Raw genomic sequence first — 55,576 nt, 5'->3', positions numbered from 1 at the left:
TTTTGCTAAATCGAAAATTATAGTAGTCTCACATAATTTGAGCCTGATAATGAAAAGGCTTCCCCTTGTATTAAAATCACAACTTTTAGTGTGATTGTTAATCTCTTCTATAATTTACCCATTATTTTGATGTTTTAGAAAAAGTCTTCATCTATAACCTTATATAATCACATCAATTTAAACTATGTATAAAGTATATATTTTTCTATGTAATCACGTTAACTCCTACTAAAACATCAGAATAAACTTTTATAGCAAACTTGACCATTGTAATTTAAACGTATTTGTAGGTTATTAATAAGCGTTTTCGCCTAAAGTTTACTATACAAACGTGGATTATTTTTACAATTTAAGAAGCACATCAAATTTTCAAGGTAATTTTTGTTAGAAGTTTGTATTAGTCCTTGAAAAGCACATGACATAATGACACATAAAATGGGATTGAATGAGATTGCAGAAATTCTCCCATATTCAACAATCACACGTGTTGACCTCTGAGTAAGTTATGCAAGTACCTTGTTATGCAAGTAAGGTATAATTAAAAGCATAAATATGTATATTCTACTAATCTTTATATTTAGTCCGAAAGAAACAAAATCATTGATTGATGTGATTATCACATTCGGTCAATATATTCCTCTTATATTTAGTCCGAAAGTAAAGCAAGATTCTGTTCAACTAACAACTTACAATTACCTCAATATTTATTCATAGAGGAAAAGATATATTTCTATTCATTATCCATATTTAATCAAATCATATTATTATTATTACTTTTAAATAAAAATAATATATATGAATGTAAATAAGATATGACTGTATATAAATTTGTATAAATATCAGACCCAACAAGACATTGTAATGGTATAAGGTTTATTGGATTTCTAATGTTGATTGTTCAATTGTTATGAGCGACATTTGTTAAGATGAACAACCACACATCTCGAAAGGGACTAATTCCTTATCAAAAAAGGTGATGAGATATCATTGGTACAATCAAAAAATGGGTACACATCTGTTGTCTCATTCCTCTGTGTCATTCCATGTGCCAAGAGATATGATTAGTCAAAAAAATATTTAATAATTATAATTTTAACTTAAATAATTTTTTTAATCAATTAGAGATTAGTACATGAAGGAGTACAAAAAATGGGACAACAAATATGATCACAATATCAACAATGGCAAAAAAGATAGTGTGCTATGATACCGTGTTATATGGCATGAATATTGATAAAAAGAAGAGTTTAAAGCTATTCAATTTTGAAATTAAAGAAGAATACTGTAGCAGACATGCGGAAAGTGACTTCGGTCCTTAAAATGAGAACAAATCATTGATTTGGAGATCTTAAGAATAGGACAACCTAAAAATAAAATGAAAATACCAAACCATATCAACCCCAAAGTAGATCAACTTACTATTCAACAATATATACAGAATAGCCTTTTAGTTTTTTGATCTGTTCAATTTTGTTTTTGTATCGGTATTCTCGCACCTGAGACAATTCTGTCCGAGCCGAGAACATTCATAGGTATATGGGCTAACTTTCCTAGCAAATATTTTTTACGTCCACAAGACTCGAACCTGTGACCAACCTTGTTTAAGATGAATCAAACATGTACCATTTGAATCAACACTCTATTATAATTTAATTTTGATTTAATTATGTCTATATGTATCTTTAAAAATGTGGTTACGACTTGTCAATTCGATAGGACGAAGAAAAAATTGTTTTAGGCCGGCAGATATAAATAATTGGAGTTATGTGCATATTATTAAAGTATTAAATTGCAATCCTTAGAAAGAAAAAAACAAAGTAACGACGTGCCATGCGTTCAATATAAAATTATAACTAGCTTTATTTAATTTAAACCCCAAAAAACTATAATTAGTTTTGTCTTTCTTTAACCACAAATAAAAATAGTAAAATACAGTGACTATGTGATTTGTACATGTCTTCAATGTTAAACCACTATTCCGTGGGTATTATGATTCATGAACCGGTTGATTAGGTTCATTGAAGACATAGAAACTTGTATCTTGTAAGTAGAAAAATACAACAAAGTTGTGAGGTGCACCTTACTCCATTTGTAAGCTACAATGGGTTTCATTTAAAATATGAGTGGTTACTTGTATAGCTGGTGGAAGACGTGACAACATAACCCACAAAGCAGTAAAAGAAAACCACGTTATGATATAGCTATATATTTAAGCTAAGTTATACTAGTTAAAATGAATAATTGAGATTGCGTGTAATTACTATAGCTTAATTTTGGTACAGATCCCTCCTCATATATATATATATATCAATTAATTTAATTATTTAATAAGAGTTTAAAATCTGTGCATTGATAGTATAAAGTTTTTTATACTGTCAGTACGTCATCTACCATTGATACTTTTATTTAAGAATCAACAGTGGCTAATAAATCAATTGTGAATGATTTGCTGACAATGTAAAAAATATTTACACTATCAATATATACGTATTAAATTCATTTAATAATGGTTGATGAGACACATTCATATCCAAAAAAATATGTGAAATAAGGTTATGGTATATTTTATGCCACGACATATATTTTTCCATAAGATATTAATGGTTTTCTATCCTGTACAAATATTGTATTGGGGTATAAATAGGAGAAGATGAGAACTAAGTAGTATTATAACTATAACCCCTTGAACCCATTTTACAATGATGAAAAAGGCAAGTTTGAGTAGCTTTTCTTCACAAAAGCATTCTAGTCGCTATGGAATTCGATCTATTAGTTTACCAACTAGATCACATCCAAGCACAATTAGAATAGAAGAGGAACTGAACAAGCTTAAATCATGGGAAACATCATCTTCATCAAAGGTGGAAAAAATATGCTATGCTCTTTATGGACTTGGAGAGTTATATAAGTGTGTAGAAGATCTTCTAAAGTTACCATTGACCCAACAAGCACTAAGCCAATACCAAAATGAAAAATGGGTTGATGAGTTGTTAGAGTATCCAGTAAGATTCTTAGACATATTGGGAGAAACAAGAGATGCTATCATGTCTATGAAAGGAGATGTTATAAAACTTCAATCAGCACTTAGAAGGAAAAAGGTTGTAGATTTAGGCATGGAAAGTCATATATCTTCATATTGGAGCCTAAGAAGAAAAATGAGGAAAGAATGTACAAAATCTATGCTTTCTTTGAGGCAAATAGATGAGTCATTTGGAGCCTCTATACCCTTTGATCTTGATCACCACCTCTCTTCAATTGTAAGGGTTTTAAGAGAAGCTAGTTGGGTCACCACTTCTATCTTTCAATCACTAGTGGTGTTTCTTTCTTCACCAATATTCAGGTCAAGGCATAATAGTAAGTGGGCATTTGTATCAAGAGTGGTGCAAAAAGGGTTACTTGTATGCAACAATCAAGAGGAGAACATAAATGAACTTGAAAAAGTGGACCTTGCACTTTCTAGAATGGTTATGGATAGTTCAAGTAAGGATTTTGAAGCAGAGAAGATTCAAAGTGCACATAGAGAGCTTGAAGCTGTTGTGGTTGTCATTGAAATGCTTGAAAGTGGATTAGATTGTTTGTTTAAGCACTTAATTAATACTAGAGTGTCTTTTCTGAATATACTTTCTCCCTAAGTTGAAATATGATATATATATCCATGTGTGGTACATAACTCAAGTTCATTGAGGCCAATCTAAATGTTAGAGCTTTTGTATAAACCTTACGAGATTTTCTAAATGTAAAGAGAGTTGTTATTGATGCAATTGTACTTTCTTCTTGTGGCTTGGTTTCATCCATTGAAATTTTTCATCTTTCCTTTTTTTCTTCATTATATACTAATATTTATTTTAAAACATATCATCATATTTTCAAACTTATATCTTCTGGTGATAACTGTGTGTGATCTCATACCAAGAATTCCTGTGATTATTTAAAATTAGAATATCAACATTAAGCTATTAACACATATAATAAGCAAAAAAAACACTACTTACAATTAAAAGATGTAACAGTAATATATAGTAAGCATGAGCTTTTTTCAGTGCAAAAAAAAGTAATTCCAAGTCTTTTTAAAAGGTATACCCAAATTTGTCATTCCGTTGTTACAAATCAGGAATTTTAGAAACGCAATCAATTAACTGAGTAAGACAATTGTAGTTATATGACATTGAAGTTCTCCTTTTCAATACCCATGAAACTTATGGCTTATCATCCATCGTCCCATCTTACATATTTATTGGACCTATAATTGTGCACATTAACACAATGGATTATAGAATCTTTATTTTTTTACCTTAGGTAAGTTTAAAGATAAGAGAGGGTGAGCATATAGCCAAAAAAATAAAGTTATGAGGCTATAGATTCATTTGTATTGTAAGGGTCATATATTTCCTACTTAAGAATATATATTTAGAAAGATACGTGGTTAAAAAATACAAACAATTTCTTCAACCGCCAAGTGGCAATACAACGAAAGCAAAATCATAAATAGTGAAAGTTCGGAAGGGGTTGGGACACAAGGAATGAGACAATAATGAGTCGAGTATGAAAGATATTTTGTCACAGTAATCAATGGAATATACATAGATATTGTTAAGTTAAAAACTTATAATGAATGCAAGATTTGGTTTATACTTTCGGCTGTCATAAGGAGTTACAAAATTGTAAATGGTTGAAGCAATGGAATAGAGCAAATATCAAGAAGCAGAATCTTGAACCCACACAAGCTTTTCTTCTTCCCAAACCCTTCAATAACATTAGCAAGACACGGTAACTCGAAGTAAAGAACAAGATCAAGAACCAACCACTACATCGCTGAGGCGCATTCCATATTCGCTACTTGCATCCAAATCAGAATTGGCAAAATATTCTCATATTATATATAACTAATTGTATGCTTCTCTTATTTCTGAGTTTTGCTTGTAAGTTTTTTTCTTCATTTAACAAATCGAACAGAATATGACCCTCCTGTGTACAAAACCCGATAACTACAAGAACCACTGAGGCTCCTACAAAGTAACCAGCAAATTTTTCCAAGAACAATAGATAGGACGGAGATGTGTGTGTCTTACAGTTCTTAGTGTAAGCAATCATTCATCAGAGTTGTCATCGTCACTATCTTCCTCGTATATGTGATACTCTTCGTCACTGCCATGTTCTTGAACTTCACTATCAGCTTCGAAAGAGGGAAAGCTATCAAAAAGCTCCTGTAAATGACTCCTTGAAATATTGTCCATGTTGAGATCTGAACATTCATTAAGGAACACAAAATCACCTGCAAATCTTTGAATGATATTTGAGAAAATCTAACAATCAACTTAGACATCAAGATGATGCAAGAATAATCAAGATGGATCTCATTTTGATTGTTGCGCCACATTGAGTCCTTTTACGGTTTTCCTTATTCTAATATATACAAAGTAAAAATATTTAAACACCTTCATAATACTTCCAACTGTATTAGGTACCCTGGTACAGTTTGGGACTCTGCATACAGGGCAAGGGGAAAGGGTGTAGTACTGATGAGGTAACCTGAATTTCAGGACTCAGAATGTTCATGTTGCATCCTCATCACAAACTTGTACAACACAATAATATGATTCGATCTTTTAACTTATAGAAAAGGATACAAGACTGAGAAGGCAGAGGGATCTCACTATCTCCAGCCTACATGAGTCAACAGCATAAATTAAAATTTAAAAATTTCTGATTTAAAAGCCATTGCTAAAAAACTGTTGAGAAAAATATGAAATCAAAATATAGGTAAGAAATACCATATCAGGTTCTTCGTAAGCATCCCATTCTTCATCACTATTATTACCCTCAGCTGCCTCCTCTTCATCATCTTCAACATTGCCAGGTTCATTGTTCTCTTGAAAATCTATATGTTCCAAGTAAAAAATTATCAATAATTGATTGTTCAAATCACATATGTACCAGTCCAGCAAGATTGTGCAAGGGAGACGAGTGGAGGATAATTACTTTAATCCCTATTTATATGAACAAAGAATATCAAAATTGTGCGAACTATAGGAGGATTAAGCTCATGAGTCATACTACAAAGCTATGGGAGAGGATAGTATGAGCGAAGGTTGAGACAAGAGATGTGCATTACTGAAAACCAATTTGGTTTTATGTCGGGGAGGTCGGTCATGGAGACTATATACTTGCTACGGTGATTGATGAAGAGAAACGGGAGGGACCAAAGAGACTTACACACGATTTTCATTGATTGGAAAAGGCATATTGTAAAGGTTCCATCTCAGAACCAATTGCTAATGAAAGAAGTAGTTCAACATGTATTTAAGTCATGCCTAAGAGAATGACATAGGCAATGTGAGACTTACTTTCTGACATGCCCCCTCCACATAAGCATGGCAGACCAAACGAATGGTTACCTTTGACCAAAGACTAAAGGGAATCTTTTAGTCCATGACAACCGAAGAGAAGTTGTACTTTAGTTCCAATATCATGTTAAGGTTTCATCTCAAAATCAATTGGTAATGAGAGGAGTAGTCCAACAAGCATTTAAACCATGTCTATGGCAAGCAATAGGACTTGCTTCCCAACATGTATGATAAGGTGCCTAGAGGGGTATTGAGGAAAGCTCTAGAGAATAAAAGAGTTTGGACTGCCTAAGCAATCAAGGATAAGTATGATGGGATCAAGAACAGTGTCAGAATACAAAATGAGACCACAAAAGATTTCCTTATTGCTATAGGACCATACCAAGGGTCAACATTGAGCACATACCGTTTGACATTGGTCTTGGATGTGCTTGTTGAGCATATCTAAGAACAGATGCAACAAAGCATGCTTTTACGGATGATATTGTCCTAGTTGAAGAATCGAGAAAGGAATTAAATTGGAAGCTAGAAATGTGCAAACAAGCTTTAGAAAGACATTCCATTATATAAGACGAAATAGATAGAGTGTAAGTTTAGCAAAAGACATACAACCCAAAGAGAATCTTCCAACTAGGTTCATAATAGTTATGAAATACCTCACTTTGAGGAAACAAAGTGGTGAAATTTTCTCAGAAGAACCCAGACTGAATTCTCCCTTATTGTTAGATCATATAATGCCTAAAATAAGAATTATGGAGGGTCTTAAAATAGAAGTGTATTTGAAGCCAAGGAGCCAACCAAGGGTTCAAAAAATCAGCTCCAATCAGGTGAGCTTTGAAGTAGACTGGTTTTTAATGTTTATTATATATTACTCCCCGTGGTCTTTATTAAAAGGTATTTTGATGGCCTCCTTATACGATGCTTTCCATTTTCTATGTAGCATTTATGGTTTTTTATCTTATTTGTCCTTATTAAAGGCTTTAACTATATATGCTTTCTTGATTGTTCATTTACGAGAAACATTAAATCTGTTAACTTCCCAAGTACACTTAGGAGTTAGGAGGGTAAAATTGTAATGTTATAGTGTCTTTTTAAAAAAATAACTACTCTTATTGATATGGGTAATTCGGTTGAAAGTGTCTTATAATAAGGATTAGGACGTAAGTTATTGAATGTGGCAATAGTTGACTATAAGTCTATAACAATACTAAAGCAATATAAATAAAGGAAATAATAGAAAACAGGTAACATAACCTAAATTAGCTGGTTGACATTCCTCTTGATTGAGCTTAATGGGATTCCTACTGCACTCCCTCTTCAATTTTTCAAACCTTGCAGTGGCAGCTCTGAGTAAATTTCCTGCACCTGGCTTGGGGAATACTGATAGGAACTTCACCATAAGACGTTGTCTAATACAATCAATCACATGTTGTGAGAACCACCCAGTAGCATACTGCAAAATTAGCATGTTACATGCAACTCAGATAGTTAATAGAATTTCTTACGGTAACCTTGTGACTGCAATATAAAATCAAGCACATTGTGATATTTTAAAGCAATAAATTTTGATCTGAGCAACAAAATATGCACAAGCCTCCATACATCATGACCCTAAAGAATAAAGTTTGATACTTCTTTGGTTGTTTAAGGAAAAAGAAACTCTAAGCAGGTCTCTATCACGTATCACCCATAGTTAATCATATGGGTCTACCTTCATGCTAGAGAAAATAAGAAAAGTGTGGAACATCATGTGAAGCAGAGTAAAGCATGTTTGTCTCATAAATGTGAGGCCAATGTTGAGTGTGTCAATATAAAATGTGAGATACTAAATAAAGATTCATATGAAAAACTTACAGTGCAAGTTGCCTGTGATGGAGGCTTATTTATTTCTGATTGAATATAATCATCAACAAGATCAAAAAACTGTAAAGATGTCTGAAACTTGCAAGGGAAAGCACGAAAGGCACATATATCCTCCCATCTAGGTTTCGATCTGTATGAAACAATAGCCTTAGCAAATGACAAAACAAATAGTGATAACAACCAGATATGTTGTATCAAGGTAGGAAAATAATCAACCAATAAGGTGTTGGTCTAGTGGTGTAAGGCCCTGCTAGATACTCAGGATGACCAAAAGGTTAAGGGTTCGATTCCTGAAAACGACATTGGTTGGGAGGGGCAGCCACGAACCCCAAAAGGGATTAGTTCCTTACCCAAAAGGGTGAGGGGCTATCCTTGATAGTACAAAAGAAAAAGGTAGGAAAATAATCAAATTTAGAAATCCCCAAATAAATTTAATTGAGATTGTACAGTTCTACAATCTCTTTCTCTTCACATTATGAGTGTAATATACACACACATACAAACATATATAGTATTTACATTGCTGTTTTCTTTTATCTCTTCTTACGCATAAACATGTCTGGGTTGCCTCTGAGGTACAGTTAGCAACTTCGTTTTGCAAAGCAAGAGATAAAATGAAAAAAAGAACTTACTTATTGGCTGAGTTAGCATCACAGTAACTTCGTAATGGGACTGGTACTCGATAATCGATTCTTTGATAACTGCAAGACCAGAAATAAAAAACATGGTCAATAGTGAAAAGATCCAATTTTTAATTAAAAATAAAACCACTAAGAATTACATAGAAAAAATGACAAATGAAGATTCAGCTTTATTAGAACCATGGTAAAAATGTACAGATCTCACCCTTGTTTCACAAAACGGCAACGGAGGGGGTTAAGGCAGTGGTTGCAATAAGTATGAGCATACAGATCCCACCCTCAGTGTACTTATTGTCAATTTGCCATTAGCTATGATCTCCGCTTGTGGTTGTAAGAGTGTGTACATCTACCCTCCTCAGACTCGACGTGGGAGCCTCATGCAGAGGTCCTCCCTTTTTTATAGTAAATTATCACTATGTTTAGATAAAGTTAAGCTAGATGCTTCCAAAGTTCAAAATCTTTATTCATCATGACAAGCTTCTAGACTCATCATGATACCATCCTTGAACTAGCTATTTATTGTTGTCTATGAAGTACAAATTGAAAGCATAACATGAAACCTTGGCATACAGGTACTCTAATTGAGTAATACATTAAAAATGAGATTTTCAATGCAAATGGATGATTAAAGGTAAAGATAATATCTAGAAATGAGGAGTAGGTCTTACATGCGAGAATTAGAATCTTTGCGTGGATCATAACCTTTCTTTATCCAGAATCTTAAAAATGGTCCACTGGAGAAGTAGTAAGAAATTCTAGATAGAAGCCTACAAGAAGATAGGAAGCAAGGTCACTACATCATTGCCGCGGCCTAGCAATTCAATTACCACAATTAAAAAGCTAATCACCAGCACATGGGTAAGTCACCTTCTGAGCATGCTATATGAAAAGCGTATGCCCATATCAAGCAAGCGTTCTGTAAGTGAAACTTTGGACCATATAGGCCGTTCATCAAACATTCTAGATACAGCCATCTGTGACTCCCACTGATCTGAGCCTTTTGGTATGTATTCCTCCCAATTCACTACTTTAGGAATCTGTAAGAAAGTTGAGTAAAACCACAACCACAAAAGTGCAATTTCGTTGCAAAATGTAAGATATTTTCCATATTGCTATAATCACTTAAACCTTTTCAACATGAATAAGTTTTAAATTCGTCTACCAACTGAAAAGGATATCTTTAATGTCAAAATCAATTGCAAGAACTGGCTCCATGTCCATCTGCACACGACATAGCAAAAGGTTAGTTTTCTTGCTAAAAATATTTCTCATACTATGATGATAATCAAATGAAAAATGAAAATAAGCACAGTCCATTTAAATGATTATTTAGGTATATGTGGCCCAGTACCTACATACTTCCAAAACCCAGCCCTTACGAGTTACAATTACCTGCTGAAAGCAAATGTTTATCATCTTGGAAATTTGGCATTCATAGACACTTTTTTTAGTGGGCCATTCATACACACTTTAGAGATCAATAAGCTAGTCAATTACAAACCGTTTTATTTTATCCTATTAATTTCTCTCCCAATTTAGATACGAGAGTTTAGATTTGGACTCTTCCAATGTGTTCTCTAGAAAATCCTGTTAGCTTCTGATTCACTCTCCTGACCATCAAAGGCTACATTTAATAACCCAACTCCCTCTAAATCCAAGTCCTTAATTTTAAGAATAGTAACTAACAGGACTATAACATACATATGACATGTAAAGATTGAAGATTCATAGGCCTTGTACTTTTGCCCACAATATGTGTTTTAAGAACAATTCTCCATCAGTAAAAAATTTAAAAAAATTATACAAATTTGGTTTTACGTTGTAAGAAAGAAGGAACAATGTTTTCGGGATTCTTGGTGAGCAATGGGTATGGTATACATGTAGCCCTTCTGTGAACTTGGTTAGAGCCTTAGAGGATGAAATGCTGACAGCTTTAAAGGTGTCTCTTTGCCCCTAAAACTTTTTGCGCTCTTGACTATTTTTCTTGTTCAGATGTTACATTAGTTATCTATTAGTTCTTTTATGATGTGAAGGATATTTTGTTCTCCCCTGGTATTATAATCTCCCTCTGCTCTTGCTAATGTAGTTTGTTTTCCCATGAAAATAATAATAATAATAATTGCATGTTTATAGTGAATGAAATGACAGGATGGTACCAAGTTGAAAGAAGTAACTCCAACTAAGGACTCTTCAAACAAGTTACTCTAATGGATAACCATTGAGACAGTAGAGCTTTACATCTCTTTGCATCTATATGGCCTTCTTATCTTGTTAAAGAGACTTAAAGATCAATTATCAATACTTAACAGATTATTATTGTTACATTCTAATATACCCAAAGGATTGATGGCTACAACTATTAAGAAACTAATTCAAACTAAATATACCTCGACATGGTGTTCTACAACTCCCTCTTGTCTCTTTTTGGAGCTTAAATTTGAAGGTAGCCTCAGGCTGAAATAAGAAAAACACTAAATCACTTCAAAGAAAATTAAAATCAAGATAAAATTGGCAAACAAAGCATTACAAGGACAACTAGTGAAAAAGATACAATAAAAAGCTTTAGGAGCAGAAAACTAAATAGAATAATAGCACATATTTGAAGGAAACAGTAGTAGGACTAAAAACTTCATCACCTCTCACTCCAGTAGAGAGAGAGAAGACATAACATGTGAAGACTTGGAAGACCTCAATATTAAGAATCAAGCATGTCTCACAATTGAAATAGCCAAAACTACAGAAACAAATGTACAAAACATACATATGCACATGTGGACAAGACATAATATAAAGCAAAGCCTCACTGAAGGTTATCACAAAGACAGAGAACTTTAAATGTACACAAGATCACAGTCTATATGTAATAAAACTAACAAAATGTGAGATAAACTTACACTAAATTTTCTGGCACATCTTTTGGAGCAAAAAGTGGAGGCACTATAATCATAACATCCTCGTGATCCAAATCCATTAGACCGCCTTTATCTATACCATAACACAAACACAAACCACTAACTCCATAAAACAGATATAAGCAAACTTCAAAATAATAGGTAGTGTTTGGTAAACATGTTAGAACAGAATGAAAGACAACATATCAATTGTGTTCTATGTTTGGTGTATGTAGGAATAGAACAAAACATAACACTCGGTTCGATTTTGTTCTCTCCGCACACCAATAAGTACCTAAGTTGAAAGAGAAATAGAAAAGTTGAAAGAGTAATAAAATTCACCAAAAAGTGGTTCTTCTAATTCAGACCAATTTCTCTTTTTCCTGCGTGCAACATCGGCGTGAACCGGAATAACGTGTTGGTAATCTACCATTCCATCAAAATGATAAGCCTCGGGAATATGAGCAACAATATGAGCAGAAAGAGTTGCATCTTGAACTTGATCAGTAACCGTTTCATTTGGTTGTATCTCATTATTAGAATGAGGAACATTGTTAGGTTTAGTCTTAGATATTTTGAGAATAAAATTGTTACAAGGACGAAGCTCCCCCAACGCAGGATGTGAGTAAGGATCTTCAGGACGGAAGTGAAACTCTAATTTGTTTGATGGCGAACTACGAGCCTACAAATAATAATAATTAATTAAATGGTCGTAAGATTTTTGGTATTAGTGTGCTCCCAGGAGTTGACATTTTTAGTTTATCCGAAGATCTAGTAGGGCCTTACACAGCCGATAAAAAGTAAGAGTAAATATGTACCTTGAGAATGGAAGGAATACCACCAAGGGTGTGGATAGCGCGAGAGATGGAAGAAGGATAAGCAGGATAGTGAACAACAAAGCCTTGAGGATCAGGTAGAACACCTGAGACAGTGGAATCATTCATCACACCCATTATAAGATTATAGGACTCAAATAAATTGGGGTTTCGGTATTTAGGAATGTTACTGCCGCTGCGATGTCAAGGAACTTCGTATAAAGGGGTTATCTTTTTTTTTTTTTATGCCTTTTTTGAATTAAATAGATTTTTATATTAAAAAAGTAATATTAACTCGTTAAAAACTATCACGTCTACAAATTGATTTCCTTGACTCGATTACTATTTATTCAGTAGATAATTGAGAATTTTTCTCCTAGTGACTTATCTTCATTTATCTATACCATATATATCTGTAAAAAAATAATAGAACAAATCATAATCTCTAAATAAAGAATGTCAATCTTGGAGTCAAATAATATTCAGGTGCCACATCCAATTCTAATATATTCATTTCCAGTTGGGGGAGAGTACATATGTTTTCCCAAAAAAATTTGTCATTTTATATATCAATTCATGTGATCAATAAAAAATTATATTTAAGTTAAAATTACAATAATTATGTGTTTTTATGATCATTCCCACGAATTGATACTTAAAGTGAATTTTTCTTGGAAGTGAAGTTAAAGCAGTTGAAATAGCTTTTCTCTTGTAGTGGTAAGCCCTTTCCTTTTCATGTGTAGCCTAATATATCTCTCCATGTATATCTTGTACTATTAAAAGAATGCATTTAGGCATGAATACTCTTCAACTTTAATAAGGTGAAATCCCTTGCTGAGGTATTGAGAAGAGAATTACTGAACCACGAAATAGTACTGAAAGTGCAGCTTTGCTCTTCCGGTTCATAAAGGATCTTAGCTTAGGACCCATAATTTCCATAAAAGGTGATTATAGACTAGACAGATTTGTGAGTCCTGGTTGTAGAAAAATATATCATAGAAAACCCATATTGCATTACATGCCATATTTTTTTTGGTTTCTTACATATATCTCGCACTGGACACAATCATGTCTGAACCGAGAACATCCACATGTACGTGAGGCTAACTCTCCCAGCGGATATTTTTTCATTCACAATACCCGAACCCGAGACATTGCTTAAGAGGAATCAAACATTACCACCAACATCATCCATCGGTCATTACATGGCCATAAAAACGAATTAGAAAAGGTCAATCCATATATGTACCAAAAAATCCATAAATAGCAAATGTTACTTAATTTAATAACAGAATTATAGAAACTTTGAATTTGGAGGAAATATCTAATGTGAGAACACCGAGCACTTGTTCATCATGTTTCTAATATACCATGTTGTCCATAAATTTCCAAGTCCAACATAACTATTTGTCAATTTCCGTCGTTGATAACATTATGGACATTGAGAATTTGAAATACCTTTTTAAGTCGTCATAATGGACATTGAAATAGCTTCGTTAGTCAACATGTACATGCTTTATCTTTTATATATATACGATTTTCAATTCCTTCTTATTTTCTGTTATTCCTATTTTGCCCTTACTTTCTTTGCAATACTGACCAGCCGCCACGACAGGAACAAGTTAGTTGTGATGACTTGTGAGGGTTGAAACTAACATTTCACATTAGAAGCAATTTGTTGAGTAAGTGCTGATTAACAATTGCATAAAAAATAAAAAAAATAAATTAATATCTTGCAGTAATGTTAATTTTAATGGTGTGTCAAAAACTCAAAATTCATAAACCAAGAGCTTGAAAATATAATTTCCAAAATTGTATGCGCATGTAAAATTTTGGATTCTTTCTTAGTTTCATATTAATTAAATACTTGACAGCTAGGAAAAATTGTCGGCTATTGTTACCGGTCAAACTCAAATGTTTAACATAAAATAATAGTACTGCATGTTCAATTCTTCAATCTCTACCAACCCATTGCATAAACAATATTAATGATAATTATTTACCAACCAACACACTACATAGCTATTTTTATTCAGCTGGTCAAACAAAGTCTTCTAAGCTAGCACAGTGGAGATATTATATATTATTTTGTAATATATTATACCTCTTCATAAATTCAAATTAACAACTATTTTTTTACTATATCTAAATTATAATTTCTTCTGGATCCACAATCTATTACACACTTTCTTATTTTATAATAAATATAATTAAATTCTAACAATAAGTTATGTTGACATTAATATATGAAGAACTACATCTACATAAATAATCTCACATATCTTAAAGTAATTTAATAATTTATTATTTTATTGGAAAATACTACTATATAAATAAATTGACGTAAATAAAATACTAATAGAATTGGTTTTGATCCAACCAGCTTCTCAATTCTCTCCTTCTTTCCTTGAATTATGGGCCTCACTCAGCAATAAGAATGTGTTTGTTTAAGCAATATTCATAAAAATAAGATTGACTCTAATGATGAAAAAAATAAGGATATTCTTATTTGCATAAGAATAACACAAGCACAATAATTAAATGGGAATGTACTGATATATCCCTCCTACATAGTTAGTTTGAGTCATATTTTTGCATGCTTATTAGATTGACAATATCTCTTTGGAAATGATTTAGATAACCTTTCATTATGTTTTTAATTATTATCCTAAAATCATAGACAAAGTTATGTTGTTTTTTATAAATGCTAGTGGCAGTTTCCCTTGTCTCATATCTTTTGCATGTAGGGGCGTGTGACAATTTTTGCATGCTTATTAGATTGACCATATATCTTTTGAAAACGTTTTTTTTTACCATATTTATTAATTAATTTAAATGCTACACAAAGATTAGTATTTTTAAAAAAAGGGTGACAAAATCATACTGCAGTGTATATGTAGTTATTAAGGGACAAAGATTATCCGTCCCATAATTTTTTTGTCATTATTTTCTAAACTAATCAAACTTCATGAAATAATATTAAAATACTAATTTCTGTTTTTATAATTTTTTTTTTAAATGAATACTAAGCGGACATGAACACAGATATATGATCTCCATCTGTCAATAACCCCTAATTTCTATCATCTACCTAAAGTATCCCTTAAAAATACTGATACAAATAAATATTTAATGATTTAAATTTTTATTTATTAATTAAAAATTAATAAATCACCTTTCCCCTTACTTTTTTTTGGACCAATCAGCTTAATAATTATTTCCATCAACTTTTCTTGGAGAAATAGAATGGGTGAGAAATTACTAATCAATATTGGACCATCATGTATAATCCTGACCAACAGTAACATAGCATATAATTAAATAAAAATAAAATAAGAAAGATAAAGACATAAAGTGAATGAATTATTGTTTTATTATGTTATATTATCACTGATGACTGATGAGGATCGTGAATGATATGATGATTTAAAACCAACTAATAATTCAATGAAGGGTACACATTATTTGTTTACATTTATATACTTTTCATTCTCTCAAAAATAAATAACAGGAAGAAAATGCACAAATAATTTGTTTGGATTTTTGTATGCAACTTGTAAAGAAGTAACGTGGAATAAACATTATGGTCCACCTATTCCCTCTATATATATACATATTCAGTATTTCATAGAAATAAACACAAGACTAAGGTGCAAAACAGAAAAAGAAGGTGAAAATGGGTGAAGCTAAGGAAATATATTCAGCACCAATAACACCAAAAACAGGTTTATCACCACCAGTGTCTTGTCCACCATCTCAGTTTCATTCACCATCTCTAACTAGGTCACCCCTACTTCAATCAGAGAATGGAGATGCACATTCACATCCAAAATCTAAGACTCCTAAGACTCCTAGAACCCCAAGAATGTCTTTAACTCCAAGGTTTATTACCCCTTTGGGAAGCCCTGTGAGGAAAGTTCTTAGATTCACCAAACTTGATCCTCAAGATGCATGGCTTCCAATCACTGAATCAAGGAATGGTAACAAATATTATGCTGCTTTTCATACTCTTTCTTCTGGTATTGGTATTCAAGCTCTTGTTCTACCTGTTGCCTTCACTATTCTTGGATGGTAAGTTTTTTTTTCTTACTATATGTTCATATGTTTCAATCTTTCTCTTTTCCTCAGCTATATATTTTAGTTTACTAGTGTTTGATTTGAACTGAAATCTAAACGCAAGTTTTTAAAACAGATTTCACTGTTTTGAATATGTTCTCCTTTTGCTTCTGTTAGGGATATGTTTACATATTCATAAGGTATTCATGATTTCATCAAGTTAACCAAATTTATTGAATAGATTCAAATATTATGCATATATAAAAATTTACATTACAGGATCAGAAAATATATAAAGTTAAATATAAGTGTATATTGTCATGTCTGGTAAAAGATTATTGATTTAAATTTAACAACTCGTTAATAATACCTAATTATAAAAGATATTTAAAAATTAAACCAAGTCAAAAATGGATAGCACTGAAGTCGCGTCAATAATGGAATAATCATTTGGTATCCCCATGCATTTAGTAGACTATGTTCCGTATTAACAACGTTTGATAAAAAAATAGAAAAAATAATAAATATTTAATTTTTTAAATAATATAAAATATTTTGATTAATGTGAGATATAATTTGAAAGTAAAAAAATAATCTCATTCGTATTCTTCAACTTGATATGATAAGGTCTATAATGGCTGCAACATAAGTCTTCCTTGAAATAATGAGATAGATACGTAATAATAAATACTATATTATAAATGAACGATAACGGTAGAGTATGTAGGCCCTATAATATGAAATAATTGATGCCAATTAATATATTTTATATATTATTCTAACCATTAGAAAACAAAAAAATGTGAATGTTGCAGGACATGGGGAATAATAAGCTTGGCTATAGCGTTTATATGGCAATTGTACACACTATGGCTTCTGGTTCATCTTCATGAGTCAGTGGAGCAGGGTATCCGTTATAGTCGATACCTTCAACTCATTTGTGCTACATTCGGTACCATTTCTCCACCTCTCTAATACTTTTCTTCTTCAATCTTTTCTAATCCATTCTCTAGTTTACTTTTATCATTGCTTAAGTCAATACCAAATGTTTAGTATATATAAAGTAATTACTCATTTTAGTCATCATGTTTTTTTCGACTTTATCATATTGGTCTTTTAAAAATTGAAACATCCAAAGTGATTTCAAATTTTTTTAAATGTGGGTCAAATTAGTTCTTTTTGACATCAAATTAGTCTTTACAAACATGTTAAAAATAACCAATTTGACCTATATTTGAAATTTTTGGGATTATTTTAGGTTTTTATTTTTTGAGGGATCAAGTTAATAAGGTCGAAAATATGAGAGATTGAAATGAATATTTATTCTTTTATATTGATTCAAAAAAAGTACCCATCATAGTGGTCTCTTAATGTTTATTGTTATATATTGATAAGAATGCCACTGGTATATAAGAAACAATGGAGATCCTAAAGAAAATAAAACAATACAAAGCTCAAAACCTAATACAATGGATATTATTCATAACCCCATGCATGCATTGTAGGAAATTATAAGCATTATAGTAATAGATTTGATTTAAATGTTTATGATTTTTGCAGGTGAAAAAATAGGGAAATTTGTAGCAATGTTTCCAATATTGTACCTATCAGCTGGGACATGCACAACATTGATAATCATAGGAGGAACAACAGCAAGAACATTCTACCAAGTTGTATGTGGTGATGCTTGTGCCACTGCAAAACCCTTAACTACTACTGAATGGTACTTGGTGTTTACTTGTGCAGCTGTTGTGTTATCTCAGTTGCCAAATTTGAATTCTATTGCTGGTATTTCTCTAGTTGGAGCTGTTACTGCTGTAGGGTACTGTACCTCCATTTGGGCTGTTTCTGTTGCACAAGGTGCCCTTCCAGGGGTCAGCTATGACCCCATTAGGAAAGGGAGCAGTGCTCAAAGTGCTTTCAGTATACTTAATGCTCTTGGTATCATTGCCTTTGCTTTTAGGGGCCACAATCTTATCCTTGAAATACAGGTATGTATGTTCATCATATTTGTTATTGATCTTACCTATTTTTGTTTTTAAATTAGTTCATTACAAACATTACATGTATCTATGTAGTTCCCTTTATTTTATCATATGGTTTTGAGTGATCTAATTTCATTTTTTGCACACTCATAGTTTTATCACGTAAGTCACAAATGTGAGGTAGGGTGATTCTAAAGCACGCGCATAAGTATTTGCTTAATGAAGTTAAAGGAAACATAATAATAGATAAAGTGGAGTTAGAATAATTTTGATTAAGAGTTAGACTTCTCTTCATTAATGGAGAGACAAGTTGTGAGAAAATACATTAAAAACCAAAAGACAATGACATTTATGACCTTTAATTTTTATTGAAATTATAATTTTAACCTTAAAGATACACTACGAAATACTACTTGTCTCTCCATTAATAGAGAGAAGTCTTACTCTTTCGTTAATAGAGAGACAAGTGTTTCAAAAGATAAAGGGAAATACAACTTTCAATAACACATTTATCTTTTTTATTATAATAAAATTACATTTTTGTCACTAAAACAAGTGCAAAAACATGTACTTATCTCTGGATCCTTGTTTCATAAATTGGTTGATTTATCTGTTGATTATTGGTCAATGTTTCATACTTTCATTAGTTAAAGTGTCAATTTGAAGTTTTTTTAAATTTTATATATCTTGTGTTGGTAGTATTTAATTAATGAGATATGTACTACATTGCATAGTTGACAATAGATCACACTTCAGATATACTGCTTTAAATATTAATAAAGTTAGTTGGAATTATTGAATAGAGGGTGGGTCAAGCATAATAATGATGAAGTTAATAGATGACTTTCCCTTAACATCACTATTTGACTAGTCCTAAATGACGGGCTTATTACAAGGAACAAGATTAGGATAAGTTTTAGTGCATTAAATTTCATTGAATATAAAGATTAGAGTTGAAACTTTAAAAATTTGCCATCATTATCCTCTTGCTAGCTAGTGTCATTCACACAAGAGAAACTGTGGTCTAAGATCAATACATTATTATTAAATGGTGAATATTGTTTATAATTTTTGAATGGGTGATAAACGTGTGTGTATTTTATATATGTTGCAGGCAACTATGCCTTCAAGTGAAAAACATCCATCTCATGTTCCCATGTGGAAAGGAGTCAAAGTTTCTTACACAATCATTGCTGCTTGTTTATTTCCCTTAGCCATCGGTGGCTATTGGGCTTATGGCCAGCTGGTATGCATCTTTTAATTCAAAAAAAAAATCAACAGAAATATCTGATCATGTCTTTATGGTGTCACATGCCGATTTACATCTGCTGTCTTATTCTTTTGTGTCATTCTATGTATCAGGAAAAATGATTGGCCTAATAATATTTAATAATTACAATGTTAACTTAAATAAAAAAATTTCAACCAACTAGAGGTAATGGTAAATGGAATGGTACAAAAAGTGGGACAGCAGATATGTTCCCGCCATATGCTAATGCTAATGAAACAAAACCTACGATAATAATAATGTATGTTTAAATATTTTAATAAACATAAAATGTTTTCATTAGTAGACTATACCATTTGAGACATGATTTAAGATAACAAATATTTGTTAAGTAAATTAATTATGACTTATCTTTGCTTTGGTTATTATTATATTATAAAGTTTGTAACTTATGTTACTGAAATAAATAAATGTACAGATTCCTTCAAATGGAGGAATGCTCACTGCCCTATATGCATACCACTCTCATGATGTGTCAAGCTTTGTACTTGGGTTCACTAGCATTTTTGTTGTGGTGAATGGTTTGTGTTCATTTCAAATCTATGGCATGCCAGCATTTGATGATATGGAATCATCATACACTACAAGAATGAAGAAACCATGTCCTTGGTGGCTAAGGTCAATTTTTCGTATCTTCTTTGGGTTTTTCTGCTTCTTCATAGGAGTGGCAATTCCATTTTTGTCTAGTTTGGCTGGTTTGATTGGAGGAGTATCATTACCTGTGACATTGGCTTACCCTTGCTTTATGTGGCTCAAGATTAAGAAGCCCAAGAAGCATAGTGTAATGTGGTGTCTCAATTGGTTCTTAGGGACATTTGGGGTGAGTCTTAGTGCCATATTGGTTGTAGCTAGTATTTATATTATTGTTGATACTGGTATTAATGTAAGCTTTTTCAATCCTCAGTAGTCTTAAATAAAGAGGAAATAATAAAGTCCTAAGGAAAATGTATTTGGAGAAAGCTAGGAAGAAGAGTGCCAAAGTTTATTATCTTTTAGATTGTTATAGTAGTTTGTAATTTTGTATTGTATTTGTTTGTTGATTTTTCCTAAGAAAAAAGGTAAATGTAGTTTGTATAAATTTATCTATTTTTGGTGGCTCACAATTATATGATACATGTTCTTATGTCATGCTCATGCATCCCCAATAATTGACTCTCGTTGTCAAAGTGGACCAACATTTAGTTAGGAAAGTATGAAAAAAATGACATACAAGTTTTGAAAAGAGGGTGTTCTTAGAGATGGGCATCTAGTCCTAGTTTTGATCCATATTCTAAATTGTTGATACCCCATCTCATTTGACATGTTATTTTGTTAATTGATAGGTGGTCCATTTTGTGTGCCATTCTATATCAATCTTTTGAGGATTCATTTATGGCATAGAAAATAGATAGAATATATAATATCGGATTTACATCTGCTGTGTTGCTTACTCTTTTGTGTCACTAGATGATTAATTAGAAAAATATTTAATAATTATAATTTTAACTTAAAATAAATTTTTTCAATCAATTAGAAGTGATGGTACATGGAATGGTACAAAAAATGGGATATAAAATCTATTGATATTATTAAGTCCCCTCTCCAAATAGACTGCTAACAACTACTCTGAGACTCTGGTTGCAAAATTTAATTATTCTTTGGTGGCAATTTTATTCAAAGTCTGACATGTATATTTCTATGCATAAGATCACCGATCGACCTATAAAATCTAGACTATGGTGCAATACATGCATTTTTTTATCATATTAAAAGTATAATATTTTTTATAAATAAAAACAACTATTAATGTAAGTATAATGGGTGCCGTACTCTTACAAGCAAAATTTGTACAAAATCATTACACCAGCACTCAAACTACAATAAAAATACCAGCACTATTGTAGAGAGAAAAACTTAGTGAGAAAGGTGAATGGGTATAAGTTATGATAATTAGAGAGATGTTAGAAGAATGGGACCCAAAAAGTTACAGGCTTAATTTTTTTTCAGTGACATTATTAGAAGAGTGTGGATCCACTTATTTCAAGAGTAAGTTTTTTAAACTTACTTCTCATCCTAGTTATCAATTCTATGGACATTTATTTACTAATTCAACTCATTGAATTTTCCTAAAATTGATGGTTATTATGAAATTTAAAATAAGTGAACCCCTCCTCGTATTACAAATAATTTTGTGATTCATAGGTGTCAAAAATATAGGTTGGAACAAAATCGAAAACTAGTTGAGGGCAACTGCCCCACAATTCAATGCTTGGGTCCGTCCCAGCATAAGATGATATGAAGACTTTTTAAAACCTAAATAAGCAGCATTTGAACAAAAATAGTGGGAAAAAGAAAGTGATAAAAAAAGAGTAGATTTAAGGGTTGTTTGGTATAAAAGAAGTGTGAAAGAAAGTGAAAGAGATGAGTTTTCTTGAATCATCTTTTATGCTCTTGAAAGCATGTGAGATGCTTTAGGTAGAGAAAGATATGTTATTTCACATATTTTACCCTCCCTTCCTACTTTCTATGCTGGATTTTTAATGAGAATCTGCCCAAAAAAGAAATCTTCTCTCTCTCTTTCTCCTCAACACAGAACAAAATCATGATGAATCTCTCTACATTCTTTCTTCTCTTTTACACCTGTGCGTATCTCTTATACTGATTGGTGGTAATTAGAACTAGGAAAATTATTTGTAAAAGAGTAGATCCAATGTAATTGTTCTTATCTTTTACTCTATTCCATCTCCCTCAAAACATTGGAATTTGGAAAGGTTCCCCTTGGCTTTCAAATTATAAATGAAAATGAGTTTATAAAACATAAAAATATTTGGAATAACATTTAGAAAAAAGGCTAAAACATAAAATATAATATGAAAATAACTATTCTGAATGCTCTCAGCTCATTTAAAATACATTCCCCGTCAAAGGTTTGATGAGATCTATCACTATGCACAATCAGATCAAAGAAGCAAAAAGCTAGCAATGGAAAGATTGGTAGGTAAGTGCTTCTATACAGAAATGGAAAGTAAAGTCAATTAGTTCAATAACTGAAATAACGTAAAATAAAGCTGGTATATAACAGATAACAAATACATTTAACGCTGCAAGACCAACAAGGTAACTATTTTTTTTTTATCTCCCCCTTACTTCCAATGCAAATTTATCAGTATGATGGGCTTGGAAAGACCAACCACGAAACCAAATTTCTACAATCAAATATTTTCATGTTGTATTAGTTGGTAATCACTCACCTTACAGAAACAGAAATAGCAAGTCTTGACATTTCAAGAGATGCATTTCATGAGAGTCAAGTTTCTTCTGCCACTATGAAAGATAACTTCTCAAGTACTTCATTCAATACTTCAGAAATACAAGCAAGAGGCTTCACTTCAACTGCATGCAACTGAATACTGTTATTTCCCCTTGTGTTCCATGACATGAGTCAGTTCCATAATAGCCAGATATCCAGATCTATTAAGTATCAAGTATAAATCCATCATCGGTAAAAGAACACACTACCACTGAAGCAGTACATTAAACTTCCAAAAAAATTGGGCAAACAGTGGTTAACAGAAGAAGAAAAATCGTAAAACAAATAGCCTGAAGTCGACATCTACCCGTCTAAGCAAAGGGTGCATTGGCAAAATTCCGTGTTCTCAAAATATAACTGTTGAGGGAAAAGACTTCTATATGTACAATACTTAAAACCATCAGCAACATCGACAAGTTACAACAGCCAGGCATGAGTATGGTCTTGACTTCTCTTTTATCTCTTCAGGTGAAGGTATGGGTTCCAAACTGTTGTATATGCTGCTCCTTAAACAGCAGAAGTTATATACATTTCTACAAACTCCTTTACTGAATGGATGCACTCTTTCGGGAAGCCCCCTGCAGATTAATGAAATGTGTTTACCAGTGATATCCCGAAACATAGTGGACAAAAAGTAATAATTCAGACACCTAATTTTCCATCAACACACATCTCATTGATACATTAAAAGCAAACAACAACTAAAAAGAGAATCGTGATACATCAGAATGTTATTTTTAAATGATTTAAGGTATAAAACTAAAAATATGGCATGATAGGAAAACATCAAGGAACTAACTTATCTAACCTTAGATAAGTAATTCGTCTTCTCCTTACAAGTTCATACGTAGTCTGATTTGTCAGGATAAGATAACTGCAGAAAAGAGAAAACAGAAGTTATGATGTTACTGTCTTTAAATTCGGATTCTCAACTATAAATGGTGGAGAACTGGAAACAGAGGGCCAAAGGGTAAAAGAGGAAGATCAACTTCAATACTTTATTTTGAATATGGTTTACATTGGTGGAACAGAAGTTCTAAGATTTAGATTCAATGCGAAATTGCAAAAGGTATGAAACTCATTCCATCACTCTACAGGGAACAAAAGTTGCACACAAATGGCATCATGTTTAGAAATGAGAATTTGGACGTTGGGAAGGTTTATGAAATGATACAAATCATATCATGTAACAGGTGAGGGCAAGGTTTGATAGGGCTGCATTTTCTTTTATTGATTGGACTGTTAACACATCTGTCTGTATAGATCAGTGTAAGGAGGCCCTATAAACATTTGTAACTGTTATTGTTCGGGGTACCCTTCATACTCCTGATTAATAAAGTTTTATTTTTTCTGATTAAAAAAATATAATTGCAATCTTTACATTCTTTCTAGCTGTTTCTTCATAAATTGGATTCAGTAGGGCAGGAGCAACGGTTTAAGTCTTAAGTCTGCCTTAGAGTAAATATTTTATGGGAGCACATTTGTTGTCCCAAACAGTGTAACCAATCACAAGTTGTGACATGTCAAGTTTCACTCTTTTTGGGACATAAGATTTGCTCCCTTTATTATAATATGAGGGAATAAAACATTCTTAGCCCACACTCCCTCAAACCTAGGGATGGACATCTGAAGCATGAAGTGTGCTGGTCTCGAGCAACATTAGCGAGTGACCCAATATCATGATAGGCTCTGATATTAGGCTTAACTCCACCCTAAGAGCTAGTTTGTAAATGGCTCTTCAATCATATTATAAATCAATGAGGGGCTTTGACACTTAACACACAACCCTGGAGCCCAAGAACGAAGATTTGGAGCATGAAGTTTGCAGGAGTTAACATTTGCGGGTGAGACATCTGGATAGGCTCTAATACCATGTCAAAACAATTGAGCCTAACTTCACTGCAAAAGCTAGTTCATATGAGGAGGGCTGCCCAAATTATTATAAATGGTTCATCATCCATTATATACTCAACCAATATGGGACTTCACACTTAACAACATCAACATTTAGTAGCATCAAGGTAATAGAATGGAAATGTGGAAAGACATAAAAACCAAAAATGTATAGTACAAAGTATACCGAATGCGAGAGCCTCATGGACAGTAATACTTCACATACTCTAAGCCCTCACTCAGTTGGTAGAACTGTGGGACATTAGGCATGAGCGTCTGGGTTCAAACCCCAACAGCTGCACTCTCCTCCCTCTCCATTTTAAAAAAGAAAAAACTTGCCTATAAAAAAATCTTCACATACTCGGATAAAAAAAGTAATGCTCAAGACACATCAAATAACAGTAAAACTGGTATTCTAAAAGCACCTAGAACCCTCTTCCTTTCCCTTCCCCCACAGAATGAACAGAAGCACAATTTAACAAATCTACAATAATTGCATTAGTATTTTAGGGTACGGAACATGATCAAAGGCCTATATAAATGCAATCTGAAGCAAGATACAGAATAAGAAAATAAATAAATTACAAGGGTTACCTATGAAATAACAGTAGGAGAAGTAGAAATATTAAGGAAATTGCTAAAGTGATCAAGAGTAGTATCATGATCGCATCCTTCCACCTGACAGCATCATCGAATTAGGATTCAATTTCACATTAAAATGAAAAATACAGATAACATAATTACATAAGCATTGGCTTCTCTTCCTTGTGTTTGGAAGACCTTCATATAATTATAGGCATAAACATGTTTTTGAAAAGAAATAAATTCTCCAATCACCACAGTAATATGCAAAATATTTTTATGATATACATATGGGTTCAAATCCCAAAAATAGCCTTCCACTTTGAGGGTGAGCCTTGAAAAAACAATGTTTGTTAAGATCCTATAAACAACTTCTGTGGTTGTGAGGATAAGCATACATCTATCCTCCCCAGACCTAACTACGTGTGAGTCTCGTGCAGTAACTGACCCTTTAAATTGATATATATGTGTGTGTGTATCAGCAGGTCAAGCTAATAACATTACCAGTATGCCAAAGCTCACCCTCAGCTCACAGGGTTATGGCTTCAGATTATGAGTTATGACCCTCCCGAGACCTCAGAATGACGGGAGCCTCACCTTTTCTACTTTTTCCTTTCCAAAGGGAGCATTTGATAACAAATTTTTTACATCAAATTCATTTTGCGGTTTTGCTAAAGAAGTTAACAAAAATATATTTTTTATTAGGAAGTGGTGTAATTAATATAAGAAATAGGATATTTAGTTTCTCTATAAGACCTTTCCATTATTGTTTTCTTTTCTTAACCATTGCCTTATGGGATGGTTAACATTTTAATAGTGGGTTATGAGTTTCAATATTCCTCCAAAATAGGTCAAAAGATATCGTACCAAACCAGTGTAATGTGAGCCTTCAGGTATGAAATATACAAGACACCAGTCCAGAGGCACAATGCTGTCTCTTCACAAAGATACCACCTATTTTGACAGGAAGGAAGAAAAAACCATACTGATATAAACATTTTAATATTCTATACTAAAGTATATATGAAACTGATAAAATAAGCAACTGCCTGGTAAAATGCTAGCAAATTATAGATAACATGGAGAACATAGCCAAAGATCTTCACAAGGATAGATTGTATTTCCAGAAAAAGGCAATGAGAAAATTCTCATTCATAAGTTTTTCAAGTGTTTAAGTAGCAGGCTGAAGTTCTTATACTCAATAAAAATTATTTCTCAAAACTATCTATAATTGTTCAACTTGCATAGTATTTAGTAGGACATAATACGAAAATTTGAAAAACAAAAACACATCTGATCACAGCAATAACTAATGTAAGGAAAACATACATAAGTTTCTACAAGGTTTATGAGTTCATCAAACACATTTCATAATCAACATTAAAAGGTGAATACGGATTGCATATTGCAACTAAAAGTGTTGGAAGACATATCAAGAGTATGAAACAAACAAAAACGACACTTTACTGATCATTTGTGGTGATTGCATTTCCAGGCCACTAATCCTTCATCTAAATATCAATTATAATTATAAATTATCAATACTAAATTTAGTCAAGATAAAAGTTTGTGCTTCGTGAAATTTCATTGATCAAAACTAGATATCTTCAATAAATTATACAATAGAAGAATCTCAATGTCAGAATGCAAATGAACCAATGATGAATTACATATCTCAACATAAATAACTAACCAAAACAGACAATGGTTGCCCTGGCCGATGCAATTCCCAAGCCATACACAGTGATGATCAAACTGAAGAACACACTTGTCACAATCATGACAATGCTTCGCTCGCGGAGGCTGCATAATGACCATCGATAAAATAATTGATCATCAAAATCAGGAGGTTAAATTATTGATTTTAGAACCCAAAAGAGAGGTGCATGGTTTGCATTGTGCAAAGAAGGAACTTCTACTGTGCTAAAACTCATATATATAATGCACGGAAAAGCCAGTTTGTAAAGTGCAGATCTCTTTCTATTACAAGGAAGACTGAATGTAGAACAGAAAACTAATTGTCAAACAATGGTAATACAGACACAAGATATGGAGTAGCATATCTGGAGACAGAATGGAATATTATTATTCACAGTCTGATGATCATGTCATATTTATTAAACAAAACTACTTAAAGATATAACAGGGACAACACTCTATACTTAATCTTATATCCTCAAAGTTGGCATTTATGACCCTGTACAAAATGAATTGTTGACAACTAAAACCACCAAATGAATACAGCATCACCCAAAGATGCATCACAGAAGAAATGAAATGACTTGTACAACAATATGACATAATATATACTACAAGGTGACATTTGTAATACCTGCTCCACATTGCAGTAGGTGCATGTCCATGTTCTGCTAGGAGAAGTAAGCCATAACATGTTCATGAAAATTTAACCAAGAGAGTCAGAGTATGAAATTAAAGATCAAGTAATAATAGATAGTCCCACACTCCCACCTACCTGATTGATGATCCCGAATACAAGTCTGCCACCAACTTTGACCAAGCCGTAGCCTTACTTCCTGAAACATTTCTTTCGGTCTGATTTCCCTCCACTGTAACAATGAAGCTCCCATTTCTGCTTGAAGCTGATTGACTTTGCTTAAGCATTAGAAATTGAATATAATAGTTAGGACAGATAAAAGTAAATAAATAAATAAACAAATAACATAAATTTACTTCACATGTTATTAGATCCTTTCTAATAATAAACTTAAGAGGGGAGATAGGACTATAGCTTACTTTGAGGTTTCTGATGTCTGTCTGTATATTGCATTTCTCTCATTAACAGCCCTCATCGCATCAAGGGCATAGCTGTACATAGAAAAAGAACCAAAGAAAAATAAATCACATCAATAAGATATAAATTTAAATATCATGATTCCTAATCAAAATCAATATTGATTACATGCTAAGGAAGTAAACTGTTTCAATGTTTACCCCGGAGAGGAAATAGAGGTAGCGAAGTATTGTATTAAAGTAACACCAAACAGAAGCAAGTATAAAGCAGTGTACCTGACAGAAAATCAAGCAATGTATAGAAAAAATCAGAAAACATTAGCCATCACATAAAACTATTTGGAAACACTAAATCATACACTAGGGACTAGGGTACAAAACTACATTAAACTAGAGATTTCCTTAATGTGTATAAACATCTAAAAGTGATAGATTTTATTCAGACTTCACCAAACTGCTCATATTATCTCCTGAAAGTGCAGAAGGAATGTGTTGGAATATGTCAGTAAGATTGACTTTTGAAACATATCCACACCTCAATGACTTTTCAAAAAAAATGAGAAGAGAAATAATAACCCATCACTCAAGATATTCATGACTATCCCTAATATATTATAGTATGCCATTCATCTTGTCAGAACTGTCCCTGAGATAAGAGTAAGGCTTAGCTATCCTACTCGGAAGGAATGGTTCCGCCAATTTTCTCCATGCACGCGACAAACAGTTGACCAAGGAAATACAGACAGGACTAAGGGATATGGTAAAAAAAATATAAAATGTTCAAGAATACAATTAAAAATGTCCAAAGTTGTTTAATAGAAATACGTAAGCAACATGGACACAACACGGCAACTATCATGAAGTGTCTGTGTTTCCTTACAATTGATAGAGGCAATTATACAAAGCATCTTCACTTGTATACCTAGCTTTTACTTAGTCTCCAGAACAATATGTTGATTCACACCAAAAGTCCAGTTAAAAAAGTAACATCAACAACACAGAGATATGATCACTTATTTTTTTCAATCGCCGGAATCTCACATCAGGTAATCCAAATCAGTCATAACTAAACTTCCCTTACAAAAAAGTATGATAAAAATGAAAAATCTAATGATATATCAGGATTCATTGCTTATTAATAACAGTAAATTTAAACTAAATCCACTACACAGGCAGCAACAACAACTCAATTTTGTCAATAATGACAGAAATCATGCAATAAAACATACCACGGTTCCTTTTTAGTCTTTTCAATCAAATCTCCATCAAATAAAAAAAGAATAACGAGATAAACAACATGAATTGTCACTAAGACCAACTTCAAGCACAACGAAGACCTCCGACCTGAAATGCAGTTAAAAAATTCAGAGAAATAATAATAATTCAGAAAACAGTGTTTCATAGAACTCATGATTCACAATTCAGTGAGTTAAATCGGATAAAACACACATTAAATAAAAAATATATAAAAAAAAGTAGTAAATAAAGTAAGAAGTTAAAGAAGGATCGATTGAAAACGCACCAGGATCGGCGAGGCATGGAAAAAATCGGAAGCATCGATCCATTGTTGGATCCGGAGAGGAACGGAGTATATCGACGATTGTCATCAAATTAGAGTGAAACGATTTGCATCATGAGTCAGTGTTTCTTCATTTCAAGGGAAACCAGTTATATTTGAATGAATGAAATAAATTTTGCGGATAAAGTGACCATAGATAAATAGATGGGAGAGTGGTAATAATAATTCTAATTAAGTGGGACCTACTTTCTTTTTCTTATTTTAATCTTTTTTAAACTCTAATGTCTTAACTCTTGTCTTGCCCGTAGAGATGGCGATACGGGCTGCCGATGTCCGCAACATTTTAAGTGGGTATGTCTACATTATTTTGATGGATAAAATGACATGCTTTGTCATTTGAAAACAGACTAATGGGCGGTCCATGAGCATTGATAAGAAATATAAATAAAAAATTACTAAAATAGAATATAAAAAAGTTAAATAAAATAGTTTAAGAGAATTTTAAGAACAATTGATATTTTATGTAAAGTTGAACAAACCATATTACTTTACAATTTTTTTAAGACATTAAATCACATTACATCATCACTTATTGAGTTCTTTTATTATTAGATGAAATCTGTGGATTGTCTGCATTGCCCTATAAAAATACTTGCAGGCATAACAAGCAAACAAATTTTATATATTAGTGAGCACTATACACCATTGGGCTTATCCATTTTGCCATCTATAATCTTGAGATAAAAGAAGTGCACATTGCACATATTCAGCTTAATTTCGTTGAATATATAAAGTTAATATATTTTAGTGACAGTAGATAAATAACATAATATTTTAGTGACAGTAGTTCATATATTAAATTTATGTTTTATTTTTTACCAATAAAAATGAAAAACACATAAAATTATACAAATTTTGGAACAGCTTAGGAAGGTCATAGTATCCAGTACTAATATTGAAGAACTTATTGTTTAATAATTATTATTATTTCTGTCCAAAGGAATTGATTGAAATTGCTTGTAGATCTTAATTCATTTAATTGTAATAACAAAAAAAATCATTATTCTTAAAAAAAAATCATTATTCTTAAAAAAAAATCATTTGTCTTAAAAAAAAATCATTTGTCTTAAAAAAAATCATTTATGTTAATGACCTAAAATAAAAAACATATAATTATAAAATTGAAACATCTATAATCTACTATTACATTTTTCTTTTCAAAATTATGTTCATGTGTGCTCAAAAAAAAATTACCATTGTTGATGTGCCTCAATGCAACATAATAGTACTTATAGATGACCAGGTTGTATCCCTTTTGCAATTTGAAAAATGTAGAATATAAGATATTGATAGGGAAATATTTCAAAACCTAAAGATAATACTATTAATAATAAGTAAAATTTCAGATACCTAAATTTAATATTTTTGTAATGGAATAAATAACAATTTAATAAAGTTTAATAATAGGATTGAATTGAATATAATAGAAGTTCGTTTTTTCTTGTTAAGTTTGTTTTTTCTTGTTGAGTTTGTTTTAGTGTATTTCTATCATATAGGGGCTGGGATACTCATTGTTTCTGTTTTGAATTTGACATGCTACTGTTAGTTTGAGCTAACAATAATAGACAGTTAGTAAGGTATGGTAGATTTGACTGCAACTTCACATTACTAGAAGCAGAAGGATGAAGAAGTTTAGCTTGGATTTGAAGGATCGTTCCACATTCTGCAAAGTTGTGAGTACTCTTTAAGATTCCGAGTTCCAAGCAAAGAGAGACAAACCATTTGATATTGAGGAGCACATCTGTATCTGTTGTACCACTTTTTATATTACTTGATGTATTTTTATTGGTTGAAAAATTTATTTAAGTTAAAATTCTAATTATTAAATATTTTTTATCAATCATATTTCTCGGTACAAAGGAGTGACACAAGAGACGTAAACATGTGATATTGAAGCTTTTTGCTAGGATAAATGAAGTGTCTTAAGATGTTAGAAACAGAAGCCTTATCTATACTATTAATAAAGGGAAAACATAAAATAACCACTCATCATGGTGTAATTTTTGTTTTCCTATTTTGTCCTCAATATCTTTTTATTTCTACCAAAAAAACCATATAATATTATTTTCTTATTTTATCTTTATTATCTTCTTATTTTAAAAATGTATTTAAAAATTGAATATTAGACCAATTGAATAAATTCAACCATAAATTTAGCGCAAAAAATTATATTTGAATTTATAAAATACAAACTATACATTATAAACGATAGAAAAGCGGGTTGACAAACACGACAGTGCATGTCAACACGCTAGTGTTAATAAAGTGAATAACAATGTGCTTAAAAATGTTGATTATGAATTTATGACCTCTTCATCGTTGTGTTTTTGTTTTTCTGAAACACAAGTATATGCCTGCTTCATCAGGCAAACTAAATGCCGACATATCATTTAATTTTATCATTACTAGTGTATACAAGCACTTTGTGTCTGTCAGCGAATATTTACATATTCAATTTTTATATATTTTATTTTTTAATTAGAATGTATTTGTTGTGTTCGATGTACTTTATATTATATTTTTTTGTGTTTATGATAATGTTTAATTTAAGGGAGATATGTGGTTAATTAATGTATTGGTGGTAGTTACTTAGGATCATATAGTTTTTTTGTAAAAATTAAATAATGTAAAGGGCAAAATAGGAAATGAAAATTACACCATGAAAGAAGTTATTTCAAGTTTTGACTTTATATATAACTAGTGTGTACGCTGCCTGTGAATATTGCATGATATTACATATTCAATTTTTATATATTTCACTTTTTAGAATTAGAATGTATTTGTTGTGTTCGGTGTACTTTATATTATATTTTTTTGTGTTTATGATAATGTTTAATTTAATGTGAGATATGTGGTTAATTAATGTGTTGGTTGTAGCTGCTTAGGATTATATGATTTTTTTGTAAAAATTAAATAATGTTAAGGGCAAAACATGAAGTGAAAATTACACCACGAAGGAAGTTATTTCAAGTTTTGACTTTATATATAGTATAAATATAGATTACTTATGCTAGGCTTCATAGGAGAACCTTCTAAGGGTGTTAAAAAATTGATGGTATAGGATCAGTTGGTCAGATCTGGTGTTTATTGTTGTGAAACTCGAGTCACACGTCAAAACGGCAGAGGTCTCATATTATGTTTAACTGATTTAAATGATTAAATCATCCAGTTTGATCGGGTGATTCCATACATAATTAATCTTTTTATCTTTTTTGGACAATACTAAAATAAAATATTAAAGCAGTGTTTCAATTTTTATTTTTAAGTGAATCGTCCGTTTCATTTTTATTTTTAAGTGAATCGTGCGGTTAACTTACCGGGTTAATTCGGTTTAACCAGGTTTAAACGGTCGGACTGAAATTTCCTGATTTAAAGCGGTCCAACTCATATTCGATTAGACTTAAATACATAGTCATTTTCAAATCCAGTCAACCAGACCGGTCCAGTTCTCACAATATTGATTTATCTTATCTAACCACCATTGAAACAATGCAGCTTCAATATTTCATTGTCCACTTTATTTTCACCAATGTCCAAACTTGGTTCAAGTTTTCCTTTTAATATATATACAAATCAGTATCATATCCTAACTTCGAAGAAAGTTTTTGGATATGCGTTTAACTTCAAGCAGCATTAATGTATGTAAAATGTTAAAAAAAAGTAAAAACTGAATGCTGACAAAAATATTAAGAACCTTAAAAAAACAAAAAGTTGAAACTATCATTTTCCATGTCTCATTCTGCACAATATGAACATGTATGGGCCTGAAGAACAACTTGGGTAGGCACAAGACACAAGACACAAGACAGTGAAGAAAGCTGAAAGAACAAGTGGTAGCAAAAGTAGCAAGGCCCCTTCATGGATCCTATATCCTATCTAAGAGATGCACCTCATTGAGTAGGTAGAAACAGGTGAATCCACTGTGGGTGGACCACCGTAGACCCTAGCATGATCACTCTCTAAACCATAATCCATCATAGGACGGTACTCCAAATCATCATCATGATCAATCACAAACTCTGGAATCTCCACTTCCTTCCTCCTCACATGCTCCCATAGATAATCAACCCTGCTCACGTACCTCACCTTCCCGTACAGCCTGCCGCACACAACACAACTCTTCAATTAGACTCCTCTCCGGTAACGAAGAAAAAAATATCGTACAAAATAAAATATAATCATCGTATCCATTTGATGTGTTAAACCAAAACACATGCTAGTCAATATGAACTTCATAAAATTAAATATAACTCGAAAGCAAAATCAAATTTAATTACAAGAAAGAAACCGACAAAAACTCTCGTAATACTCAGTTGCTATATATACCTACTATTAAAAAAAACAACTCATTCCCGAAGGTAAGATTAAAATTGTATTGATTTATATGATATTTATTATATTTTTTAATATACATTTTCTTATTTTTGGTTGCAAATATTTTTTCAATTAACTATAAAGAAAGAGATAGACAAAGGTAAGAAAAATAACAATTAATAAACCTCTACGCAGGATTTAGCAAAAAAATCTTCAAAAACCAAAAGATTTATCAAATTGGAACAGCAGAGGTAGTATATGTTGGATAATGATATGTTGTCTCAAACCCTGTTCCAGATCAATCATATTATGCCACATCAATAAAAAAAATTAAATATTCTTCATTGTAATTGGTCAGAGACATGGTTGGGGACAACAGATTTACATCCGTATATGTTACCCATATAAAGAAATAAAGTGGTTTCAACGATAGATGTGAACTTAAAAATGAGGAAATGGCAGGCTCAGGATAGCAAGAGCAATAATGTTGGGGCTAAAATGCGCCATAATTTGAAAAAAATGGTGGTTAGGTTGTTACCCAGCGGCGCTGAAGAGGAAACGGCCGAAGGTAGCGAGAAAAAGTCGTGACTGAAGTCCTGGATGAATGAAATAAACGGCTTCTAGATTGTCCTTGACGTTCACCGGAATCGCGTCGTAGATTGATCGGAGACCAGAGATTCCGGGAAAATTCTCGCTCCTGTTCACGCCGGTGTGAACATACAGCACCGAGAATTTCCTCTTCCCAAGCATCGGAAAAACCCTCTCCTCCAAATACTTCTTCAAAACATCAACGCTCACCAACCGCGCTGAAACAAAAATAACCATCAACAACAATTCCATAAAAAAAAACAAGAGTTATTTATAGCATGGTTACCAGGGAAGAATTTTCCGATAATGCGAAGGATTTTGCGGCCGTTTTTGTCTTTGCCTTTGATTTTGAAGACTTGTAATTTTTCAAGCAACTCTTCCTGTTCAATTTCGGAAATTGTAGCATTGGAACTCATTTTTATTAATTATTATAAAGAAAGAAAGAGGGTTTAATTTGCGTGTGGTAGTGAAAGAAAGACGAGTATATAAAGAAGATTGTGATTGTGATTGTGATTGTGATGGAGAATGGGGATAGGGATTATAAGAGGTGACATTGATAAACAAAACAAAATGCATTCAATTCGTTATGGACAGAATGAAAATAAAAATATATAGTAATAAAATAAAATAAAAAGGATAAGAAATTTAAGAGTGTGGAAAAGGAAGAGGGAAAGAAAAGAGGAATGGAAACAATTCTGTGGTTGCGCGGTCACAGGGTATATTCGATAGCATCTTCTATTTTTTTAGGGACCCACATGGTTACGGAGAAACCATCGTAGCCGTACATTCCTTCATCATGAACGAATCATGTTTTTTCAGTAATAAGTTAAAGAGTAATAATCATGACATGGAATAGACTCTGGAGTTTGCAGAAGAAACACACAATGAAAGTTTATCTCCTTTGATAAAAACAAATTATAGGATTGAGAAAAATTTGTATAGAGACATATATATATATATATGTGTGGAGATAATTAATAAAATTTTGTCAACACATTTAAAATTTAATTTTAATTAAAACTTAATTATAATAGAAACAAAAAATATAAATACACTCGTTTTAAATATGGCATGTAATATGTATCTTCGTATAATTAAAAAGTATAAGATTAGATTGCTAGTTCCTTGTAGAGACTAACGTAGGAAAATTAAATAATGGACACTCAACCATTTCATTTTGCTTCATTTACATATTGAACTTTTTATCTAAGCTTTAGAATTTGTAGTGAAAAGCACTTCTCTTCTTCCTTTTTATTTTCATACTTTAGACAAAAGGACGCAGATAAAAAATAAGAACTGTTATGTGCAGAAACAGTTACTGTCATTTTTTTTGCGTGAAAGGTTTTTAACTTAATTTTATAAGGTTAATAATGTTAATTGTATGAGTAAAGATGTAACATACTTATATTGTTGTTTGTAGAATCGGTCCTTAGTTATAAATATTGTATTTATGTGGTGGAAAGAGGTTTATATTCGGAAGAAAAATGGGGTTGGAGCTGGTTGCTAGAAGTTGTTGAGACATAACATTTACATTCAAAGCAGGTATTATCTGATACTGTTTTGGATCATTAGGCGTGGATGGATGAGTATGACAATGTTCAATTATGGGCATTGTGAGCCATGGTGGTATTTTCTCTCTCTGCTCGGCATCCCCATTTCTTATTTTGAAACTCCAGCTTCGTTAAGATGAGATTTTATGTACTGTTAAACAAGTCCCACATCGCTGGGGTGGAAAAAATGTGAGGTTGGAGTTTATATAAAAAAGGAGGTAAGTGAATAGGGAAAGGCATCTTTGCGCTTGGGGCAATGACGCAGCTAATGAGGTTCTAACTGAGGCGCGTCTATTGCTGGTTGAAAACTATTTCCAAACCCCCTCTTAGGCCTGGGTTCTGCCTTGGCCTTCGAGAATTTCTGGAAGGGCTCCCTTAGGGGTAAAGCCCTACAATTTTAGTTCAATATTTTTACTTTTTTTTAGTTAAATTAATTGAAATATTTCATAATTATTTTTTTGGTCATATATTTGAATTAGTCTCTCTTATGTACGTCTATTTTAATATTTTAACACCGTAAATAAGGGTATTCTCCACCTAAGTGTGTACTCTAGTTTTAAATTTCAAGTTTATTTTTTGCTTTTTAATACAAAAATATGGCAGTGACTAATTTAAATCAAAGAGTGTTTTAGCTTACTCTGTATCGACATCCTAAAAATATTTTACTGAGATGATGATTTAAATGTAACATTAATTACAATCATTAATGCAATTTCAATTTGTTGAACTCATGCTGTTATGCCCCACAAGTGTTATTTCAAGACCTAAGTAAATATAATTTCATATTTCCAAAATTATTGTGCATAGTAGTACACAGAACGAAGGTTATCCTTTATTGTAATGTTTTATTTTTTAAAATAAAATTTGTAAATATTTTAATTCTAAATTTATTGATACCAAAAGTTGATTTGTACTAGAATAGAATGTGGTCTTCAAATCCCTCGCGTTATTAATTTTTTTGAAACGAATGTTTACAAGACATGCAGACTAATCAACCATTCGTTTACCACCCTGTGTTATTGAAATTTAAAAAAAGGTTAATTTCTCATTACATTTACAAGATCCATCTAGTCAAACCCCAACCATGGGATTACCACTTGGATGTTGTGGTTGTTGTTGTACATTTACAAGATACATTCTTCATCAATATCATAGCTCAATAACAAAAGGAAAATGCCTACATAGATAGGAGGACAAGTAACTCATCTATTATAGCTGTACAATACATATGCTTCTGCAAGGCCACCTTTGTTACTTTCAGTCTTAGGCCTTAACTAGGTTGATCAGATTCACTATATCCAGAAACTTGAGCCAGCTCCAATAACTCCTGCTCACCACTCAGAACCTGCAAGTATTTGCTTGATGCAATTAGAATGAAACAAATTTGTGCGGATACAGAGAGGGTGCACGGTTGCAGCCTATTGACTTCTTTACCTGGCCATTAATAATCCATGTAGGGAAACCTTCAATTTTGGCATCTATGCATGCCTTGAGCATTTTGGTCCCTGTCCTATACCCTTCAGGAAAGCACTCTACATAATCCAACTCCTTGGCTGCCTCACGTCCAAACATCTGTTACACAAAGAAATGAGGTGAGTAACCCATTGGCACTAATCATGCTTGAAGACACATTAGACAAGCAAATTTGCAGGCATGCAAGTATTGTGATCTATCCGTAACGGACATTTACAAGCATGGAAAATCATGTAGATAAATTAGAGAATATTGTTGCACGTTTTGATAGGCTCACAGAATGGGAAATTTAAAGACATCAGCAAGAAACAGAAGTTTTCACAAAGGTTTCCCCTGAAATTTAACTAAGTCTGAAACCAAGGTCAACACTCAACACAATCACAAGAAATGGCCATATGCTTGTGAGTTCTTGATTGAAGCTTACAGTACCACAGTTGAATTTGAAGGACTAATCTGATCTTATGCAAGTCAATCACTTTTGACTACATTTGATGACAATTTAGAGAACACCAGAAAGGGAACATTTATAAGAGACCCTTATACCTCTTTTGCAAGTCAATCACTTTTGACTAATCTGAACTTGAAAGGGAACATTTATAAGAGACCCCATACCTCTTTTTGCTCTAAACAGTGTGAACACCAGAAAGCTCCATACATTCTAGCTCCTATTGAGTGCAAATGCCTTGCTAGAGATTGTGCAAAAGGGGTTGATGAAGCTGAAATCTCAGTTGCATAATATGGCAGTTCAATTCCAGCCAGGCTGCTAAAGCAGACAATGGAACAACAATGAGAATTAAAAATTGAATGCTATATTGATCTTGGTTTATTTTATCCACACAACAAATATTGATCTTGGATTCATATCCAAATTCCAATGGGAGCAGGGACAGAAAATTAAGAATATTTGCAGCCAAGGTTTATTTTTGAAAAAATGAAAGTATCCATCACATGGGAATTCAACAAGAAACCACCAAGTCAATCGGAGATGTAGCTAGAAATTTAGTTTAGGGGGCAAACAAACCATATATATATAACATGAAGAATGATTTCGAGACCTTTAGAGGAGTACATGAGGACAATGGCAAAGTTGGGGGGGAACAATGCCATAGTCATGCTCCCCTTCCCTCTGACCATGTCAATGCATCTCCCATTTCTTACAGCTGCACATTATTATAAAGGGGTAAACTAGTGCTATAAAGCTCTTGTTATGCATAGGGTTCAGGGAAAGGTTGGACCCACTATGTGGGTCTATCATAGGCATCCTTACGTTGCACGCGCAAGAGGTTGATTCCAATACAGGGAAACAATCCAATCACTGCTCTGAGGCTCCTCATCACAGATGCAAATTATTATATTTAATAATATGCTAATTAGATTGTCATTAGTTTTTCAATTTTGTTTGGTACCAACAGTGAAACACTACTAATGTACTGTTTATGGGCACATAACATGGGGCCATTGGCGAAAGTTGTGCAAAATGTTCCATACAGTTGAATTGGAAAATAAAAGCATAAAATGTAACCTTGAGGAGGCAGATTTAGAACTGGAATAGGAGGTGTTGAGTGTGAGAATGACCAAGCCAGAAATAAACAACTGAAGGCCGAGTTGTTTATAAGTCTCTTGCAATCCAAGGTCCTACAACACATTTTCCAAAATATGAAAACCAATTAGGGAACAAGATAATAAAAATAACATACAGACACAAAGGTTTATCATAATTCACCTTGACAGTAATAAAGAACAAGGTGAACGATAAAATAACTGAAAGTAAGCAGTAGGTGCAAGAGGAGCTGGGGAATGCGGTAGTTAGAATGTACAAGAAATAGGAACTAGCAGCTGCCATTGAGGTAGTGGTAGCAAGCAGTAATAGTTGAGCATTCGATTTGTTAATCCCGAAAGAAAACTTGTTTGTAGCTAACTGAAAACCAATCGTTGCAGCGAAGCCATATGCAGCCAGCCCAATCAAGGGGAGAGGAACACCTACCAAAATTGTAAACACTCTGTCATTAAAGGAAAAGACTTTTTTTTTCTTATTCTTTTCCTAAACTGAATAAGTAAGAGTGTATATATCCTTAAACAATGTTTAGATTTATGGAATGTAATATACTGAAGTGGAATGGAACACCATTTAGATTGCTTAATTTTATATTTGGATATGAGATGAAACCAAATCATGAAGTTGTATAAAACCTAAACCCTATAACTTATCAAATGAAGATGATTACACCCTTGATTACTCACATTAAAGTGTCATAGTTACTTCTAACCCTCTTTCAAACAAACACAATACGTGAAACGTAATTCAAAGAGGAGATACCGAAAACGACGGCGTAATCACTGTTGAGTATGTCGGTGCAAGAACCACCACCAACGGGGCAGAAGGCATCAGAACCGGTGAGCTTAATGAAATTGAGATATGAAGTTTCAAAGAATCCGATTCCCGATATTCCTACGGCGAGTTTATAAGTCCAATCAGAACCAGTGGAAGTAGCGAGAATAGCGGTTTCTGGTTCGGTTTCAGGTTCAGGTTCGGAACCGTAAGAGGAACATTTGAGAGACACCAACCTTGGACTTGAACGCAAAATTGAAATTAGGTTCGGATTCTGGTGTTGGTAAGGAATTGGAGTGGAGCAGCGATTGAAGGAAAGAGAAAAGGATAACAATGACATTGTCGCCATTCAGAACTCTACCTCATCTTCTTTCCTCAAACGCATCGTTTTACTTGTTCGGAGAAGAGAGGTAGTTTATTGGGCCCGTTCGTTACTTTTCAGCCCAATACTTATGGGCCCAGTAGAGAAATGGGTGTCGGTGTTTATGGGCTTTTCTGAGGTTGAAGCTTATCTGTGACTTTCTGATTGGTTAGTTGTGGGTCCCCTTCATGCTGTAATCTTCATAATTCTAAAACAAGTATTCTATGAGAGATAAGTGATTGTTTTTCCTTATATTTTTAATGACAGAAATATGATTTCATGTTAAATAAAATATTAAAATTTCATTACATATTGTCTTTTATGTATTTATTGTATGACATTTGAGAGAATTCTTACTAGTAATTCTATTATCAAGCATCATGTTTCATTCCATTTAATTTTGATTTTTTCAAGCCTTGGAAGTTAGTTAGGGCAAGAAGCTAGTCCAAAACTATAATGTGTTTCACGCTCATAGTAGTCATGCATTTTGAATTAAAACTTTTATTTATTTATATGGATATTTTGTTATTTGGGTCTAGTTTTAGATACTTTGTGACCCGTGCTCTTCCCCTACTCAAATTTGAATTAGTTGGGGACACTATTATATCAAAATAAACCTTCATAAAGGAAGCTGATCGAGTTTTTATAACTAGTTTTTAAGATCAAGGGTGTAGTTCGATCAAAGAGATTAATCATTTTCTTATTTAAATTTTAGGGGAAAGTGTATAAAATCCCATTGAACTTTATGCATTTTGTAAGTAGGTACCATGAACTTTTTCTTCTTCCTAATTACTCCTTAAACTTTATTATTTAGTGAAATTGGTCCCTCTATAAATATATTGTTAAATTAGTTATAGATAACAAAGAAAATCTTATCATGCATATACATACTTGTACAACTTCGTTATTTGAGTATCCAATTCTTAAAATCAATGTGAGCTGCGTTTGCTCCACACTGTCCATGTGATACAATTGAACAATGTAAGTCCCAGGACTACATTCACAAGCTGCAACACAAAACAATTGTAAAATTCAAGTATACTAAAGAGACCATAAAATTTATGAAATTCAAGTAGCATAGGAATAGAGATAAAAACCAATTCAATTGTTTCAAATTGAGGAGCTGAAATTCTACTCAGATCAACTATATTTTCACCACACATTAACAGTATCAGAAGAGGTTAAAATATCAGAAAAGGAACGACCAAGAGTAAAAAAGTACATGACCAATCACTACCCACTTTTCCACCAACAAAGTATCACTTCTTTAAGAATACACAAATTCCCTAATTTTCATACTTTCATTACACTAAATACCCCTGCATGAGAAATAAATATAATATCTTAAATAAAAAATGTGATGAATGCAATTAAGTTAAACAAAACATGGTATATTCTGGAGAAAAGTCCAAATAATATACAAATCAATGTATCTTTATTATTTTTTTGTTACAAAATGCATCAACAATCTAAAGATATATTGTTTAAATCGTTCTTATATTATATCGTAACGAACCAAAAATAATAAAGAGGTATCAACACATATTATTTGGACTCGTCTCTACAATATATCATGTTTTGTTTAACTTAATTGTATTTATCACATTTTTTGTTTAAACAATTACACTTAATTTTCATGCAAGGTTAGTCAATGTAATGAAAGTATAAAAATTATAGGGGTTTGTATAGGTGTAAAAAAGTGATGAGTAATTTATATAATTTCACTAAAACTCAGGAGGTGTCAGTATAATTTACTCTTGCTTAATTTAATTCAGATGTTGATCTTCTGGTTTCATAGGGTTATCAGTTTGGTAAAAGATATATATTGATGGCTGCAAATGAGTTATTATCTGATGTAAGCAATGCTTCTTTAACGCCTTAGCTTAATATTTAGGCAATTGCCATTCTTGATTGGAGCTGAAAACAAACATCCTAGCTTGTTCAAAATTTTAAATGTCTGAATCAAGTTTGGTTCTACTATAGAAGTCATCTTTGAGAATAACTTGCTCAATGAATTAGATTGACTAAGTTTTTCTTTTCCTCTTCTCATAATAATTTTGTTTTCGTCATAACTATTTGGGATGATTTGCACTCAATGGATATAGTAGGTCTTAACATTTGAATTGACTCTTAATTATTTCCTTCAAAATTCAAGGTGCAAGCAAACTCATGAGAAAAGTATATATATATTTTAAGCAACTCTTTAAAATAAAATGAACTAAAAGTTTGACTTTTTGGACCAGCATGTTATTCAAAGTTTATTTCTTACTCCATGCACTTCTTATAAATATTCACTTTTTTTAATTTTAGATAACCAAAGTTCATTTATATTTTACCTTCTATTCTAATTATATATTTATCTATTGCATTCTCTTCTTCACCTCTCGTGTTTTCACATAAATATGGAAAATTTATAATGATTAAAACGTGAGTATTTTAATAAAAACAAATCCAATTAATTATATCATTCAAATCTATATGCATAACCATAAGCATTAACCTATAACAAACAAATGAAATGGGTATTAGAAAACCACTAAAGAAATACGTAATTATAGTTTTGTTCATTTGTCTATTTTGGAAGTTTTAGTTTGATATTTTATCTTTTTGAGTGTAAAATCTATATACTATAAAGATTTATACACATACATTTTATCATTTACTATTCATTTAGAATACATTTTTTGAAAAATCAACCATAATTAAATATCAATGATAGATGATGCAATGATGATGTATAAAACTTATACAGTCACTACATACATCTTTTTATCTTTATCTTTATTTTGATACTTCATTTATGTTTAAAAATCAACCCATTTCTTTCGTTATATTCACTAGAGTGTTGACAGCTACTATTGTGTCTCTCAATCCGCTTTCCTATCATTTATAATGTATAGTTTGTATGTCATAAATGTCAAACATAATATTTTGTGTTAAATATTTATAATCTGCAGTTGAATTTATTTAATTGGTGTAATGTTCTACATTAAAGACTGATAGTTATAATTTAAGAATAAAAAATAATTAACCAAATAATATGAGTATACATTAGGTGGAGAGGAACATTAGGTTATATATGATTTTTTTTGTAAAAATTAGAAAATTGTTAGGGCAAAACAGGGAGATAGGGAGAACCACAAATTGCACGTGGTAGGTGTTTATTTTGTGTTTACACAGTAGAGATTATTTCAACTTCCATCTTCCTAAATTTAATGAAACTATAAAGCAAAGCAAACTTTTACCTTGGCGTTTGATCTGATATTCTCTTAACTCGTGGCGTATCTTCGTAAAACATGAAATAGCACTGAGATATTGGCACGGCTCAATCAAAACCAAAACCCACAGAAAAGTTTTCCATTTTCTGTTTTCTTTGCATATTTTATTTAATAAAATAGCTAAAACTGGGTGTTTTTGTCTGAGTGAACCAAGCCAATATCATAGTAGCTACTTCATGAAAATGTATATATGTTTCAAATAGCAACAAGAAACTTGAAGTACAATATAAGAGAAACCAAGGGGGCATAAGAAGTAAATGGGAGAGAGAAATAAAGAAAGAAGAAGCGTTTGTGTTTTGAGTGTGAGAATGTCTTGATGGGTGGGATTGATTATAAGAGCGGAAGAAAGGGTTTGTTTCTGTATATAGCATTTAAAGCCCTCGACTACCAATGCATAAAGCTGGGGACGCTCCAATTTTTTTTGTTTTGGAAATGTATTCTCGATCGAAGGCAATACTGTCCAAGCCGGGAACATCTATAAGTATGTGGGCTAACTCTCTCACAGTATGTATTTTTTCCATCCACAATATTCGAACCCAAAACTTTACTTTAGGGAAATCAAGTATGTATCAACACCAGTTTGTGGGGACAATGCATTTATATCCATAGTTCTCGTTCCATGCCATTTTCTGTTTTTTTCACTTCTTTTTTCACCCATAATAACGTATTATTGTATTGCTCTTATGGCCTCTTCAAATTTTGATGTTGCATCTGTTACACACTGCTCATAACCTAAAATGCAGGTTATGATATAGTCAAATTTAACCCTTTCTTGGCTCCGACTCATTCATGCAACCAACTTGTTGCTGAGATTCTTCTTTCTGGCTGCATGTGGGGCATAATTGTCTAGTGATAAGGATAACTTCTCTATTACTTTACCACGTAAATTATTGTCATCAGTGTATCATCCACCATTCATCTGTGCATGTATCCTTTTCTGATTTGTGAAACATGCATGGTTGCATACTTAAAGATCAGGATCTATGTATCCTTCTACAAAGTATCACTTAGCACATGTCACATTTGTCATCATCAACAAAACATTAACTCTTTTAGTTCTATTAACACTTTGTTTTACTGAGTTCCTTACACATTAGTAAAACTTTGAAATTAATAGTAATAAGAAGTTCTGAGACATAGAGCTAGTATATACATTTATTATGTGTTAACTGTAGTGAATAGTGATATGGGCACCTTTGGTTGATAAAAAGGAAGAGAAATTAAATACATGATGGCGATACTCGCTGAGTTACAGAAACCAGAAAGACCACAACATTAAATGAGGGAATCTCCCTCTGTAATGAACATGCCACAACATTAATAATAGGCACTGTACCCTTCAACTGTCAATACCATTTGGCTCCTCCTACCCCTTACTATTATTACTATTACTACTATTACTCTTTCTTTTTGAGTTTAGGGTATTGGTATTGGAGATGGGTTATTATGTTCACTTGCAGTGTAGGAAAAATCAAACTACTCTACAGGCTTAAATGCCTTTTCATGTTTGCTCAATATGGCAAAGCAGTATCTCTCTTATAATTGCGAGTCTTGTTTTTATGAGTTAGACTAGAGAGAAAATATACTAAAAAAATTATTAGATAATAATATTTATGACCTTTAATTTTTATTGAAATTACAATTTGACCTTAAAAATACACAACAAAATACAATTTGCATCTCCATTAATGGACAAGAAACAAGAATAATTTATGACCCATGTTTTTGCACTTGTTTTTAGTGGCAAAAGTATAATTTTATTATAACTAAAATGATAAATATGTTATTGGAATTTACATTTCTCTTTATTTTTTTTTGAAGCACTTGCAACTCGTTAGCCATGCTTCAATTTTTCTGATTTGGGTTGATATGGTATTTATGGCAACAATTAATAACACATAATAGCTAGAAACCTTTTTTCTACTAGATGGAATCTTTTTGCAGACACTCAACGTCTCAATGTGTTGTGAAGTTTATGAGAGAACAACGCTTTGACATTAGTGCTTAACTGTTTATGGCATCCAAATTTGCAAAACTCAAACACAAGGTAAAAGCTTGATACTATGGTGCAGGAAGAGCATGCTTTTGATGGCTTGTTCTGTTATAAAAATTAAAATCAATAACCAAAAAAAGCAGATAATTATTAGCTTAGAACTTTTCCCTTATATTGGTATGAACATGTGAGTGAGAAAGACTATAAGTGTTACAATATTAATCTGTTAAATAGCTTAATAAAAGTAATTCAATCAATAACATCATCTTTCTCTTATAACTGAGAATTTTGAACTACTTAATAATTATTACAAGATAGAATTAATATACAGATTAAAAGAGAAATACATTTTATATTATTATTTCATGTGTGTATGAGTATTCTAATTAGAGCACCCACAATTTTTATTGTTATTTTACACTTTTCACTTGCTCTAATGAGAAAGCAAAATAATATTATTATTATTTGAAAGGGAAATTTTACTTTTTATAGGACATGAATAAATACACAGTTATTAAGAATTTCAATGTACTTGCTATAGTATTTTGTTTTGGATGATGAGTCGTAGGTACTCATACAATCAAACATAACTCAATAAGACATTAATTTAATAATATAATGTTATATTAAATATTTGATTTTCTAGAAAAATACTTGTTTATGAAAAGTAAATTAATTTCTAATAAAAAAATACGGTTGGTAATATAAAAAAATATAATAGAATAATAAGATTGTTGAGCAGATCAGCTATATAAAGTTATAAACAAGTTCCGAAACCGATTGGAATTTTCTGACGCGTATTTGACAGGAATCTCGTAATTAAAGTCACAAAATATTGAAAATAATAAAACACGGTACATAAAACTCAATAATGGGAATAGAAAACAATTTGGGTGTTTAATTAAGTAGTTAGAAGTACCAAATATGAGAGTATAAAAGCTGTGACGCAGCATTATAATTGTAGGTAGACCCTACATTTGTTCATAAATCATTAATCATCCACAGCTATTTGGCTGGCAGTTGCATGTATATACAACATGGAAAGGATACTCTCCGGAATCCAGAGCTGGATAAGATAATGACATGTGACAAAAAAATCTTTTCAACGGTCATAATTTTATGTTATTTTCGAAGAAAAAATAAATAAATTAAGTTTACAAAAATCTCAACCATATATTTTAGTAATGACATCTCTATTACCGAAGATGAGTTAAACTCATACAACATAACTTACTTAATCATGTCCCAATTCCCTAACTTTTTAAAAGATACAGAATTCTATTCCAATTAATTATAATTTTGATTTGCCAATACAGTGTCTTAATTCAAGGCATGAATGAATTAATTATAAAAAAATTAATTGGAAAGCCCTGCTGAAATTATATATTCAGTATAAATAAAATGAACTAGAAAGACAAACGATATGAAACCATTACCACTACACTTACAAAATACTTCAATCTTTGGTTTAGGAATGAAAGTAGAAGAAAAGAAAGTTGAAAGAAAGAAAAATAATAAAAAGGGAGATGATAATTTTTATTGTTTGATATGATTGAAAATGGAAAGAAAATGAAAGGAAAGAAAATGCACATTTATACATAGTGTATTAAAAATGATATAAGTGCCCTCATTATTTATATATATAATTATGTAGTATATCTAATTTTTGAATTGCAAATTAAATAACTAAATAATTTAATTTTAATAATATTAAAAAATATTTTTTTAAGTAACATATAAACTAAGTTTAAGATACCAATGAAAATCATTAACATCCTACATCTTCTTCTCACTAATGCGTCTGAAAAAATATACTAATATTTGATAATCACTTTTATATTTTTAATTATCTTACTTCCACATATTTGTGTTTTTTCTTTTTAATTTATTTATTATTTGTCACTTTGTTGGTAATTTTAAGTAATTATATATTTTTTCTTTTCAATTCATCATTTAGTATACATAACTACTATTTATTTGTGAGCTCAAAAACAACGAAAATAAAAATGAGTTAACTAATTTCACATAAAAATGAATATAAACAAAGAAAATTACTACACTGTATTTATATTCACTTAGATTATTGTTCTTTCAATTCATGGTATAAGAGTAAATTTGGAATTTTTTATAGTTTTCTTTCCTTCCTTCATTTTCTTCCCAAACTAGGGAGGAAAAACTTTTTGTAGGACCCATACATATTTTTTCTTTCCTCCCTATTTAATGTTGGAACCAAATAGTAGAAAATGATATTTTTCACCACTTTTCTTTCCCTTATTTTCTATGCAAACAAACATAGTGTAATACTGTATATAAAGAGCAATAATGTACTCCAATACCCAAATACTCTTAGACAATACCCAAATACTCTTAGACTTCCTGTATTTTTTACTACTGTTCTGTACATTTATATCAGGAAAATGTTACTTCCTCAAATGTAAATATATATTATATATATATTTTGTGTGTGTGGTGACAAATACTAAAGCAATAATTGACTGAAGGGATAAGAAAAAATATAAGTTAGAAAAGTGAATGATAAAGACAGAATTGTATTAAGTGAATGTTTAGTTTGTGTTTGTATCAGTTTTTATATTTAATCAAGGGATTGTTGCTATCAATGAACATTTTCTATTAATCAGTTATTAGTCTATTCAAAATTTCTGAACTTTTCAATAATATCTCTAATATTAAACAAAGATTATATGTCCCAAAAAAATATATCTATATATTTCTAGCTAGTTAAATTTTAATAAATAATATAAAAATATTAGTTTTTGTTATTTTGAATTTTATTTTTAATTAAGTAGTAGTTTTTAATTGGATAAATATACAAATGAGGATATGAAGTGGGAACACACAATCTCTGTGTTGTAGGATAATAAAATACACAAAGATAATTTATTCCATAATCCTACCTGATACATATATTATAGTAGTAGTGGTGATTTTGAACGTTGTTTAGCATTACTCACCAACCCAATTAATCAGGAGCAATTCTTAGATGGAACTTAAACTCAACACTACTTCATTCTTGAGCATAATTGATGTCATCAAAGCATTAAAATAAAAATATAACAACAATAAAAAATTAATCTCAATATATGAAGTAGAAATATTCTATCATAAATCACTTCTATATCAAAGTTAAAATATTAAAATAAAAAGGCATGCATATTCACATTTCACACGCATAAGAATATTTTGGAAGTCTCATCTCTAAGGGTGGCGGAATATATATATATATATATATATATATATATATATATATATAATTGCAGAATAGCATTGTATATAGCATAGTGTCTCAAGTTTAATACACAAGAAAGAGAGAGAGAGAGAATCCCAGAAAGCTAGTCTTAATTTGGGTCTGTTCAAAACTATACCAGGATTTTGGTTGATGAGTAATATTTGATATGATTGAGATATAGTTTTTGTGATCTAGATAATAATATCAATAGCTGAGGGTTTTGCAGTAGTGAAGGTTCTGTTCATTCAGAAAGGCAACGATGCTTTGTCCTCATGGTGAAGGAGCATAAGTCCAGGTTTTATATTGCTAGAAGATGTATAATCATGTTAATTTGTTGCCACAAATATGGCTAGCTAGTATTATATCATTTACATAATTTCCTTTTCACTTTTGCTTCAGACTATATATATGTAATGACAGTGCATGCTGTCATAAAAGATTGTTTGACGCAAATCTTCTTTTTTAACCATCATCAACATGTCATGTGTGATCACACTCAATAAAAATCTTAAATTGCATAAAAGTGTGTAAAATCAAATATTCCTTTTGTTTAAGGTGTAAAATCAAGGATTAATCCATGAACTTGTAAGGCCATAATTTGATACATCAGTTGGCTAGGTTTGATGGTGTTATGTGTGACACCTAGTTCTTAGAATCATTGTTTGTTTCGGGGCTCTGGGACATAGAAATATATTATTTGACTGCACTGGGAGCTCTTATTTGAGATAGGCAACGCTAAGAAAGAGGACCATATATTAATTTAAAATAAGAACTTAAAAGATTGTTATATTCATTACAAAGTGCCAAGGACATATATTAATTCTTCTCATTGATGATGAATGCTGTCAAGGATTACACACATACTCGACCATGATTAGTATTAGTAGCAGGAAGCAGAGTACTCTTCTAGGCTTAGGAGATTTTAATACATTTTATGTACACTATCTGGGGTTGACGATTCTAATGCACAAGTGAACAGCACATAACTCTGCTACTTTTCTTCAGAACTTGTCCTGTCATCACCACATGAAAATTTTCAATATTCAATTAGAGAGCTAAACAGCAAAACTATAGTAAACATATGATTCTCTTTTGATTTTTATTTTTTAAATGTCAACTTCTAAAGGTTCAAATGGCCAAAAGCAATTTTTGGACATACCCAACAAGCTCATTAGTGCTCTTGCGCTGATTTTCGAAGATATGCAAGTTTGTCTCTCCATGCAGCTGCAAAATGCAGATAATTTTATAAGATTCTATAACATTACCATTCTCGCTTAAGGTATTCCAACTTTCAAAGGGCAGCAATTTAGTGACTATATAACAGTCATGAATGTATCAGATCAAATATTTGATACAATCATACCCAAAGATATTTTACCTGCATCTTTAAATCTTTCCTGTTTGATAGCTGTATGCATATTATGCATCATACTTAGCTCTTGCGCGACCAAATCTGGACCATCTCCAGGACTGCAGAAAATGTATCTAAAGTTTAGACTCGGATGAAATGATGTACCCAGAAAGAAAAGCAAGGGGATGCGGGTGTGGGGGGAGCACATATATCATGACAAAGATGCCAAAAATATGTAATACCTGTCAAGCAATACATCATAAATAGGCTTTTTGTTTCGCACTCTCCCCATTCCATAGCCGAGTCTGATAGCATCTGTTAAAACAATATGTTTACTTACATATATTGGAGCCTGCACAAAACAAATTTCAGATCAAACATGTGGATTTGTCTAGCACCCATGCACAAAATGCATTTTATGGAAATTCTGCATAAGTACAAGTATAATGGTCTTCAGAGATGACCCTTTAGAAACCCAAAATTTCTTCACAGATATTTGGCAGGGTCCACACTGAATGTATACCTTGCATCTATTTGCAACATTAATGGCATCTGAAGGGCGCATATCCACACTAATAATATCACTTTTCCCTGGCTGGAGAAATAATTAGCTTTTATGAGCAGAAGAGCATAACTTAAAGGTATTTATCATTTAGAAAAGAGAAGTTTCTCAACCTGGCTAAGGTACAATCTTGCAAAGTAAGTGCTGACCACTCTCTCCGTTATTCTCACCATTATCACCTGAAAGAGTCAAATCAAGGGAAAACATTTGAATAATCTATTTGACGCCGAATTTCTTTTTGAAGGGGATGTGCATGACACAATCATAAAGCTATAGTCCTATTGCTTTACAAATTTTGCACAAGGATAAGGACTGGTCGAGGAGATCACTAAGGTAAGACTGTAAGAGGACCCAAATTGTACCACTTTCTTTTTTAGTATGATAATTCTCAAACACACAACTCGCATTCAATAGGTATTGATGCTATGATCTCACCTAATAATCCTTGCTAGGGATTAAAGGTGGAATAGACTCAAAGGAAGGTCAATGGAGCAGTATATCTTGTGTAATACTCTATTATCTGGTGGACAGATAAAATGTGATGTCGGCAGACTATGAAAATGAGAGAGATTATATCATCTCATTATCAAGAATAATAATGCATCAGAACCTAAGTAATCCACATAGAGTTCCCTCCGCATATTGCCATAACATAGGGAATCCCATAAATGTAAAGTAAAATAAGAAGCTAAAATGAAATGGGTGAGATAGTTGTTGTTGCTATTGCCATAACATTACTACCTAGACTCAACAGAAATGCTTCAGAAAGAGAAAACGAAGCACATAACTCTCTTTAAAAAACAAAAACAAAAAAAGAGGCAATTAGCACCAATATGAAGTGGGAAATGCTTAGCATCATACTTCATGGTCTAGTCTTTCAACAAGGTTTTTCACGAACTGGAACTGATCTGGGCAATCCTGCAATATCATCATTTTCTAAGAATTGATTGTGAACAATAAACAAAAGTGCACAACCCTTGGGATACAAGTTCAAAAATTACCCCATTTTCTCGTTCAGATTCAGCATCTATAAGTTTTTCAATGGCAATCTTCCCTGCAGTAACAAAGCATTGAAATTAATAAAACCTAGATTTTCTACCAACAACAGGGATAGATAAATTATAAGACATATTTATATCTTTGGCACATACCTACAGCAATGGGCAGAATATAATCTCCATCACAAGAAATCTTGAGAAAAATTGTGGGACCCTGGAAACGCTGTAGAAATCCTTGTCTTATTAAACTATTATTATTATTATCTGTTCCTGAGTTTTTCCCCTGGAATGATAAGGGAGTTGATGTTGCCGAGGATTTCCGTAGTAAGTCGTCTCGAAATCGATGGCTCCACATATGATAGTGTGAGATTGTTTCTGCGCTAGTTTAAGTAATTAAAATTTCAGGGAATGCATGCATACACACACATGGATAGACCTAAATGATCAAAAGAACCAGAGTTACTTCAACACACTATTACAAAGAAACTAATGACCACTGAAAATTAAGGTGAAAAAACAACCCTCTAGATCTCATTCAAGCACAGACCTTGCAGACATTACCATAGTATAACATATATTTTCTTACTAGAGCCACAGAGATAACGGAATGCACCAAAAAAACACAAATAATTAAGGGAATTCACAGTAATGAAACATGTAGAGAAAATAACACTGAACTTAACCAAGCTATTAAAGATTATGATACAAAAATATCTCGGGAGTTATGAATCAAAAAGAAAAATAGAAGGATGATAATTTTTGTGATGAAATTAAAATAAAAATTAAAATTAGACCTGAGAGGAGGAGAGAGGCTGGAAGAAAGTGATTACTGTTGTGATGATCATCGAAGCTGGATCTGATGCGGGAGGGTCCACGATAAGAATTGCAAGAAATGAGGATCGATTTAGGGCATCGAAAACGAAGACACGACGGTGATGGCGAGAAATGGAATGAGACGGAGTGAGAAACGGTTGCATTTCTGTGATCGGTGACGGAACCCACGGCGGTAACGGAACGGAGGCAAAACGGGGAAGCTAGCATTTTCTATTTTCTAAAACTGTGAAAAGAAGGGGACTGTAACGGTAACGGGGTGGTTGAAATAAGAAACGCGACGCTATTATGCGAAGAATGGGCGTGGTGGGTGATGATGCCCATTCATTCGTATCATATTATTATAATCAATTCCTATTTATTACTATAAAACTTTTATATTTCTATATATTATCTTATCTTAATATAAAATAAATGAAATGATATACTAATTATATTCCAATTTTTAAATTCATAATTTATAAATATTAAACTCACTTATTATTATTAGTTTGTTTGTGTCTGCTGACCCGCATTCCTATTTTATAATATTAAGTATTAAATATGTATTTTTTATTTTAAAAAATTAGAATGTTTTTTATTGGTATTTCATGTTATAATTTTTGTATTTATTATAATATTCAACTCAAAATGTGATGTATTAATTATAGTTATTTAGAATTATAAAAAAAAATTTATATTAAAAATATTAAGAGCAAAATAAAAAATAAAATTTATAAGTAATTGGAAACTTTTTGGTATAAACTCAACTATTTTGATTTTATCGCACTTCCCTTGTCTGCTCGAATTCAGAAAGGAACAAATGCCCTTAGCTGTTATTAAATAAATAAGAATATATTATTTCATTTTTTTTAAAAAAGTAATGATTTGGTAGATTGGTAAAAAATTATATATAACTTGTATTTTGCTTATATCATAAGGAAAGAATAATCTAGTGTGTGAGGATTTCAATGGAATCTAAAAATAAGAAATATAATATATATATATATCCTTATTTTTTATAATTGAAGAAGTTATTTATTTCTAAAGTTTGAACATATAATTCTATATTATAAAGCAAATAACCTATCTAAAAGTAAAACATGGTGTAACTTTCATCGTGTGTAATTTCCACTTTCTATTTTATACTTCACATTATTTAATTTCTACAAAAAAATCATATAATCCTAATTAACCGTTACCAACACATTAATGAACCGCAGCTTTCCCTTAAACTAAATTTATCATAGACACAAAAAATATAATATAAAGTACACCGAATATAACAAATAAATTCTAATTGTTAAAAAGTGAAATATATAAAAATTAAATACGTAGTATTATACAATATTAATCAACAAGCATGAAGTGCATGTACACATTAGTAAATAATAATGAATAAAAAGTTATCAGTGAATATTCATTATTAAAACCATATTGCACACTGTCATATTTATACAATGGATAAAAATATACCTAAGTTTATTTTCTCATCGTTTTAGGAGGAAATGCAATGAGTATTGGTAAGAAATATCTTATTCTGGGTGATAGAGATATTTTCCACTAAGCTGATATTTTTTGTACGGTAAGCCCATTAGTTGACATACATGGAAGAGGGAATAATTTGGTTAAATTTAACTGGTTAGAGCAAAATATCCAACTAGAAAATGTATATGTATAACACATTTTTTGTCATGAGTATAAATTAGAACTTCGTAATAAAAAAGAGAAGAAATATGTAAGTATATATAATGTAAAAGTTTATTACACTATTATTATATTATTTATGATTCAATTTAATTATTATTAACTTTTAAATATAAATTTTATATAAATAAATGGTAAATGATATATTGATTCTACATAAATATTTACAATAATAATATGAGTGTAATATTTATGCAGTAACAGTGTAAATATTTATACACAGTCAGTGTATCATCCACCATTCATTTGGACTACTTTTCTTGAAAAGTCAATCACAATTAAAAAATGAATGATGAAAAGTCAATCATGATTAAAAAATCTTAGTATACATTAATTTCTCTAATAATATATACACACATTATACCATAAAAAAGTAAGCATAGTAAAATAGCTAGGAAGTTACTTAATTTTTTTTATATTTTACGTAAAATAATTTAAATCAGTTACTAATATTGCATCAATTATTATATTAGTCAGAATATTGTAACAGTAATATAATAATATAATAAGATGAGTAGTTGGTTTACTGCTTAAACTGTATAATTATATATGATAAATGTATATACTTGTAATGATTCAATGACTCACCATGGACTAAGATGAAGTTTTGAATTCTTAATGTCATTTTAAAAATATTAATTTTCTCATGTGTAAATTAGTTTTAACTATAATATTAAAACACAATTTAATCGATTTTGACTAATTTAATTGCAAATCCGTAATTGTCATACTGTACTGAATTAATTTTTTTATATAAATTAGTTTTAACTAGAATTAAGATATGACAATTACGGATTTACAATTAAATTAGCAAAATTGGTTAAACTACCTCCTACTATACAATAGGGGTATGACAACGTCACTATTGTAGTTGGATTTAATATGTAAACTAGCAGTGTACCCGTGGATTTGTACGGGTCGCTTCTTTCTTTGTTTATGAATAATGCAAATATAATATACATATATTTTATAATATCAATAAATCATGTATTGAAACATTATATTTCTCATTCATATAGGTGCAATATTAACATTGAT

General features: G+C 31.6%; 7 protein-coding genes across 8 annotated transcripts; 2 read left to right on the top strand and 5 right to left on the bottom strand.

Moving 5' to 3' along the window:
- Positions 2,623 to 3,807, top strand: LOC109348774. Its single transcript, XM_019589323.1, has 2 exons — positions 2,623 to 3,649; positions 3,691 to 3,807. The coding sequence occupies exon 1, from the start codon at positions 2,700 to 2,702 to the stop codon at positions 3,630 to 3,632; it is 933 nt and encodes a 310-aa protein (XP_019444868.1). The 5' UTR covers positions 2,623 to 2,699; the 3' UTR covers positions 3,633 to 3,649; positions 3,691 to 3,807.
- On the bottom strand, positions 5,030 to 12,772 carry LOC109348771 (general transcription factor 3C polypeptide 5-like). The gene is made up of 13 exons (XM_019589320.1): positions 12,558 to 12,772; positions 12,082 to 12,421; positions 11,743 to 11,833; positions 11,236 to 11,302; positions 10,027 to 10,069; positions 9,716 to 9,887; positions 9,517 to 9,615; positions 8,840 to 8,908; positions 8,199 to 8,337; positions 7,599 to 7,797; positions 5,772 to 5,878; positions 5,628 to 5,664; positions 5,030 to 5,242 (listed from the first exon to the last, which is right to left on the bottom strand). Exons 1-13 carry the CDS (start codon positions 12,690 to 12,692, stop codon positions 5,088 to 5,090), a joined length of 1,653 nt encoding a protein of 550 aa, XP_019444865.1. The 5' UTR covers positions 12,693 to 12,772; the 3' UTR covers positions 5,030 to 5,087.
- Positions 16,182 to 20,875, top strand: LOC109348772 (lysine histidine transporter-like 8). Its single transcript, XM_019589321.1, has 5 exons — positions 16,182 to 16,625; positions 17,426 to 17,562; positions 18,171 to 18,601; positions 19,710 to 19,841; positions 20,302 to 20,875. Exons 1-5 carry the CDS (start codon positions 16,231 to 16,233, stop codon positions 20,788 to 20,790), a joined length of 1,584 nt encoding a protein of 527 aa, XP_019444866.1. The 5' UTR covers positions 16,182 to 16,230; the 3' UTR covers positions 20,791 to 20,875.
- On the bottom strand, positions 22,834 to 30,123 carry LOC109348773 (protein S-acyltransferase 10-like). Of its 2 annotated transcripts, XR_002107801.1 has the most exons (12): positions 29,921 to 30,123; positions 29,628 to 29,742; positions 28,600 to 28,674; positions 28,402 to 28,473; positions 28,121 to 28,255; positions 27,980 to 28,013; positions 27,341 to 27,450; positions 26,515 to 26,601; positions 25,660 to 25,743; positions 23,981 to 24,046; positions 23,480 to 23,750; positions 22,834 to 23,333 (listed from the first exon to the last, which is right to left on the bottom strand). XR_002107801.1 is itself a non-coding variant. In XM_019589322.1 (11 exons), exons 1-11 carry the CDS (start codon positions 30,003 to 30,005, stop codon positions 23,573 to 23,575), a joined length of 1,041 nt encoding a protein of 346 aa, XP_019444867.1. In that variant the 5' UTR covers positions 30,006 to 30,122; the 3' UTR covers positions 22,834 to 23,572. The 2 variants fall into 2 exon arrangements, 1 of the variants encoding a protein (XP_019444867.1); XM_019589322.1 differs by having other exon boundaries at positions 22,834 to 23,750; positions 29,921 to 30,122.
- LOC109348770 (ganglioside-induced differentiation-associated protein 2) lies at positions 33,653 to 35,481 on the bottom strand. Its single transcript, XM_019589319.1, has 3 exons — positions 35,166 to 35,481; positions 34,830 to 35,097; positions 33,653 to 34,076 (listed from the first exon to the last, which is right to left on the bottom strand). The coding sequence occupies exons 1-3, from the start codon at positions 35,293 to 35,295 to the stop codon at positions 33,854 to 33,856; spliced, it is 621 nt and encodes a 206-aa protein (XP_019444864.1). The 5' UTR covers positions 35,296 to 35,481; the 3' UTR covers positions 33,653 to 33,853.
- On the bottom strand, positions 37,572 to 40,633 carry LOC109348769 (thiol-disulfide oxidoreductase LTO1). Its single transcript, XM_019589317.1, has 6 exons — positions 40,220 to 40,633; positions 39,626 to 39,882; positions 39,425 to 39,537; positions 38,515 to 38,662; positions 37,864 to 38,001; positions 37,572 to 37,774 (listed from the first exon to the last, which is right to left on the bottom strand). The coding sequence occupies exons 1-6, from the start codon at positions 40,578 to 40,580 to the stop codon at positions 37,700 to 37,702; spliced, it is 1,092 nt and encodes a 363-aa protein (XP_019444862.1). The 5' UTR covers positions 40,581 to 40,633; the 3' UTR covers positions 37,572 to 37,699.
- Positions 49,845 to 53,207, bottom strand: LOC109348768 (bifunctional nuclease 2). Its single transcript, XM_019589316.1, has 10 exons — positions 52,816 to 53,207; positions 52,175 to 52,396; positions 52,025 to 52,077; positions 51,885 to 51,941; positions 51,137 to 51,202; positions 50,985 to 51,056; positions 50,704 to 50,813; positions 50,489 to 50,580; positions 50,270 to 50,334; positions 49,845 to 50,123 (listed from the first exon to the last, which is right to left on the bottom strand). The coding sequence occupies exons 1-9, from the start codon at positions 53,060 to 53,062 to the stop codon at positions 50,282 to 50,284; spliced, it is 972 nt and encodes a 323-aa protein (XP_019444861.1). The 5' UTR covers positions 53,063 to 53,207; the 3' UTR covers positions 49,845 to 50,123; positions 50,270 to 50,281.

Source organism: Lupinus angustifolius, chromosome LG06 (assembly GCF_001865875.1).
Source record: "Lupinus angustifolius cultivar Tanjil chromosome LG06, LupAngTanjil_v1.0, whole genome shotgun sequence".
Lineage (NCBI taxonomy): Eukaryota > Viridiplantae > Streptophyta > Magnoliopsida > Fabales > Fabaceae > Lupinus > Lupinus angustifolius.
This window is presented reverse-complemented; position numbering and strand designations above follow the sequence as displayed.

Coding starts and splice junctions, on each gene's coding strand:
- LOC109348770 (XM_019589319.1), bottom strand. CDS start 35,295: ATGAGTTCCAATGCTACAATTTCCGAAATTGAACAGGAAGAGTTGCTT. Junction 35,098..35,165: donor TATCGGAAAATTCTTCCCTG/GTAACCATGCTA, acceptor TTTTTGTTTCAG/CGCGGTTGGTGAGCGTTGAT. Junction 34,077..34,829: donor TTCCTCTTCAGCGCCGCTGG/GTAACAACCTAA, acceptor TGTGTGCGGCAG/GCTGTACGGGAAGGTGAGGT.
- LOC109348771 (XM_019589320.1), bottom strand. CDS start 12,692: ATGGGTGTGATGAATGATTCCACTGTCTCAGGTGTTCTACCTGATCCT. Junction 12,422..12,557: donor GTATTCCTTCCATTCTCAAG/GTACATATTTAC, acceptor TATTATTTGTAG/GCTCGTAGTTCGCCATCAAA. Junction 10,070..11,235: donor TTGTAGAACACCATGTCGAG/GTATATTTAGTT, acceptor TGTCGTGTGCAG/ATGGACATGGAGCCAGTTCT.
- LOC109348772 (XM_019589321.1), top strand. CDS start 16,231: ATGGGTGAAGCTAAGGAAATATATTCAGCACCAATAACACCAAAAACA. Junction 16,626..17,425: donor GCCTTCACTATTCTTGGATG/GTAAGTTTTTTT, acceptor TGAATGTTGCAG/GACATGGGGAATAATAAGCT. Junction 17,563..18,170: donor ACTCATTTGTGCTACATTCG/GTACCATTTCTC, acceptor TGATTTTTGCAG/GTGAAAAAATAGGGAAATTT.
- LOC109348774 (XM_019589323.1), top strand. CDS start 2,700: ATGATGAAAAAGGCAAGTTTGAGTAGCTTTTCTTCACAAAAGCATTCT.
- LOC109348773 (XM_019589322.1), bottom strand. CDS start 30,005: ATGACAATCGTCGATATACTCCGTTCCTCTCCGGATCCAACAATGGAT. Junction 28,014..28,120: donor TATTCGGGATCATCAATCAG/GTAGGTGGGAGT, acceptor TTCTCCTAGCAG/AACATGGACATGCACCTACT. Junction 23,751..23,980: donor AGACGAATTACTTATCTAAG/GTTAGATAAGTT, acceptor ATTAATCTGCAG/GGGGCTTCCCGAAAGAGTGC.
- LOC109348768 (XM_019589316.1), bottom strand. CDS start 53,062: ATGCTAGCTTCCCCGTTTTGCCTCCGTTCCGTTACCGCCGTGGGTTCC. Junction 51,057..51,136: donor CAAGATTGTACCTTAGCCAG/GTTGAGAAACTT, acceptor TTATTTCTCCAG/CCAGGGAAAAGTGATATTAT. Junction 50,814..50,984: donor ATGTTGCAAATAGATGCAAG/GTATACATTCAG, acceptor TGTTTTGTGCAG/GCTCCAATATATGTAAGTAA.
- LOC109348769 (XM_019589317.1), bottom strand. CDS start 40,580: ATGGCGACAATGTCATTGTTATCCTTTTCTCTTTCCTTCAATCGCTGC. Junction 39,538..39,625: donor TGTTCTTTATTACTGTCAAG/GTGAATTATGAT, acceptor AATGTGTTGTAG/GACCTTGGATTGCAAGAGAC. Junction 38,663..39,424: donor TCTAAATCTGCCTCCTCAAG/GTTACATTTTAT, acceptor CTGCTTTAGCAG/CCTGGCTGGAATTGAACTGC.